General features: G+C 29.9%; 2 protein-coding genes and 1 non-coding gene across 3 annotated transcripts; 1 reads left to right on the forward strand and 2 right to left on the reverse strand.

The window, feature by feature from the left end:
* Window positions 1-9522: 9522 nt before the first annotated feature.
* LOC111293173 (uncharacterized) lies at window positions 9523-15175 on the forward strand. The gene is made up of 4 exons (XM_089766828.1): window positions 9523-9946; window positions 11011-11082; window positions 11609-11680; window positions 12881-15175. Exons 1-4 carry the CDS (start codon window positions 9937-9939, stop codon window positions 15034-15036), a joined length of 2310 nt encoding a protein of 769 aa, XP_089622954.1. The 5' UTR covers window positions 9523-9936; the 3' UTR covers window positions 15037-15175.
* A 29017-nt stretch (window positions 15176-44192) lies between these two features.
* On the reverse strand, window positions 44193-51711 carry LOC111292047 (proteasome subunit alpha type-4-like). The gene is made up of 2 exons (XM_022884230.2): window positions 51518-51711; window positions 44193-45303 (listed from the first exon to the last, which is right to left on the reverse strand). Exon 2 carries the CDS (start codon window positions 45280-45282, stop codon window positions 44530-44532), a length of 753 nt encoding a protein of 250 aa, XP_022739965.1. The 5' UTR covers window positions 45283-45303; window positions 51518-51711; the 3' UTR covers window positions 44193-44529.
* Window positions 51712-61878: 10167 nt separating this feature from the next.
* LOC149516435 (small nucleolar RNA R71) lies at window positions 61879-61985 on the reverse strand. Its single transcript, XR_016346068.1, has one exon. It is a non-coding gene; the product is annotated as a small nucleolar RNA R71 (small nucleolar RNA).
* Window positions 61986-72089: the final 10104 nt, after the last annotated feature.

Below are 72089 nucleotides of genomic sequence, written 5' to 3' on the forward strand. Positions count from 1 at the left end.
TCATATTTTCCATCACTCCAACTAATCTTAAACCCAAAACTTCACCTTTTGTGACGAGGGAGAAGCCCTTGAACCATGAAAACAAGGCTACCTCTCTCCCTGTCCACAATCGTTGTAATAGTTTTAGAGCCGCCCAATGAATTTGGATATAAAAAATGAATAAAATGAAGAAAAAAAGGGAAAATAGTGTCGTTACCATTTTTTTTTGTTAGGTGTGATTGGTCACCTATTAAAATTTATCCTTTTAATAAAATTTTAAAATTAATTAAAATTTATTAAAAAGATAATTTTAAGGTCCACAACATAGTTTGGGTCTAGGAGTCGATTACACGTGGGAAAGAATTAGCACCCTCACAGCACCCATTTAAATTGATATCAATTAATTATGTGTTATCCATTAATCTTGATAAAAATAGTCTTTTTGGTGTTTAAAAAGTAATTTCCTTGATTTCTTTTGTTTATTGTAGTTTTGGTTTTTCTTTTATTTTTATTCCACGTTTATTGTTCAAATTTTATTCAAGAAAAATAAATTAGAACCATTTTATTGAAATAATTTTTAAAATGTTCTAATAAGTTGGTAACATTAGAAGAAATCTTTTTCACCTAGAGATTTTTTACGCATTCCTTCTCGAAATACCTTACAATCTCAACCTCGTAGGTTTAAATTTAATTTTCATAAAAAATTATGTCGTACAGGCAATGCAAATGATAATATGTTAATGCACACATTTTATTTTACTTTTTTAAAAATTTTATTTATTTCATTGATTTTTTATTATTATTTATTCAAATTTTTAAAGAAATGAGGAATTTTTATCATATTAAAGATTGTTTTATAAATATTTCAATATATTGGTAATATTTAAAAACTCTTCTCACTTAGGGATTTCGTAAAGTATCACTACTCAAAAAACTTTTAGAATCCCATCTTCAGATAAAAATTTTTTTTCTCATTCTTTATTATTTTATTAAATATTTTATTCCAAAAAAAAATTTTTATTGTATTAAAAACTTTTAATAAATACTTCAATGCATTAGTAGTATTTTTAAAAAAATCTTCTTACCTAAAAATTTCGTAGGTATCGCTATTCGAAGTACCTTTAAATCTCATCATCGAATAAAGTTTCTTTCTCTTCCATTTTTTATTCTTTTTTATTTATTTTTTCTCATTTTTTAATTATTTTTCTAATTGTTATTATTATTACAAAATTATCAAAACTTTTAACTATATATTTCATCATTTATTTTTATCTATTGATTAATTACTTATTACAACAAAAATTTATTCTAACAAATTTAAACATTTTAACATGCATAAATATTAATAATAAAATTTAGAATAATAAAAATAACATTTTAAAAAAATTTCAAAAAATTAAAAAAATTTTTTTACTTGAACCGAATCGGTCAACAGTCCTACAACATGGGTTCAATCAGCTCGATGATTCAGTCCAATCTGGTCCAAGTCAACTGGATCAATCAGAGGCTGAGAGATGTTAGGTCACTAGATCAGGTGTGTGGACCTTGGGTCGAGTTAGGGCTAACGGATAGATCCTTTTAAGGCCAAAATGACGTTGTTTTGATCCTTATTGAAACAATGTCATTTTGGCTCTTAGCAGTTTATATAAAAACCCAATTTTTTTTACTTCATTTCTCCTCTCTCTTTCAAAAAAAAAAAAAACCCAAAATCCTCTCACCCAAAAAAAAAAAATGAGGCCGATCAATTTTACAAACTGACTGCTGCTCTGCTATGTCAGCTACCTCGTCGGCACTTTTCATCGGTGATTAGAAAACCTAAAAAAAATGCTCCCTAGACCCTCCTCTACCCTGATCTAGCCCTAGTTTTGCCACAAAAAATCCTAAACGGCCTAGATTAGTCCTTAAAGTTTTGGCCTAACTTATTTTTTTTATTTTTTTTTATGAATCCGACACTAGGTTCCTTGTTTCCAAGGGAGTTTTTTGTGTTTTTTTGGTTTTTTTTTATTTTTTTGATAGAAAAGCCCTTTTTTGTTTTTGAATATGTCAATATACTTTTTGTGTGTTTTTTTTATAGGGTTTCTCTCAGATGGCTTTTTACTCCTTTTGTGCAAGAAACGAGCTCTATTTATAGCACTTTCTGGGTTTTAAATCCCTTACTTTTTGGGATTCAAATCTTAAATTTTCAACCGATTTGTGGACTTTTAGTGGTCGAAATCCACGCTACCAAATTAGGCAAGGGTGTTAGGTGATTGTTGGCAGCTGGTGGTGGTTGGGATTTTAGACTTTGGGGAGGGTGCATTTAATTCACCAAGATTTTTGTGAAACATATCAGAAAAAAAAGAATAAAAAAGAAAAAAAAATAATAATAACAATAATTGATATAGGACAAAATGGATATCTACAGCTGTTTCTTTTTGTCTATTTCTAAAAATAAGAAATAAGGCAAAGACAAATAGACAACCATTTTGTTCAAAAAGAAGAAACGTTGCACAAAAAATAAATAAATAAATAAAAGGCTCTTCTAAGTAGAAGTTCAACAATGTTTTTTGAAAATTTAAAAAGGCTCTTCTAAGCAGAGGCTCAATGACTTTAAAATTTTCATCTTGAAAAACTTTCTCTAAGCAGAGGCTCTACAACTTTAAACTTCATCTTGGAAAAGCTCCTCTAAACAGAAGCTCAACAACTTTAAAAATTTCATCTTGAAAAAGCTCCTCTAAACAGAGGCTCTACAATTTTAAACTTCATTTTGGAAAAGCTCCTCTAAGCAAAGGCTTAACAACTTTAAAACTTTTATCTTTTCTTGAAACCGAGTTTTTATCTTTGAACAAGTAAATTTCTCTCTTTTGAAATCATTTGTTTCATTATTATCTTTACTCGAAGATCAAAATCTTATTTTTCATTAGGGAATGAAAAGTCTTTATCCTTATTATAACTGCTCACGGATGCATATACTGAGTGTTCTAGATACAATGCATGTAATGCAATCAAAATCATTCATTTCCAATTATGGTAAAAGGCTCTCAAAATCTCTTACTTTTTTGCTTCTTTTATCAAAATTCTCAACAATTGCCATAGGACCAATTTGTTCTTAATGTTTGACCATTGTATTATTTCTCAACAATATTTTCATTTTTCAAAAGTCTGTAACATTAATGTCTTGTCATGCTTTTTTCGTCATTTTCATCTACCTTTATTGACTTTTAAAAAGTAATATTGAGATTTTCCATATTATTGTTTTCATCATTTAATTACTAGACAAACAAAATGCAATCACACATTTCTTCTATTTATTCATAAGGTGAAACAAAGATGACAAATTGATATAAAAGAATAGATAGGCATTACTCCCGAAAGAAAGAAAGCATATTTCATTGAACTGATAATAAGTGCATGGCAACAAAAGTGTTTGGGTAAGAACCAAGGTACCTAAGTAATGATTACAAGATAATCATGAACAAAATATTCTTAGTTTCTTTCTCTAAAACTCAACCGGATGACTTCATTAATCCTTCAGAGCTCATCAAACCATATTTACCCATGTGTTGTGAGGTTTTTTCATGATGTTGCCTTTTCTTTATATCCAAGCCGCCTTTTCAAGTTTTCAAGTTAGATATTTTCTCTTTTTCTCTTTTTATCTTTTTTTTCTTTTTTTTAAATAAAGTATTTTTTTACAGTGTCTTAGTTTATTAGATTAGGCAAATCATTTTGGTCTATCTTTGCCAAAATCAATGCCTCATTGGAAAATGCTTTTTTCACCATATAGGACCTTTCTAATTTGGTATCAATTCTCCTCTATTATCATGTTAATTTGAAAGGATTTTTCTTAGCACCAAGTTTCCTTCTCTAAAGCAATGAGGGTAAATTTTCTTATCATGTGCTTTCATCACCTTCTTTTGGTATAATTGACCATGGCAAAGCATTATAAGTCTTTTTTCTTCAATGAGGTTCAACTACTTGTAGTGATTTTAAACCCATTCTGCTTCATCTAACTCTACTTTCATCAGGATTCTTAGTGAGGAAATTTCCACTTCAACTGATAGCATAACTTTCATTCCATAAACCAAAGAGAACGAAGTGGCCTCAGTAGATGTTCGGACTGATGTTCTATAAGTATGCAAAGCAAAAGGTAACTTTTTATGCCAATCTTTGTAAGTATCAATCATTTTTTCCAAGATTCTTTTGATATTTTTATTTGTAGCTTCTACTGCCCTATTCATTTTTGAATGATACGATGTAAAATTATGATGATGAATCTTGAATTGAGTGCACATTTCATTCACCATTTTGTTGTTCAAGTTTTTGGTATTATTAAAAATAATCATTTCTGAAAGCTTATATCTATATATTATCTTTTTTTTTTATGAATTTGCATTCCACAGATTAAGTCACGCTAGCATACAATGCAACTTCTAGCATATTTTGTGGGCAAGGATGTAGAAAACAAAAGGCCGGCAACAGACCAATTCAGCAGAAGTACCATATTTGAAAAAGGACTTCTTTGCCTGTAAAAGGGTGTTACGATTTTCGTATATATAAATGTGTTTGTCAACTCAGATTCATAACACTTTTTTTTTTTTTAAGGGGAGCAAAGCCCTATAACAACGAGAGGGGAGAGGTTAGAGTCGAACCCCATTATGTTATTTTCTTGGTAAAAAGAGAAAGCTCCTTATCATTATTAGAACGATAGAAAAGGTGCCAAAGAGAGTACTAGACTTCCACAAAAGCAAAAATTTGTTTCCTTCTTGTTGCAAGCATCAAATTGCCACTAAAAACTATGCACTAGAGTTCTCGTGGTAACAACTTCCTAGATGATTCATATACAAATCAATCAAGCATTCAAAGAACAATTACCGACATACTATGTTCCTTAGATTCATATGTGAATACTGGTCATGCATATGTCTCTTAGCACAGATGCATTCAATTTTTCCCAAGTTTTGCCTTACATTTTAATGGTCATAACCCCATAACTATACCCACTTTGAGGTATAATATTTTTGAAGAGGGTAGTACTTAGAGCAACAAAGATTAAATAGGAAGGTTTAAATGCTCTATATTGTGTTAAAAAAAACCTAACTTGTTGATGCATCATAAAATTGATTACCAGAACTACAGAACCCAAAGAAAAAGAAGCGTAAGCAGGGTTTGTGAAATCCACGAAAGGGTGCAAGCTAGGCAATTGGACTTCAGTTTTTGTCTGGACAGCACTTAATCAACCCTTAGAAATTGCAGAGGACAAAGACTCTTCAAATTTCTAAAATGAGAAAATCGGTTTTTATTTGGCATGAGAGTAAAGAGGCTTTAGATGGTAACTTGCTTAGACTCGGTCGTTTATTATCATCATAATTTTGTAGTTTCATGTAGGTATTTTGCTAATTATCACCTTATGACTTCCTCATTAAGGATGCTTAAAGATGATTACTCTCTTTTGTATTACTGTATGATTATGTATGATGAAGAACTTTGATGATGATAAGTAGCACCTCCTTAGTTGTCACCCGCTCAAAATTAGCCTTTTTATAACCACCATATAAAGAAATGCAATCTTTCATTTTGAGAAGGTTATTTTTGTTGTATTTTTCTAGACTGTGACATGATGCCATCTTACTTGTGATGACTAAAGAATATCCTAATTTACTTTGAAATTTTATTTCTATTGATATTGTTTGTTATTGCTTCTCTATCTCTATAACTATGTGTTGCATCATATAGACTTTGAAAGGTCTAGAAATGTATAGTCCTCAAAAAGTAACTTCACTAAAAAAACTTGTAAATGTGAAGGCAAAAAGAATTATGCCATTAATCCTATACATTACCAAACAATATTTTGAAGGAGTTTGGTTGTAGTTGTGCACAAACATTTTTCTTAATCCATATGGAATAATAACCTATAGGTTTCATTGATAAAGGTCAAGAGCACAAAGTGTGCAGCCTATTAAAATCGATTTACGACCTTAAATAATCTTCCAAACAATGGTATATTGATTTCATCAAGTGATAATTTTATATGATTATGTCATGATTGATAAGAACCACTGTGTATATCAAAAGAGACAAAGGTAAATTTGTGATCTTGTCATTTTATGTAGATGACATACTATTAGTTAGCAATGATGAGGGATATATTATTAAGGTGAAAAACTTGGTTGTCCTCAAATTTTGAAATAAAAGAAATGAGCGAAGCAGCTTACATACTTGGTGTAAAAATTATAAGAGATCATTCCAAGAAGTTGCTAGCTCTTTCACAAGAATAATATATTAAGAAAATTCTGGAACAATTCAATATGCAAGACTACAAATTGATAGATACTTTTATGGCGAAAGGTGAAGGTCTTAGCCAGAGAATGTGTCTTAAAACTCCACAAGAAAAGGAACAAATGGCAAGAGTTCCTTATTCTAGTGCTGTTAGAAACCTTATGTATGTTATGATGTGCACAAGGTTGGACATCTACTATACTGTGGGAATGGTAAGTAGATATCAATCTAATTCAAGTCAACCCCATTCGAAAGCTATTAAAAGGATATTGAAATATCTAAAAGGTATTATGGATTATTTGTTGTGCTAGTAAGGAAGTGATCTGCATTTGGTTAATTATACGGACACCAATTAAGAAAGATATTTAGATGAAAGAAAATCTACTTCTGGCTACATTTTCTTGCTGAATAGTGGGGTTATTTAGTGGAGTAGTAATAAACACACTTGTATAGCACTATCCATAATGAAAGTTGAATTTGTAGCATTTTCAGTGGTAGTACAAGAGGCTATTTAGTTTAAGAGATTCTTGAATCATGTGGGATTTGAAAAGGTTAAGTCCAACTCAGTATTGGTAAATTACGATAGTCAAGTCGCAATCGCATTCACAAAGGATCTCAAATATCATTCTAAGACCAAATATATGGATACAAAGTATAACTACATGAGAAACATGATTGCACAAAAGAAAGTTAACATGCAATACATTTTTATGCATAAGATGATTGTAGATCCATTTACTAAGCCTATACCTAGAGATATGTTTAATAACCACATGAGATATCTAGGATTGCATAAATGTTGAAGCACATGGACTGCTTGAATAGTTTTATATGAACAACTTATGATATTTTCTCATTTGAGTTGACTTATATTAAATACAATTAATGACATTAAAGTTTCATTCTTTGTTTTGAGATGCATATACATAAGTATATGTATATGTACATTTATGATATGATTTGAAAAGTACGTCAGACAAATGATTGGCCTTCTCACACAAGCAATCATTTTAATGGTTTAGTATCATGGAGATGAGCTATGGATTGAGAGCCCAAGCTTAAAATGAAATCACCTTGATAAAGGATCAAGATGAGGCAACTTGATATCAAGATTTGTGACTGAAAGTGAATATACCTATAATTTAATTTGTCTGTCTTAATACTCAAGTTAAATATTGAAAATATTTGAACTATCACTTGTACAGTATTGATATATAAATGAGGAAAGACATACACTCCCTGAGAAAATAAGAGTAATACTGTAGCATGTGTTTCATATCACATGTGTATTATTCGACCAATAAGGGTAATAGAAGAATAGATCTCTGCTTCTTGTTGTGTGAGACTTTTGAGATCAAAAGATTTCATATTTATACCTTTAAAGACCTTCAACTGTTTCTTAAAGATTTAGTTCAATGTTAGCTATCTTTGATTGTTGCCAATGGTCATGAATGATTCGATCTAATTGGACATCTCTGGATAGCAGTTGAATTAAAAATGAAGAGATTCTAAAAGAATGAAAGATCATTCTAGTGTCACATTTGGTTGTATTGTCAACCAATTATGTTTGAAACATCAAATATAATTACGAATACACAAGTATATTATGAAATATGATAAAAGAGATATCATAAGAAACTTGAAATATGACTGAATGGATCTAGGGTACTGCATACTTACTCTACTTGTATATAAGAGTTACTATACATATCTAATAATTGTATAAATGACTATATGTGATTATAAGCTGTTATAAGCACCTAACAGTCATATAATAATTGAGCTCTCAAAACATGTTGGTCGCATGACTTTTTTTCTTGTATGAACCCAATGCAAGGAATAGAGAAAATATTTTCGAGATCATGAGAATTTAACACCCATTTTGTGCAAGTGGGAGATATAGGCATGATTGCCCAATAATGGGGTTATAGCCCGTGAACAAAAATTACCTTTAAATAGTTTTTGAAGTAAAATGCCAACTGCCTTGGGTAGTTAATAAGATGGTCGCTCATCCCATTTCCAAAATGATAAAAAGCCATTCAGCTATTAACAAAAAATAAATAATAGAGAGAAAAAGTCTCTTAAAAAAAAAAGAAAAATGAGAGACAGTGGGGTAAGCATTTTAACAACTTTAAGTGAAGAAATTCTTGTATCTAGTGTGAAAGACTTACATTGTGGAATCGAATAATTTTTGGATTGTGTCTTGTTTAACGACTAATAATTCAAGCCTGGTTTTCACTTTTGCTTTTGCTTCTGCTTAACAAATAAGTATATATAATTATATTCATATATATCTTGCATGTAAATAAATCTTACATGAACATTCTTACTTTTTACACCTCACAAATATTATTATGGTTTTCCTAAAAAACGATTCACACTCATTTCTCTCATTTTCATCTATTTCATCCATTCTATTCAAACTCTAAACCAAAATCAAACCTACTTACAATCAAAATTTTTGGATTTAATCTAGCTACACAACCCTAATATAAAGGTAAATTAACTTTGATTTTTATTAAAATTTTATTAACTGAAATATGATATATTGGAATTTTTTTTTTGCTTGAAATCTTGAATGAGGAAAATGTTTTTTCCTTAATGTTAATGGATTTATATTTTCATAGGCTTTATTCGTAAGTTTTGGGCATCCTTCATCACTATCGATTTTTTTTTCGTCCTAGGTATTCATGTTTACAATATACTAGATAATATCAATAGTTTTAATAGTTTAAGATTTGTTATAAAGAAGAAAAAAATGCTAAGAAGAAGAGAAAAAGTAAAATGTAAAAGATGGGTGTGTGAAAAAATAAAATATAATTTTTCACAAATTAATTAAGTAATTTTCTAAAATGATATTTTGTAATAAAAAATACGAATGTAAAGAGAAATGTTTGAAATGCATTTAGAAACTCGTTTGCTTAATTCTATATCCTTTTAATTAAATGATGATATGTAAAAACTGACCCAGTGCGCTTTCGCTAAGCGGGGAAAACACTAAGCACACTTAAAGCATGGAGTCATATTTACTTTGAGAAAAATCCCTAACTCTTAATCTATTTACTATTAAACCACGCAAATATAATTCTTGTTGAGAACGAGGACATTAGGAATTGGGCTTTTCAAAAAAAAAAAAAAAAAGAACACTAGGAATTGGAGAAGAATGGAAAAACATCATTGTCAGTGGGACCATCTGCCAATTAGACGAGTGGGGACAAGCAAACATGGACCAGTAATACTCTGCGCCTTCCTTCACCTTCTTCTCTTTAGTACCCTCCTTTGTTTCTTGTCTTTGGTATGTTCTTTTCCTCTACCGTCTTCCAGTTTCATTCCTCTACAATTTTTATTTTATTTTTTTTTCTCTTCAACAGTTGCAGTTTTTTTTTATTATAAAGTATTATCTTCCCTCTTCATCACCAGTTATTGCAAAGTAGAAAATACCCATTCCCTCTTTGTTTTGTTTTTGGTTTTTTTAAGAGGTTGAAAAATGTTTTATTGTAGAAGGAAAGCATCGAGATCTCTCTCATTACTCATTATTGCTCCGCATTATGTTTTTTTTTTTTTTTTTGTTATGCTTAGTGGTTCCAATGATAACTGTCCCACATTGCAGCATTTGCACTGAATAATGCCAGCTTTAGACTCTCCAAAGATCTTGCATCCCACATTTCTCCATTTCATGCATTGTCTGCTCAACATTTCACTATGAAATTTGGTGAGTCTTTTTCACAATATTGTCTCCCTTAATCTGGAAATGGGGTTATTGTTTTTTTCTCTATTCTATAGTTTCTTTTTGTGGGTTATGATTTAATTATTCCGCTTTTTTATTCAATGGATCAGTTGTACCCATATACTTCTTTTTACATATGATTCTTTTTATTTCCTGGATTTCATCCCAATTAGATCTATAGGAGTCGTAAAATTACAATCAATTTGATTTGATTTGATGCAATCTGATGATGTGCTAGTTGCTTTTTAATTGTGAATAACGTGTTATGAAATTTCCGACGAGCAGCATTTCGGTCTAATAACAACTCTTGTTTGCTTCAATTCTTTGCTAGAAATGAATTTGGGTCAATTGTTGATATGGGATTAGAGTGGTTATTTCCATGCTTTTATGAAGCTGCACTCACTTAAATTCCACGACAAAATATGAAAATTAGTTCAATGAGGGATTATGAAATGGAATATTTAACAATGTATTCAATTGCCATTTATTTTCTCTATATGTGATATTCTGGTTCCTTGAGGATATGTGCAGCTTCTGCTTGGTCTTTCTAAATTTCCATTACATATACCTGTTCAGATGCTTTCTCTTCACTTGAGACATGCTTTTCAGAATACAGAATTTCTATTCCTGACGGCAATGCATCAAAATCATTGTTCTTTACATTTCTATTCCTCCACAAGTAAACATCTGTCTCTACCTGTAATGTAATACATGTTATTGGCATCTTTGTTTGTTTCTTCTTCGCTGCTGCATATTAGCTTTTCTTTTTTAAACTTGGATAACTTTCTGGAACTGATCTTGTGTGCCTGATGTAGAAGTAGACAAGTACTCTCAAATCAAAACACTCAGAACTAATCTGAAATCTCAATCAAATATCATCAAAACCTCACCCTTTATAAACTAATGCTTAGACATCTAGATTGCCATAGCATTATCTTATGATTGCATGACTGAAGTTCTAAGTAGAACATTTTGTCTAAGTCTGACGATCCGCATGACTGAGATTCTCATTTTTTTTTTCTTTTTTGGTTTCTGGATAATTGACTCAGGTTCTCAACAAAATGATTTGGCCTCCTCCCCTGGGCAAAGTTTAAATGGAAGTTTCAGAAAGTTTACATCTGGTTAGTATGTAATTTTAGCATCCAATTACTAGTGACTAGTAGGTATTTCCTTCACTGTCTTTTTGGTCATTATCAAGTTAAATCTATGTTGTTTGCATTTTTGCACGATATGCCCTGTTGTGGATCTGTGGACATTTTACTAGAACCATTAGAACAATTTCTCATAGAAGTAGAAAATTATATAACAATATGATGCTTGATGAAACTTGAGCAAGTACTGTGCAATGGTCCTTGACATAATTCCTGCAATCTTGTTTTGCAAAAATTGAGGCAACTTATAAATAAACTGATAGGATGATTTTTCTGGTAATAAAGAAAGTTGCATTATCATATCATGTTTTACACTATAGAAATATTACTATAGGAAATACATCCACAGCAGGATCTAACTGACTTGATATTGTTGCAAATCTTAATATCAGGCCTCATTTATCTATAGTTAAGACATGTATTCGACCCAAACATACTTCACTGTAAAATTTGAAATCTGGGATTAATGCAGACTCTTACTAATAATATGGTTCAGGTTTTCTTCGAAATGATTTGGATTCCCCTCCAGGGCAGAGCTTAGATGGAAGTTTCAGAAAATCCAGCTCTGGTTTGTTCTACAGTTTCCTTTTATTTGACTTTGTCTTGACAAAATGCCACCTAACCCGTCTCCTTTTACTTGTAAAAATTGTCTGCTATGTTCATCTCCATCTTCCTTGATTGTCTTAGCACATAATGACTTTATGGTTATCCGTGATATAGATATATATTATTTTGTTATCATTTATCTGGCTTACAAGAAAAAGAAATCTTTAAATGTTAGAAAACATGAGGAATAAAAAAAGGAAACAGAGATTGCTTTCTGATTGCACTTCCTCTTAAAATTCGTTGGAATATGCAGCTCTCAAATTCTTCTAGGCACAACTAGTTTGGAAAACAAGAATGGAAGTAATAATAGTTACAAAAGTTGGAACAAATTACTACTGCTATACATACACAAATACTATATAATATCCTAAAGATGTGTTTGGTGCACAAGATTGTGATAGGATAGGATAAGATGATATTATTAATAGGATTAGATTAAATAATGTCATCCTATCTTGTATTTAATGTGTGCAATGATTAGGATAGGATAATTTATTTATTGGTCAAAATTTTCCTTCCTCAAAGTTTGAACAATTTAAATTATTGAAGTAATTTTTAACGTTATAATAGGACATATAAATTCAATCCCATGGATTAAAAATAATCCTCTCTGCTTTGGGAGGATTGAATCGTCCTATACCAAGAGGATGATTATCATATCCTTTTCTTTAGATTCAAAATTAATATAGGATGATTATCACCCTATCCTATTCATCATTTTATGCACCAAACATGACCTAAGTTGTAGAACTTAGAAAACACCATATTTTCTTGTTAAGGTGAAATGAGACAAAACTTGTAGCTCACACTGTTGTATATACACAAAAAGCAATAAGCACACCTGCATGCGCCCATTAGTACACAGAAAGAGTGTGATAATACTACAAAACTTATCTTAATTCACTTTTATTTTCAATAATTCTTTGGCCATGCGCCCCGAGTATCTCAGTGGTTGGCCCATGATCCCCCTTCTCAAAGAGCAGGGTATGAATCCCCCCTTCCCCAAATAAAAATAAAAAATTCTTTGGCCTTCCCATGTTCAATTGGCCCTAGAATAATTTGTCTGCAATTGTCTGATTCCTCTCTTGCACATTAAACTTTTTTTGCATTTGTTGATTATTACTCTATAAATGAAGAGTATTTGGATTGTAATATGATGCAGTTATCTCCATCCATAGTGTGTCTGGAATTTCATCTTCAAGCAAGTTCTTTCCAACTTCAAGAAGAGTCTACAAGGGACTGAAGGACTTTGGAAGGAAATTTATTGACCAGGAGTTATTTAAACAGAGTCTTGAGGATTGGGTTTGGGAGAACCCTTGTGTGGATCATGTTACAGGGGAGCAGTCTCTTTTTAAGTCCCCGTTTCTGATTGATGAATTACGCAAGCTTGATCTAGCATTGGAAGGGGTTTTATTTCAGCAACTGTGCCGTATGCCATGTTCTCATTATGCTCCTAAAGGTTTAAGGGAAGATGAGTATCTTGCTTTGGAAGACTTTCTTCATGCTATTGTAAATGGCCTATGGCGTACATTTTGGCGTAAAAGTGGACCATTGCCATTCTTTTTGTCTTGTCTCCGTCATCCTGGATCTAAGTTTTATGCTGTCGAAAAGGCAATATCAAGAGGAAGGTTAGAAGAGCTACGTGGTTTAGCTTTAATATCTAAAAGTGGGAATGATCTAAAAGTTCATTGGGATCAAGTAGTGGAGTTTGCCTTATTTAGAAAAGAAATACTGTCAGGAAGCGAGTTAAGATTGTCTGCTAGCACCATATGCGAAGCCCTATTTTATGGTGTTCATATACTTATTTCTAGGAGTTTGAGCAAGTACAGAACCGTTGGCACTGGTTCTGTTTTTATTATGGTTTTTGATTCTAAATTTGGTGCTGTGGTAAAACTTGGAGGTGATCTTAGTAAACTTGAATTGAATACAGCTGATCCATACCAGTCCGTGGTCCAATGGATAAAATGTCATGCTGAAGTCCTTGTTTCATCAGTGGACAGAATATGGAATAAGCTTGGGAATGCAAATTGGGGAGACCTGGGGACTCTTCAAGTACTGTTAGCTACTTTCTATTCCATTATCCAGTGGAATGGACCACCAAGAAAGTCAATAGCCTCATTGGCCTCAGATCATAGCCTTCGTCTTCAGAAGCGTAGAATAGAATGCCGCCTAGCTGAGAATGAAAATGCTATAGTACCTTACCAACTAGCTGGTTATCAACATGGAGAGATTGTTGAACTTGATCATAGTGATAATCTCCTGGTAAAGAATGCATCACGCTTGAAGCTTAAGCAGGGAGAGATATTGCTATTGGAGGATCAACAACAGGGCCAGAAAAGTTTCCAGATACAAGAGTCCTTCATAGGAGGCAATGATTTTCTCTACAGTGCTATTTCTCTAGATTATCCCATGCAGTTGTTAACTTTGTATGTTGGTGCACATCCATCCAGACTTGAACCTTCTTGGGAGGATATGAGTCTGTGGTATCAAGTACAAAGGCAAACGAAGGTGCTAAACATATTGATGCAGCAAGGGATTTCAAGCAAATATTTACCTGAAATGATTGCCTCTGGGCGAATTTTGCATTCTGGTCCTTGCAAAAAGGAGAGTCCAAGCGGACGATGTGATCATCCTTGGTGCGGAACCCCAATTCTTGTCACATATCCGGTTGGGGAACCACTTTCATATATCGTTGCTAGGGATGGTCCACTTTCCTCCGATGATGCATTACGCTGCTGCCGAGACTGCCTAGCTGCTCTAAGAAGTGCAGCAACAGCCAATGTCCAGCATGGTGATATTTCCCCTGAAAACATAATCCGTGTTTTTGACATGCAAGGTACAAGAAACAAAGTTTTGTATATCCCAATTTCGTGGGGTCGTGCAGTTTTGGAAGACAGGGATAGGCCAGCAATAAATTTGCAGTTCTCGTCCTCTCATGCACTCCAGCATGGGAAACTCTGTCCTGCATCTGATGCTGAGAGCCTTGTCTACCTCCTTTTCTTTGTTTGTGGGGGCACAATGCAGCAACAGGATTCTATCGAATCAGCTTTGCAATGGAGGGAGAAAAGCTGGGCAACACGATTAATTCAGCAGTATCTAGGTGAAGTTTCACCTTTACTAAAGGCATTTGGTGATTATGTGGATAACCTTTGTGGAACACCATACCCAGTTGATTATGATATTTGGTTGAAAAGGCTTAACAGGGCTGTGGATGGATCTGGGTCAGCCGATAGGGGAAAAATGATCGAAGAAGTTACCATAACGTTGAGATTGGAAGATGTGGCTGAGTCTTCGGGGACCTCTGGAGGCGGTACTTAATTTTCATGCTGGAGGATCGAGTTTTGAAGGAACCTTTTTGTTTTTGTAACTATCGTTTTTCTTTAAGGTAACTATCCTTGGTTGAGATTCAATTGTTTTATTTTATTTTTTAAAAAGCCTTAGTTCTCTCCTTTCTGTATGCTGTGATTGTTGCAAACGTGCTTGATAAGGTGGCTCCCATATTCATTAAAAATGGATGCCATGAAAATGTGGTTTACATGCCAGTCAATTTTCAAACAAGCGATTGCAATGTAAAATGTCACTTCGGCAAAAGTTATGTGCTCAGGAACATTAATTTAAACTGCAGAAACTTGAGAGCGAGATAAATTCATTACTCTTAAGGGTGGAAATGATAAATTCATCACAACGAACTGTATTTTAAATAATCGTAAATACCCTCTTGATTCCAAGATCACGTGAAGGTTGTTCAGCCAAACTGGTAGGTTCTCGCAAACACGGGTCAATGAAAGGTCACGAGATGCTCCTAATGTAAGGCCCCATTTGAATGCTTTGTTGCTTTTAATGTTGTTACACTTTATAATTTTAAGTATAACGATGATAGGATATGAAATAAAAATAAAAGATAAAAATAATATGATTTTAAATTTTGATAAATTATGTATGAATTTGAAAAAAACTAGAAACAAAAATAAAATATAAAAATGATATGATTTAAAATTTTGATAAATCATTTATGAATTAAAAAAATTAAAATATGTATTTTATATTTAGTATGTCGTTACAAATTATGATATAAAATTTTTATATTTTTATATAAAATAAATACGATATAAATATACGAATTATTAATCTAAGAGAGTGAGCGATTGGTGTTTAAGTACACTATCAACCACTTTTTGAATAATGACTCACAATGCATTTAGGCCATTCAACTTGCATTGGCTATTTCGAATTTATTTGGATAGACAATAAGATTAATTTTGATGAGATTAAAAATAATAGTAACAATACAACTAATTATTATAGAGGAGAAATCGAATACTATAATTGTGAGATTAAAATTAATGATAAAATATATATTTAAATGCAAATACAACAATGACAATAAAAAAAAGTGTAGTGAGAAAAAAATTACCATTAAAAATATTATATTAAAATTTGTATATAATAAAATTTATAGTATATATTTGATACTTGTAAAATTAATAATTAATTAAACAATATTAAAATCATTTATATATTTCAAATAGTATTTTTGTTAATAAATTAAAAATTACTAAAAATATTTTTATAATAAATAATACTTTTGTTATTAAATTTTTAAAATTATTTCTATCTATATTTTAATGTTATTTAACATTTAAAATTTTTTAATTTTATTTAATAAATCATGACGTAATTTGATTTTAAAATAATATATATGATTTTAAGAAATAAAAAGCTAATAATTATATTTGGCAAATATAAAATAACAGTTTATACATAAATTTATATATACTTATTTATACTTTAAATAAGTGTATAATTGAAAACCTCAATATAAAAAAGGAAATGAAGCATCAACGAGAAAAGAAAAAGTGAGAGAGTTAATAAAAATGAATAATTTGAAAACTTTAAAGTTATTCATAAAAAAATCTTTAAAGTTAAAAATTATTTATCAAAATCGGAAAAGAAAAAAAAAAGTTGGGGTTTTAAAATTAGGGGCATTTTAGGACACACATTAAATATTCAACGGTGGACGTGGAAAGGCAAATAAATATTATGAATAAAATTAACATGTAATTGTAAATTTAAGAGGGATATTTTAGTCCAAAAATTTAAAAATTAAGGATAAAATCATGAGCAATATGATGTGATATGATAAAGACAAAATTGACCAAATCAAAATCGAGTAATCCACTGGACCTCTTTACCTCCAGGGAAGTTTCGACCCTTGACGCGGCCCAAAGAATTCAATCACTCCTTGCATTTGTTAACCAAACACAAATTTCAGTGCAACTAAGCCGACCAACTCACTTAACCGTACTGAACTGAAAGTCCAGTAAAAACCGAATGGATCCTATATCGCCATTGGTGGAAGGAATCAAATCCCTCTATTCTGACGTACACTGTGTTTGTCAGAAAGGAAAATAGGAAAAAAAACGTGTGAAAAGAAACGAGGGAAAACAGTTCTTTTCTTTCTTTGGTATTAAAATAAGGTGAATGAAAATGCAGCTTTCCACACCCGTCAAAACAAGGTGAATTCAAAAAACCCTCTTTCTAAAAACCTAAAAACATAAATTCCTTCCTAGTTTCAAAACACCCATTTAACTCTTAAATTGCAGGAGCATTTAATTTATAATTTTTATTATAACTTTACAATTATTTAATAATAATAAAAATTTATATAAAAGTTCATCATTTATAAATATAATTTTATACATAAAATTTTAATGTATCTCACATAATTTTAAATTGTAATTAATTAATTATAATATAATAATTATAGGTGCTGCCCATATTGTTATAAAATAATTATTTTACCCTTCTATCTACAATAATTTTCAAGTGTATTAAGTTAGTTTGTTCACCTTATGTTTAGCAATCATCAAGGTTTTAATGTTTCTCTCCCTTTTTTTTTTTTAGGAAATTTGCAAGATTTTAAATCTATATTCCTAAAATTTTCATGATAATTTTCTCTTATTATTTATATTTATAGTTCTATCAATAAATTTATATATATATATATATATACTTGTGCATTTTGTAGTTCCATGTATGGTAACAGTTATTTATTGTTTATTAATATGGTAATTTCTTATCATTTCTTTTACTTATCTTGTAACTATAAATTAACCATTATTTTTATTAGATTTTTATTTGAAAAAAAATATAAATTTTAAAAAAATATTAACTTTTCATTTCAAATTATTAGTTCTTCTATAAAATTATAGACTTTAAAAACATAGTTAGATAGATATGAATTTATAATAAAAGTATATATGGATAAAATTTGTTAGAAAATCAATATGTACGCATAGCACCAACACATACAAATAATAGAATAAACCTAAAATAAGAATAAAAACACATAAATATATTTATTTCAGCTCAATCCAAAATGCTTTACTCCAAACCCAATTCACTAATAAATAAATCTTTACAACTATAAGAATTTTAGAATAAGAAAAGTCACCAAAAGCCCTTAACTCAAAACTTAACCAAAAACTCAATTACATCATTTTGATAGCTTACTCACTTAGCTATTCTCTTAATGTCTAATTATATGGAATTACTAAACCGAAACTAAAACATCTTATTTAGAAGAGTGAAACCCCTTATAACTTTACTAAACTGTCAATGTGAGATATAAGATAAACTTTCAACTCTTATTACTTTTTTCAACTTTTGATATGGGATTTAGAGATTCAAGGCAAACCCTAACAAATCCTTCATTGACTTGAATCTCCAAACACTTCAATAGTATTTGCAAAGCTAACACACTTGCTTTTTTTCTTTTCCTTCATCGTAGGAATCCCAATAACTGAGCCTCCATTAAGCATGTACAAGTGATTTTTGACTCTATTCTTTTGTAGAATCACACTACCATTCTTGTACACTTTGCAACATTCATTTCATCCATAGATACATCCACAAGAAGCTAACTCACTTGAAGCAATCAAAATGTAGCTACAACTCGGTAAATACCTTACATAACGAAACATCCTAACAACACCATTGTGATATCTAAGGCAAACACTTCCAATGTCTTGAATCTGCACATTTTCATTGTTGGTAACCATAATATCCCCATATTTCTCATTCTTTTCTACCTTCACAAAGCAACACCTATCATCGCAGACATCGACTATAGCATTACCTTTATCACCTCTCAAAGTCTGAGTGTCATCCACACAAATCATCAAAACGACATCATCATCGGACATAACAGCAGTAGTATCACTCTTTTCTTCATCGATTTCTTATCATCATTCGTTATTTTGAAAGAAATCTTATTCCTTCTCAACTTCTTGCCACACATTTGGATATGTCCATTTTCACCACAATAATAACACTCTATATTATTGTAATCTCTATTTCTTAACTTGGATCTTTCTTTTGATTCATCAATCCTCTTTTGAGTTTTCTCTTGATTAGAACCATTTACAGCTAGTGCATTCCTCCAAGTGATGAGTTTTATGTTCCCATAAACCTTTCGTTCTCACACAATAAGGCAATCACATTATCCAACTTCAAAGTATATTTACCCACAAATAAAGTTTGAACTAAAGGTCTATAGGACTTGGAAAAAAATGATAATAAAATTAAAGCTTTCTCTTAATATTCTAACTTATCAACAGAAATCGTCAGTAATTGAGAAACTAACCTATTAAACTTATTCAAGTGAAGACTTGTACCTTCTTCTATCCTTAAAGAATACATATTCATCTTTAAATATAATATGTTAGTCAACGACTTTGTAGCATAAATACCTTCAGAGTGCGTTTGGTTTAGGGGAATTCATAAATTTTCATCGAAATCTTAATAGTGGGTATTTGATTCCTACGTTTGATTTGAGGTAATCTGATTATAGGAAAAATGTCAGATTCTTAATAATACCCAAAGTCTCGAAATCAAAAACTCACCTATCCCTATGGTATTCAAGGATTCCTAGGGAAAAGTTGCTAAACTCTGTTATAGGTTTTTGTATAAAAAAATAAATTTTTTATATTACAACTAAGGCGTTTGGCATGAAGAAATGCCTTAAATAATTCTTTTATATTTTTATAAATGGATTATTTAAGGCGTTTCTATATAGAAAATGCCTTAAATAATCTTTTTATATTTTTATAAATGAATTATTTAAGACATTTCTATATCAAAAATACCTTAAATAATCATTTTATATTTTTATAAAAGTATTATTGAAGGTATTTCGGTACAACATCAATAAGCTCTTTGAGCTGTCTCTGCAATTTTTCCAATTCTAGAAATGACAACTGTTGTAACGTATCGGTCTGGAGACTCAATCGCTAGACATAAGAATTTAAAAATTATGAAAAAACATAGGGAGTCATCACCAATCTTTTTTAGGGTATGATTGGCCATCAAAAAATTTTATATTTTTAATAAAACAATAAAATAGATTTAAAGCTTTATTAAAAAGATGATTTTGGTCTATGAAAACAAAATCAGGTTCAGAAGTCGATTACGCATAGGGAAAGATTAGCGCCCCCACTGCACTTATAGAATTGGTACCAATTAATTAAGCATTATTTATAATTTTGGAGAAAAATGATTTTTATATGAAATTTAATTACAATTTCCTTTATTTTATGAAAAATAAAATTAGTTAAAAAATTTTTTTATTTAGAAATATTAAGAAACTCTTTAAATTAAAGATATACCTTCAAAGTCTTCGACATAAAGGCAGAATTTGAAAATAGTCTTTTCATTTAAGATTTATCATAATATTCCTTTTAAAAATAATAAAATAATATTATTTGTAAATGATAATTATTGATGACTCTCCAATATCTAGACAAAGTATCAATCAATTATATTTCACAAAATGTTATTTTAATTTTATTTATTCAAAACTAAAAATTTAAAAAAAAATGGAATACAATATAATTAATATTAAACATCAATAACTAGAACAAACCTATATATATGCATTATAAATGAAGACATTAATTTTTAAAAAAATGAAACATATGCAAAATGATGTTTAGGTACAAATTTAAGAATTAGGTTTTCAAATATAAAGAAATCACCTGGATTCTTCAACATCTAAGCAGAGTTTGACTGTGAATTTTTATATTTAAACTCTCGTCCTATTATTTATTATTTTTACACTTGTTAATTTAACAAATTTATTTTGAATTGCAAATATGTATAAAAATTCTTAATGAAATAAAATTTCCTAAACACCCTGATATTTAGGTAGCTTTTGGGAATAGATTACTTCATAAAAAGGTTTTCATACAAATCCTTATAAATTTAAAATGAGTTTAGGGTTTTTATAACTTTATGAACTTCCCCAAAAATCTCCCAATCTAGGCAAACTTTCGGAGCAAGCTCATTTTTATAGTTCTTTTAAAAATGAATTAAAAATTTCATATGTATATATATATTTTGCATAAGATTTATTAGTATTGTTATTACTTTGATTATTATGCATAAATTTAAAGTGCATGAAAAAAAAATAAAATGTATCAAACATAGATTTAAGCATGAATCATTGAATGAAAACAAGTATGAGAGTCCAAACAATAAAGAAATTAACAACGCATAAAATTAAACTCACAATTAAATTTAAACAACCTAAAATAAAATACAAGTATGATTAAGATTAATGAAAATAAACTTTGTGGGAACAAACTTTAAGCTTTATAAATTTAATAAAATTATATTCATCACAAGATTCTAAGCGAAGGAAACTACTACTCTGTTTTTATTATTATATTTATGTCTAAGTTAAAAGATATATACAAGATCCAATTATGCCACCATCATGGTCCCACGCCATGGCTTTTGAGGCCTCTATGTAGCCGTGATCATGTATATACATTTTTTAAACATGGACTACATTTCAATCACAAGAACAATAGAAACAAGAAAAACAAGTAATAAAGTCTCAAACTCGTGGACAACTAAAAAGATGACTTGGAACCTGCCCTCATGCAGTAACCAATGAGTCACGAAAGAAAGGTGAAGTTGTAAAACTCCTCACAAGCAGCTTACATGCAAAACAACCTCCACCTTTTAAACCATACATAGAAAGGAACCACAAACATGAAAAAGGACAAAGCTTTAGGTTTCTTATCAATAAGTTGTGTAGAAAACAAAATAAGAAAAATGGAAGCAATTATCATGACCAAAAAGCAAACCATCTTCCCACTCTAGACCACTTATCACTCCCTGCTTTAGAAACTATTTTTTATTAAAAATCTTCTTTCCACATAAAATAGGTGAGACTGTATGGAATGACATCCAAACCATGACTGCTCATGGGAAGCCAAGCAACACAGTTTGGTTATTCCAAGCTGATTTCTAGGTCTTTTATTTGTTTTAGCTTAGGCTAACTAAAAGCTAGTCATGAAAGATGGAAAAGCAAAGACGTTAAAGCATAAAAACAATGGTTGAAGACTTTGTGGAGTGAGCCCCAACTGCTGTTACCACTAGAAGAAGCAGAAGCTATTCGACAATTCTAACAAATTTAAAAAAAGATAAAGCTTTTTTCTTTTGACAACCTTTTTGTAATGAAAACAGAAACATAGAATAGATAAAGCTTCTAACTTCATCAACATACATGCCAAAGTCAAAGCATGTAAGGAACAACCATGAACATTTTGCAAAAAATATAATGGCAGATATAGGATGGTGTAACAATTAATGATATAAAACAGTAAAACATATACCTTTATATAACCATGGTCATAGACTGTCTTATATCTTTTTTTGAACTTTTCTAGAAGTTGGTTTCTCGCATTTTGTTTTTGTGAAAAGCTTTCACTTTTCTAAAGACTTTCTCTTATAAATCCTTCTTTTTTCTTTTCTTTTACTTAGCTTTTTTCTTTTTTTTTTTATTTTTGCTCTTTTTTTTTCTTACCCAAAGCCCTTTTTCTCTTTCTTTTTTACTTTCAACCAGCTTCTTCCTTCTTATCTCTTTGGTAGACCCCTCTTTTTTAATAGAAAAAATGGCTTTTTTCCTCTTGGTGAATATAAGCCATTAGATCAGTAGCATCTAAGGGCCAAAGTTTCTTCTTTTTCTTTCTTCCAAGGAATAAACTTTAACCAATGGATCAAAATTCAAAAGATATCTAATGGTCCATAGTATTCATTGTAAATGTTAGATTTTTATTGCCTCTAAACCCATGAAAATATCATTTTACCCCTAATACAAAGTTTTCGATATTTAGGTCATTTTCTTAGAAATCAATGTTCCCATGCTTATTTTTTGGATTTTAAAACACCAAAAATCATAAAATATTGTAAAATTGATATTTGGAAAGTTTCATGAAAATCTGAGGCTGAAAAAGTTAAATTACAAAAATACCCCTGTATGGGGTATTTTGGTAATTTCACACTTCCCAGGGTATTGCTATGATTTCAAATGCACCAAAAATCATGAAATATTATGAAATTAAGATATGAAAAGTTTCATGAAAATCTGAGCTCAAAAAAGTCAAAATATAAAATATCCTTATAAAGGGTATTTTGATAATTTCACACTTCTCGGGGTACAACTATGATTTTAAATACATCAAAAATCATGAAATATTATGAAATTAAGTTTTGAAAAATTTCATGAAAATCCAAACTCGTGAAAGCCAAATTACAAAAATACCCTTATATGGTTATTTTGGTAATTTCACAATTTCCTTGGTTACAATAAAACTTTTAGTGTTTAGATCACCAAATTTAATTTAAAACCACATTGATTCCACTTAAGTTTTGAATTTTGAGAATTAACTTGAGCTCTATCCATTTTGACTAAGTTTTACGTAATTTTAATTTTGTTGATCAAATTTGACCTAAGTTGACTTTGGGTTTTTAAACAAGTAAATATGTGGGCTTTTTATAGGTTGTAAATGGTTTAGACCTATGTTAGCAATTGAACATTGGGTCAATCATATTGAAAAATGTTCCAGACAAAATTCAATGTCTACAGCTGTCCCTCTTTGCATATTTTTGAAAATAAAAAATAATGAAAAAATATTGATGATAATTTTATCCGAATGATACTTCTAAATAAAAAGAAAACTTTGTTCCCCTCCCTTTTTTGTTTTTTTTAGCGACATTAAAAATCAAAAAATAAAGAATGACTAGGATGATACCGCAAGTTAGAAAATAAAGAATAACCGAAAAAACATCACAAGTCAAAAAATGAAGGGCGATTGGGACAACACTATAAGTCAAAAAATAAAGAACAACTAGGATAATACTGTAAGTTGAAAAATAAAGAATGATCGAGACAATACCATAAGTTAAAAAATAACAAAAATGATCAGGATGACACTGCAAGTCAAAAAATAAAAAAAATCGGGACAAAACCATATGTCAAAAAATGAAGAAAATAACCAGGACAACACTGTAAGTCAAAAAATAAAGAAAACTAGGACGACACCACAAATCAGAAAATGAAGAAAATGACTAGGACAACACCACAAATTGAAAATAAAAGAATGACTGGAACGACACCTCAAGTTAGAAAATAAAGAACAATTGAGATAACATTGTAAGTCAAAAAATAAAAAACGATTGAGATAACACCACAAGTCAAAAAATAAAAAAAAATGTCTGAGACTACATCGTAAGTTGAAATGACATAGATGTTCCATAAATCAATAGTCAAGGTTTTAAGAATCATGTTAGGGTTAACCTTTTGCCTTTAGAGCCAATTCTCTTAATTAAAACCATTATCCTTGTTTTGAAAAGAAACATATCCTATTTCTTTTTATGTTTCACAAAGAGGTCCTTAACACAACTTATCGTAAAAATGTATGCAATGCATGTGATGATTATATTGAATATGAGGATGGAGATATAATCAACATTTATATCATGTGCTTTTATTCATGTTAACTTAATTTTTTTTAGATTAATTCAGTCCTTCAAACTTTAGCAACTACTTTTGATATTCTCGTTCTTCCAAATTTCTTGTTTGTCATTCAATTGTTTGTCTTTCTTTTTATTTTGGGAATCTTGGGCTCTTGGTGGACCCATTTAAATCTAGTTTGTCAATAAACCATCTTTGAATTTTTTTTATCTATCTTCCTTTTATCTTTCTTTTTGTTTTTGGTCAATCAATCTATTTCCATTTCACTTATTTTTTTTATTTTTATAACCCTGTATTATTATTTTTGTCATCCTTACACCCTTTTTTTTCTTTTTTTAAGCCTTTTTTTAAGTGACATGTTGGTCTATCATGAATATTATCAATCATTATTCTAATTTCAAGTGACAAATGCAATAATTTCATGCCCAAAGTTGAATATGAGATTTAGTTAACCATAGGGGTATTTATTTTGATTTTAGAAAGAGAAAAATGAGCTTTTGAAGTACAAAGAATAGGTAATTCAAAAATATTTCGAAAATCAAATGTCAATTCTTTAAATGATGGACATCTGAACAACCTTGATCTACTCAAACCAAATCTTTTCCCAAAAACTCGTTACATTTATGATTTTGCTATATTTGATATCATACAACTATTCCTTGCCCCAAATCTGCAACTAATGGAATCTTGCCCCAAAAAGTCATTTCCCTTAATTCTGGCATCGATTCATCTAGTTGTGTGGCATCCTATAATTTTTTTTAAGGATTTCCTCCTAGCACCACCTTTATTTAAGCCGTCTCTTTTAGGTTTTCAACTTAAATGATCATTCTTTTGGTTCAAACCACCCTTTTCAGGTTTTCAATCTAAACCGTCTCTTTTTTTTTTAATTTTTTATTTGAAGGATTTCCTCCTAACTTAACTTTTATTTAAGCTGCTCTTTTAGGTTTTTAGCTTAAATGATCATTCTTTTGGTTCAGACCGTCCTTTTTATGTTTTTAATCTAAACCATCTCTTTTTTTTTCTTTTTTTTAGTTTTTTAGTTTATTTTAGTTTTTGATTTTTTGATTTGAAGGATTTCCTCATCATTCAACCTTCATTTAAGCCATCATTTTGAGTTTTCAGCTTAAACAATCATTCTTCTGGTTCAAACTGCTCTTTTTGGGTTTTCAATCTAAATCGTCTCTTTTTTTTTTAGTCTTTTTTTATTTTTTTTTGTTTGTATTTTTTTCTTTTCATCTTTTTTTTTTTAAGCAAAATATTTCTTAATAATGTTAAAATTCATAAGGTTTAGCAATTCATCACTATCCATTTGTATAAGGGTCAGAGTTTTGCTAAAGAATGCTTTTTTAACCATGTATGTATCTTCCCAATTGGGTGTCTATTTTCGCCTATTGTCATGTTAAATTAGCAAAATTCTGTTCAAAACTAATTCACCTTCATGAAAGCACTGGGGTCGCATTTTCTTGTCATATGCTTGCATGATTCTTCTTTAGTACATCTACCCATGACTGAGTGCTGAAAGTCTTTTTTCTTCAATAAGGTTCAATTGTTTGAAATGGTCTCAAACCCAGTCTATTTCATCCAATTTTATCTCTCTCAAAACCCTCAGGGAAGGAATTTTCACTTTGATTGGTAAAATAACCTCTATCCTATATACTAACGAAAATTGGGTGACCCTTGTAGAGGTTTGAATTGATGTTCTATAAGCAAATAAGGCAAAATGTAACTTTTCATGGCAGTCTTTATATGTATTGGTCATTTTTCCCAATATTCTTTTGATGTTCTAGTTTGCAACTTCTACCGCATCATTCATTTTTTGACGATAAGGTGCTAAATGATATTGCTTTATCTTGAACTACGTGCATAACTCTTTCATCATTTTACTATTCATGTTGTTAGCATTATCAAAGTAATCCTTTTAGGGAGCCCATACTAATATACTATTTCTCTCTCTATGAATCTACATACCATTGATCGTGTAACACTAGCATAAGAAGCTGCTTCCACCTATTTGGTAAAGTAATCAATTATAACAAAGATAAAATGATGCCCATTTGTAGCTTTTGGGGAGACAAGTTGAGCAAATATGCTCATTTTGTGGCCTTTTCTCATCTTTTCACTATTTTGTCAATACCTCAAGCGTTTAAGAACACTATATTTAAGTTACATGGGATGCCTAATTCCATTGTCTTAGATAGGGATAAAAATTTTTTGAGCTAATTCTAGCAAAAGTTGTTCAAAATACATAGAACTTCTCTCAACATGTCTACAGCTTATCATCCACAAATGGATGGGCAGACCTACCAAGATCCTTGTCATAATGTATCGGTCTGGAGACTTAATCGCTAGACATAAAATATTTAAAAATCGTGAAAAATACGATGAGTTACCATTAATTTTTTTTAAGGTGTGATTGGCCACCAAAAAATTTTATCTTTTAATAAAAGAAAAAACATGTTTAAAGCTTTATTAAAAAGATAATTTTGGTCTACGAAAATAAAATTGAGTTCGAAAGTCGGTTACGTGTGAAAAAAGATTAACACCCCTACAATACCTACAAAATTGCTACCATTTAATTATGCGCTATTTCTAATTTTGGACAAAAATGGTTTTCTATATGAAATTTAATTAATTTCCTTTGTTTGTAAGAGATAAAATTAGTTACATAAATCTTTATTTAGAAATGTTATGAAAATCTTTAAATTAAAACAATACCTTTGAAGTCCTCGACATAAAGGTAGAATTCGAAGATAGTCTTCCTATTTAAGATTTATCATAATATTCCTTCCAAAAATAATAAAATAACATTCTTTGTAAAGGATAATTAATTATGACTCTTTAATATCTAGGTAGAGTATCAATCAATTATATTTCACATAATGCTATTTTAATTTTATTTATTGAAACTAAAAATTTCGAGAAAACTTTTGATGTAAAAAAATGGCATATAATAAAATTAATATTTAACATCCCTAACTAAAGCAAACAAATATATGTGCATCATAAATGAAGACATTAACTTAAAATGATTAAATATATGCAAATGATGATTAACTGTGTATTTAAGAATCAGATTTTCAAATATAAAGAGACCACCTGGACTCCAACATCTAGGCAGCATTAGGGTATGAATTTTAATATTTAAAAACTCGTCCCACCATTTTATATTATTGCATGGTTATAATTATGGTTCAAAGAAAACGAATTTTTTTAACTATAAAAATATATGAAAATTCTTAATAAAATAAAATTTTTTAAATACCTTAACATTTAAGTATCATTTGAGAATAGATATTTTATAAAAGCTTTTTATGCAAATCCTTAAAAAACAAGTCTGCAATTTTAGTTAGATTTGGGTTCAAATTTTAAGAATTTATGAACCTCTCTAAAAGTCTCCAACATTTAGGTACACTTTTGGAGCAAGCTCGTTTTTATAATTATTCTAAAAATTAATTAAAATTTTATATATTTTTAGCATAACATTTCTTATAAAAACTAAAATGCATAAAATATACTCGAGGAACATAAGCATATCAATTTATATGCAAAGAGACTAGATATTCAAAATCCAACATAATCCAAAAATAGACATGATTATAATGCTAAAAATTATTATGCAAAAGGATATTTAAAAATTCTCATACCCTATTTGTTTTATTATCCATCTTAGTGTTATTATTATTATTATTGTTATCATTATATATATTTTTTACAACATGCAATAACCTTCATGCCAAGGGTAAAAAATAAATAAATAAATCCAAACTCATATACAAGTGAAACTTTATTTACACTTATAAGTGGCTGATGTATGGATTGAAGAAACAAAAGCATGGAAAGAATCTAACTAACAAAGTAATGGTGGAACCATGCAAGACAGGTGATGTTTCCACTACATCCAAAAAACTAGGCAAACAAAACAATAGTGGGATCGTGCCTTGCATTTGATCCTTTCATTACATATGAAAGCTAGGCAAACAAGACCATGATGGGACCATGCATTGCATTTGACTCTTTTACTACAAATAGAAGCTAGACAAATTGGATAATAGTGGGACCATGCAGTACATGTGATACTTCCCCACATCTATAAATGATTCAAGTATTGAATGAAAAGATAAAAGCATGAAAGAAAGCTAAACAAAAAAACAGATAAGAATAAGCAAGCTTTGAACTTTCATGCAGACTATATACCGAAAAGGCATAATAGGCATGACAAGAGGAAAGCATCAAACTTTAGACTAGAAAAAAACATAAAGGAATTTTCAACTTTCATACACAATTTCTATATAACATAATGGAATATATCTTATGCACTAAAGCTAAATAAAAAAAAGTAGGTTTTTATGATTTTCTAAATGAACTACATACAAAATGGACAAGGACATGATTGACAACCATTTTCTTTACCTCACATGGTAGAACATGAATATGAAATACCTTAAAGGGTCAAGAGGACTACCTCTTTTCAAGTCTTTCTAAATAGTTCTATTTTCTTCTGTTTTTTTAGTCCAAACTCTCTTTCTTCCTTTTCTTTCTCTTCTCTGTTATGGCTCTTCCTTTTTTTTTTCTTTCTCATTTGTTTCTTGATGTTACCTATCCTACAAACCCTCATTTTTTTTGTGGTTTTCGACTCTTCCCTTTAAACACTAGAAAACTTCTTTTTTAAAGCTTCTTAGCATTCCTCTTCAAGGCTCTAAGGTTTTGTTTTTTTTCTTGTTCCACTAACCATGTCTCTTGTCATTTATTGTAGGTGCTATTCCTCCACTTTAGCCCATTAGCTTGTTCCCTATTGAATGTTCCATGTACTGGCCTCTTTGTTACAAAAAAAAAAAGCTTTGTTTCTTGATGAATATAGACCCTTGGATCAACTTACATCCAAGGGCTAAAGTTTTTTTTTCTTTTTTCCAAGGAACAAGCTTTAACGATTGGATCAAAATTCACAAGAGATCCAATGGTTCATATTATTCATTGCAAAGATTAGATTTTTAGCTTCTAAACTTATGAAAAAGATCATTTTACCCCTACTACAAAGTTTTAGATATTTAGACCTTTTTTTTAGAAATCAATGTTTTCGTTCTCATTTTTGGAATTTTAAAACATCAAAAATCATGAAATATTATGAAATTAAGATTTGGTAAGTTTCATGAAAATCTAAGCTTGGGAAAGCCAAATTATGAAAATATGTTTATAAGAGATTTTGGTAATTTCACATTTTTCGAGCCACTGCTATGATTTCAAATGCACCAAAAATCATAAAATATTATAAAATTAAGATCTGAAAAGTTTCATGAAAATTCAAGCTCGAAAAGGTCAAATTACAAAAATATCCCTATAAAAGTATTTTGGTAATTTTACTCTTTTCGGGGGACTGTTGTGATTTCAAATGCACAAAAAATCATAAAATATTATAAAATTTAGATTTGAAATATTTCACAAAAATCCAAGCTCGGGAAGGTTAAATTACAAAAATACCCGTTATAAGGATATTTTGGTAATTTTGCCCTCTTCGGGTACAATGAAACTTTGTTTTTCAAAAAATCTCAAATTTAATTTTAAATCACATTGATTTCAGTTAGCTTTTGAATTTTTAGAATTGACCCAGGCTCTATCCACTGCAACCAAGTTTTGTGCAAATTTGACTTTATTTGACTAGATTTGACCTAAGTTGACTTTGAATTTCTGAATAGGTAAATTTATGAGCTCTTTATAGGTTTTAAATGGTTCTTCTGAATGGTATCGACCCATGTTTGCAAATGACCCATGGGTCAATCATGTTGAAAAATATTTCAGATAAAATTCGATGTCTATAGCTATCATTCTTTGCATACTTTTAAGGATCAGAAGTAATGCAAAGACATAGACGACAATTTTATTCAGATAATGCTTTCGAGTGAGAAAATCCTTATTTTTTTTATGTTTTTGTGTTTTTATTTTCTTGTTTATATAGCATCACAAGTTAGAAAATAAGGGACGATCGGGATCGGGATGACACCTCAAGTCAGAAAATGAAAAACGATCAAAACAACATTGCAAGTCAAAGAAAAAAAAGAACATGACTGGAATAACACTGCAAATCAAAAAATAAAAACGATCGAGATAAGTCAAAAAATAAAAAATGTGACAAGGACAACACCTCAAGTTAAAAAATAAATAATATAACCAGGATAACACCACAAGTGAAAAAATAAAGAACGACCAGAATGACACTGTAAGTCAAAAAATAAAGGATGACTAGGATAACATCGTATGTCAAAAAATAAAGAACGATTGGGACAACACCGTAAGTTAAGAAATAAATATAATCAGGACGACACCATAAGTCAGAGAATAAAGGAGACAAGAATGACACTGCAAGTTAAAAAAATAAAGAACGATCAGGACAATACCACAAGTCAAAAAATAAAGAATGGCCAGATTGACATCGTAAGTATAAAATAAAGAATAACCTGGACAATAGCACAAGTTAAAAAATAAAGATATGACAGGGACAGCACTACAAGTCAAAAAATAAAGAAAATGATCGGGACAACACCATATGTCAAAAAATAAAAAATATGACTGGAACAACATCGCAAGTCAAAAAATAAAGAATAACTGGGACAACACCGCAAGTTAAAAAGTAAAAAATGACCAGGATGACACCTCAAGTCAAAAAATAAAGAATGATCGGGACGACATCGCAAGTCAAAAAATAAAGAAATAAAAAATGACCGAGATGACACCACAATTCAAAAAATAAAGAACGACCAGAATGACACCGCAAGTCAAAAATTAAAGAATATGATAAGGACAAAATCGTAAGTCAAAAAATAAAAAATGATCAAGATAACACTATAAGTCAGAAAGTAAAGAAAGATTGGGATGACACCACAGGTCGAAAACTAAAAGATGACTAGGACAACACCACAAGTTGAAAAATAAAGAACAATTGGGATAACATTGCAAGTTAGAAAATAAAGAATGATCGGATAATATTAGAAGTCAAAAAATAAAGAACAACTGAGACAACACTGTAAGTGGAGAAACAAATATGATCGGGACAATACCACAAGTTAGAGAATAAAGGACGATTGGGATGACACTGCAAGTAAAAAAATAAATAACAATCGGGATAACTTCGCAAGTCAAAAAATAAAGAATGATCAGAATGACATCGTAAATCAAAGTGAAGAACGATCGAGATAACATTGAAAGCCAAAATATAATGAATATGACCAAGACAACACAGCAAATCAAAAAATAAAAAAAATGATCAAGACAACACCATAAGTAAAAAATAAAGAATAATCAAGACAACACTATAGGTTAGATAAAGTGACCACTAATTTGGATTTACGTGCCAACTAATCTAGGCTTATGTACCAACTAATCTACGCTTATATGCTACTAAACTGGGTTCATGTGTCAACTAAAATGGGCTTAAGACTTCATTTGTGCCAGGTAATCTGGCTTATATGCCAGCTATATTAGGCTCAAATTTCACTAATGCGAGATAATTTGGGCTTAACTTTCCTTTGTTGCCAACTAAACTAGGTTTGCATGCTTGGGATTTGGCAATTTCTGTTAGAAATGAAAAGTGAAAATTTTTTTTCAAATAGGTTGAATGGTTCTGTATATGGAGATTACTGCTTATTCAAAAGGTTTCAACACTTGAAAATAATAGAAGAGGCATATAATTTTCCATGCAAGCTCGCAAATGAAACATAAGCTATTCTAAAAACATGAATTCCTTGAAAATCAAACATATTCAACATTTTCCTTAGTCTCCAAATGTTATAAATTGATATATGTCAAGGTTAACTGTAAGGATTTAAGATTTTGAAAGGTTATCTGGAAATGGACAAAAGTTGAGATTTTTGAAATCAACTCATCTCAAACTTCTATGACTTTGATATTTCAGATCTTTCAATAAGGTTCGGCTTATCCTTGTTCAAAACTATCATATTTAGCATTAAGAGTAGCCTTCAAGGTTGCTCTAGATTGCCATGTTTAGAGTTTTCACCCTAGAGCCACTTTTATTTCTATTTTTTTCTTCCTTTTTTCTTTGATTTTTTTTACACACCATGCATTCAAAAAATTCAAACCTAATCCGAAAGAGGAAAATAATTTTTTCAAAAGGGTTTAATGGTCCAAATAAGAAATTATGCAATAATGGAGACTCAAATGATTCATGGTCATTTTTTCAAAAGAAATTCTTCAATTTTAAGCCTCCATGCTTGATCCAATATGAACTTTTCAAAGGTTATAATGTAGGTTAAGGTTCAAAGTTGTCAAAAAAAAAAGATAAAAAGGCCCAAAACAAGTATTTAAGGGTATTTACAACCAATGATCATTTTTCCATTCGAAGGATACACTCTAAGGTTTATTCCTTTTTGCTTTCCACCCATTCTTTTTTTTTTCCTTATTTTATTCTTCTTTTCTTTTCATTTCTCTTTTTTTTTCTTTGCTTTTGCATCCTTTCATTAAGTGGATACAAAACTTTTGTAAACTTTTATATTAAGCCTTTGCCCCAACTTACAAGATTCCATTTGGACATCCCTATTCTTAACCCTTAAATGTGTTTCTTTTTGCCCTTCAATGTGGAAGGTGATCCTTAATTAGGGTTTATTTTGAAAGAATTCAATCATGCTTAAAGAGGTAATAAGGGATAAATTTCTTCATTTGTAAAAGGATAATGAAAGATAACCATTTGTTATTTTAAGTATAAAAACTTAAATTGAAGAGCAGTTCCCTTTAGAAAAATGATCTTGAAGAAAAGTTTTCATTTCAACAAATTTTTTTTGTTTTAGCATTTTTTTACTTTGGGCTTTTTTCTTTGGAATTTATTCAAATTCTTAAGTGCATGATGTCGTAACCATTTTTCTTTTCTTTTCATTTTTCTCTTTTTCTCTTTTTTTTTCTTTTTTTCTTTTTCTTTTTTTGACATGCCCCCATAACTCATACCTAGATTTATTTTACTAGTAATGCACTTCATGAAAGATGCCCCATTTTAACAAACCACCCTTAACGAAAGTTATTATAAGAAAAAGGTCATGTGAATGAACGAGGAAAAACCCATGTGGAATAAACCCATTTAAGGTATTAAGTGATCTAAGTTACTCCACAAAAAAAAAACAAAAGGGTTGATCATGACTTATGTTGTTTAAAGGGCAATGAGGTTTTTCTTTTCTGATCAACATACCCCTAGGACACATGAGCTAGGCCAATTTTGGGATAAGAAGTTGAAAAGGTTGATAAATCTGAGGTCTTTATATAGGACTTGGTTGGCTTTGATTTCAAAAATTTTTGAAACTATAGCATAATATTGACACATCAAATTACCACATCTGAATTATTAAAAAAAATGTCATATTTACCTAATCTTATAGAAATCCAAATTTCTTTCTTTCTTTTTAAATTAGATGTTTCATTGTTCATTGCCTTGGAAAAAATATCACATTTTGATATCATAACATTATTAGGTGAAAGTAAGGTTCAAAAATTCAACTTTATAGCTTTTGAGGGGTCATGGCTATTAAATGGAATCATTTGAAAGGCTTAATAAAGAGAGTTAAGGTAATTGATAAATCTCTAATAGTGATCGCCAACTCATACGAGACTCAAAAAATTTTTTTTTTGTATTTTGTCTTTTTTCACTTTTTTTAGAGCACTTTATTTTATAACCTGGGGACTTAACTATGTAGGGCTTTATTCATATATAACATTTTCTCCCTTTTTAACAATTATAAGTCCAAAATTTAGTAGACATTGAAAATATCAAATGTTGATATAAATCTATGGAACACTTATGATGCACAAGATCTATTCATGTAATGTAAACACTCAAACATAACCAAAAAATTCACATTCCTAAGAATATTCTCGAGATGACACTTAAACTTGCAAACAAAGGTTTCCTATTTGATGATTCAATTTTAGCATTATTGACTCGCAACTCTTCTACTATCAATCATCAAAATCGCTAATCAATTCTTTAAATTTTATAGGATTTGCATCAACCAAAGCCTGAACTGTATCCTTAAAGATAGTACAATTTTCTATGGAATATCTTTCGACCTTATTATGAAACTCACACTTAACATTGGGATTATACCAGTTTGGGTACGAAGACTTTCTAGGTCTTATGGGAACAACAACGATCATATGATTCTTGACCAGTAAAGTGAAGAGCTTAGCCTAAGATATTGGAAGTGAATGATACATTTTAACTTTCTTTCTCTTATGGCTTTGTGAATGGCTTGGGTTAATCTTTTATTCTGTAAATGTTTATGGCGAAGGAACTAGAACACACATATAAAGTGATTGAGAAAAATCTTCGACTTGAAATGTCGGTTGGGAACAATATGATAACCATTGAAAATGAGCATTTATATGGTCTTTCTGTATCACGTGAAGGCTTCATTGGCTTTGCCTTTCAATAATTATTTCTTGTGCTTGTTTAACAAAAATATCCCCCATCATTTTATCATTAGCATTATAATTCTTCCCCTTTTTATCCTATTCATATTTCTACCCATAGCAAACAACAAACCTATAAACCTTGATGAAGTATTGCTAATCAACTTATCATAATAAAGAGAAAGAAGGGTATCCATAAACAAGGAATTATATTTCTTATTAGTAAGAGGTGGTCGTACTTGCAATGCCATCTCTTTCCATTTAACAGCATATTTAGCTCTCATTATGGCTCTTTTTCATATTTTGAAGAGTTAATTAGTCTGGAGCCAATTCCAATATATGCTGGTATTGCTTTAAGAATGCCCATGATAAATTCCTCAAAGTATGAAGTTGACTACTCTTCAGACTATAATACCAATTGGTAGTTGCCTCAGTCAAACTTTCTTGAAAAACATGAATAAACAGCTTTTTGTCACTAGCATACCCAATCATTTTGTGATAGTATTAAGCCAAATGTGTCTTAAGACATCAAATTCCATTATACTTTTCAGATGTAGGAACCTTAAACTTGGGCAGAATAACCACATCTGAACTAGTTGATATTCCTTTGCATTAAAAGATTCATCCTTAGCTTCAATAGCTTGAACTCATTCTTCCAAAAATTTGTACCTTTTCTGTTCATTTAGATTTCTTAACTCTTTCCTTATAGGTCCTAAGCTAGATCATTCAGGTTGGTCATTTTCCTAAGCATAGAGTCCCTTGATAATCTTCTCTATCTCTTCTTTCAAATCAAATATTCTCCTGATCCTTAGAAGAAATCGTAAGAATTATATTTGAAGAAATTCTCCATTTTAGAGCACACATGAATTGCATTATATAGATCCATAAATGGATGCATGGATGAATGAATGAATGAATGAATGCACAAATGACAAAGCTCTTTAGTGAAAATTATGAAATTTGGCAAAGGAGTGAGAATGAAAAACAAACCATTATTCACATATCTAAGTTCAACAGACAACATCAAATCAACATGAAAACATTTTTCAATCAGAAAAAATTCATAAACCAATCACTTGAAGACCCTCTTTAAACAAAAGCCCCATCAATGTTCATCATTTTGCCATTTCCTTCTCATTATTCCTAGATCTTTTAATCTTCTATTGTAGTTAGATCGAACCATTTCGCATCTATGAGTGACTACACCTTATGCTTGAACCCTCATACTTCTTAATGGAATGCTTCGTATTCCCACCATGGTATTCATATCTTGCATTTAGGTCAAAATTTTTTGGGTATGAAGGTTTTAAAGGCTTTAAAGGCACAAAGACAATAAGATGTCTCTCAAACAGATAATAAAATGGTTTTCCATATGAAATGGGGAGAGAATCTAACCTTTTTTTCTTGGGTAATTTTTAGGTAACAAGTTGACTAGGAATCCTAGGACTTGGTGATGGAGCAAAGGTTTGGACTTGAGCAATTGGCTGAACAGGTAGTTAGGGAATGGAAAGCTAAAGATTTTGGTTCAAATATAGACTTCTCAGAGATTGTATGAAGTTTTAAGGTCTGATCATTGATGTTTGGATAGGAGGCTGAAAACAATCATGTGAAGGATTTGAATGTAGGTTAGAGCTTGAAACAATTAGTGAAGGCTGCACAGAACTTGGTAACCCCATCTTGAAAATCAAATTATAGAGCTCAAACACTTGAATGGTCAAATCACTTATCCCTTTCATGATCTTGTCCAAACCTTCATTATTGTTCGAACCATTGAATAATTCAGCATGTTTTGAAAGTGTGCTAGGCCTAGCAGGAATTGGTTGATCATGACTCCATGAATTTATAGGACTCACTTGGGTTGAAATTGGTAAAGACTTTTAAGAAGTCATCAAAATAAATTTCTTGAGTCTATTCACGATCTTTATCAACTTAGCGAACTGTTTTGTCACCTCTCAAATGTCATGACCAAACTCCTCTTGATTTTATTCTAACGCACTAATTCGGGCCTCTAATTGATCTTCCATATTTTCAGTTTCTTATACCCACTAACAAAAATATTATCTCAAAGGTTTAATACCAACAATACTTATGCTATTATTTTTGCTGAATGAATGACACAATTCCTAATTTGCATGCAACATGCCTATAAAAGCTTGAATATGATAATGATGCAAAGATATATATAAAAATGGAATAACCCAAAAATATACAGACCAACTTAATGATGAATGGAATAACTAAATTCCAAAAAGAGAACAAACTTCTTACCTATCCTAAATTTTTTCTTTTGCCCTTTTTTTTACCTTTTTTTAATCTTTTTTTTTCGTAACTTTATTTGCACTATTATTACCCATAAACACAAACTGTATCAAAACGCCCCATATACCCTAATTTGGGTAATTTTTATGAAAGAAAAAAAAGAAAAAAAATAGCATAGCTTTGGACTTCTGAATAACTTTTTACAAAAGGTTAACACTATAATGACTCCATGAAAACTCTTTTTTTTCTTTTCTTCCTTTTTCTCTCTTTTCTTCTTTTTTTTTTTTTTTTTGGGTCTTGTTAATGACTGACCTAAAATAAATACTCCATCTTAAAATATATTCCTTGTGTAATGTAAGTAAAAAAATCAAAACATATATAAAAAAAATACTAAATAATTCAAAACAAATAAGTAATAGAAAAAATAGAGCAACCATACAACAAAATAATAGAATGCATATAGTGTCCTAACTTTTGATAATTTTCTAAAAGGTGGCATGGCTCTACCCTGGGCAAGCTTCCTATGGCTCTCAATATGCTGGGTTGGGATTTATTTATCTAAGGTTCCTAGACTATTCCTCACATCATCATCCGTTATAGACTAGTAAAGCTCCTCGATCCTTACCTATTGTAGGCTACTAACGAAAATGATTTGATCTAAGTGAAAGTATTTTGCCAACAAATGCATAGGTTATCACCTCATGAGAGCGTAACTATTTCACTTCCTTCTAAAAAGGATGAAGCTTGGCTTTAGAGCTCATATATGTAAGTGCATATAAAAAAGTGTGCAAAGTGACATATTAATTAAAATATCATGAATAAATCATACACACAAAATCAAAACAAAATAATAACTAACATACAAATTTTTTTATTTATTAACTTGTATATATATATTTAAAAAATAAAATAAAGGAAATTAAATTAAATATTAAATAAAATCAATTAAATCCAACAATTATTAAGAGCGCATAATTAAAATTTTTTGCTTGACTAAAAAATCCTTAGTGGAGTCACCAAGCTATTGTAACGTATCTATCTGGAGACTCAATCGCTAGATGTAAAATATTTAAAATTTGTGAAAAACAAGAAGAATCGCTACCAATCTTTTTTAAGGTATGATTGTCCACCTAAAAATTTTATCTTTTAATAAAACAATAAAACAAGTTTAAAATTTTATTAAAAAGATAATTTTGCTGTACAAAAATAGGATTGGGTTTGGGAGTCAATTACGTGTGGGAAAAGATTAGCACCCCCACAATACCCACAAAATTGATACGAATTAATTATGTGATATTTGTCATTTTGGACAAAAATGGTTTTCTATATGAAATTTAATTAATTCCTTTTGTTTGTAAAAGACAAAATTAGTTGAATAAATCTTTATTTGGAAATGTTATGAAAATCTTCAAATTAAAATAATACCTTTGAAGTCCCCGACATAAAGGTAGAATTTGAAGATAGTCTTTTCATTTAAGATTTATCATAATATTCTTTTTAAAAATAATAAAATAACATTATTTGTAAATGATAATTATTAATGACTCTCCAACATCTAGGTAGAGTATCAATCAATTATATTTTATGGAATGCTATTTTAATTTTATTTGTTCAAAACTAAAAATTTTGAGAAAACTTTTGATGTAAAAAAAAGGGAATATAATATAATTAATATTTAGCATCCATAACTAGAGAAAACAAATATATGTGCATCATAAATGAAGACATTAATTTAAAAGGATGAAACATATGCAAATGATGATCAACTACGAATTTAAGAATCGAGTTTTCAAATATAAAGAGACCACATGGACTCTCCAACATCTAAACAGAGTTTGGGTGTAAATTTTTATATTTAAAAACTTATCCCATTATTTTTTATTGTTGCATGGTTATAATTATGGTTCAAACAAAATGAAAATTTTTTAACTGTAGAAATGTATGAAAATTCTTAATGAAATAAAATTTCCTAAATACCCCAGTATTTAGGCAACATTCGAAAATATATTATTTCATAAAAAGTTCCCATGCAAATCCTTAAAAAACAAAGGGTTTTAGTTAGATTTGGGTTCAAATTTTAAGAATTTACAAACCTCTTTAAAAGTCTTCAACATCTAGGCAGACTTTTAGAGCAAGCTCATTTTTATAATTATTCTGAAAATTAATTAAAATTTTATATATTTTTAGCATAAAATTTCTTCTTATTATTGTTAGTAAAATCTTCAAAGTGCGAATAACAACAAAAATGCATAAAATATACTTAAGGAACATAAGCATATCAATTTATGCGCAAAGAGACTAGACACTCAAAATCCAATGTAATCCAAAAATAGACATGATTATAATGCTAAAAATCATTATGCAAAAGGATATTTAAAAATTCTTATACCTTAATTGTTTTATTATCCATCTTAGCATTATTATTATTATTATTATTATCATTATATATATATATATTTACAACATGTAGTAATCTTCATGCCAAGGGTATAAAATGAAATTTTCTGTACACTTATAAGTGGCTCATGTATGGATTGAAGAAAAAAAAGCATGCAAGCAATCTAACTAACAAAATAATGGTGGAACCATGCAAGACACGTGAAGTTTCCACTACATCAAAAAAACTAGGCAAACAAAACAATAGTGGGACCGTGCCTTGCATTTGATCCTATCATTACATAAAGAAGCTAGGCAAACAAGACCATGGTGGGATCATGGATTGCATTTGACTATTTCACTACATATGGGAGCTAGGCAAACAAGATAATGGTAAGACTATGCAGTACATGTGATACTTTCCCACATCTATAAATGATTCAAGCATTGAATGAAGAGATAAAATCATGCAAGAAAGCTAAGCAAGAAAAACAAATAAGAATAAGCAAGCTTTGAACTTTTATACAGACTATATGCCAAAAAGGCATAATAGGCATGGCAAGAGGAAAGCCTTAAACTTTTGACCAGATCGAAAATAACATAAAGGAATTTTCAACTTTCATACACAATTCCTATATAATATGATGAAATATATCTCATATACTGAAGCTAAAAACAAGAGTGCAGGTTTTATGATTTTCTAAATGAACTATATACAAAAAAGACAACGACATGATTGACAACCATTTTCTTCACCTCACATGGTAGAACATGAATATGAAATACCTTAACAGGTCAAGAGGACTCCCTCTTCTCAAGTCTTTCTAAAAAGTTCTATTTTTTTTTTTTAGTCTAAACTCTCTTTCTTCCTCTCATTTCTCTTCTCTATTATAGCTCCTCCCTTTTTTTTTTTCTTCCTTCTCTTTTGTTTCTTGATGTTACCTATCCTCCAAACCCTCATATTTTTTTGTGGTTTTTGGCTCTCCCCCATAAACACTAGAAAACTTCTTTTTTAAAGCCTCCTAGCCTTCATCCTCAAGGCTCCAAAGTTTTTTTTCCTTGCTCCACTAACCATGTCTCTTGTCATTTGTTGTAGGTGGCCATTCCTCCACTTTAGCCCATTAGCTTGTACCCCGCTGAATGTTCCCTGTACTGGCCCTTTTGTTTCAAAAAGAAAAAGCTTTGTTTCTTGATGAATATAGGCCCTTGGATCAAGTTATATCCAATGGTTCACATTATTCACTGCAAAAGTTGTATTTTTAGCTTCTAAACCCATGAAAAAAACCATTTTACTCTTAGTGCAAAGTTTTCAGTATTTAGGTCATTTTCTTAGAAATTAATATTCCTATGCTCATTTTTAGGATTTTAAAACACCAAAAATTATGAAATATTATGAAATTAAGATTTGAAAAGTTTTGTGAAAATCCGAGCTCGAAAAGATCAAATTACAAAAATACCTTTATAAAGGTATTTTGGTAATTTTACACTTTTCAAGGTACTGCTGTGATTTCAAATGCACCAAAAAATATGAAATATTATAAAAATGTGATCTGGAGAGTTTCATGACAATCTGAGCTTGGGAAAGCCAAATTACGAAATACCCCTATAAAGGTATTTTGGTAATTTCGTACTTCTTGGAGATTGTTGTTATTTCAAATGCACCAAAAATTATGAAATATTATAAAATTGAGATATGAAAAGTTTCATGAAAATCTGAGCTTGGGAAGGCCAAATTACGAAAATACATTTATAAGGGTATTTTGGTAATTTCACACTTATTGAGGGACTGTTGTTATTTCAAATGCACCAAAAATCATGAAATATTATAAAATTTAGCTCTAAAAAGTTTCATGAAAATTCAAGTTCAGAAAGGTCAAATTACTAAAATACATCTCATAAGAGTATTGTTGTAATTTTGCCCTTCCCGAGGTATAATGAAAATTTTAGTGTTTCAAAAAATCTCAAATTTAATTTTAAACCACATTGATTTCAATTAAATTTTGAATTTTCAAAATTGACCTGAGCTTGATCCATTTCGACAGTTTTTTGTAAATTTGACTTTATTTGACTGGATTTGACTTTGTTTGACTTTGAATTTTTTAATAAACAAATTTGTAAGCTTTTTATGGGTCTTAAATGGCTATTCTAAATGGTCTTAGCCTATGTTCATAAACGAATCTTGGGTCAATCATGTTGAAAAATATTTCGAACAAAATTTGGTGTCTACAATCCTAGATAAGAGAATGGTTAAGAAGGGTAACAAGGCTATCATCGAAGTGTTGGTAGAATGGACTAATTCCTTCCCAGAAGATGCCACTTGGAAGTTTGTTCGAGTTGCAACAAAAGTATCCTGCCTTAGATCCTTGAAGACAAGGATCTCTTTTATGGAGAGGTTATTGTTGCAGGCTTAGAAGATTGGACTACAGTTGGTTTATATTTTAGTTTTATTTACTATTAATACTAGACTTATTTTTACTAGACTTATTTTTATTCTTGTAAGGTCTATATTTAATAAAGCCCATTTTCTTACTATGTTATTACTATTTTGAGGGAAGAGAGAACTAATTGCACTAAAAGGGAAAATGGGTATCGTGTAAATCATGGAATGGAATAATCTTTTTCTCTCTCCTAAAATTATGTGTTCTTCTCTAAACTTCTTATTTGAGAGACTTTCTTGTTCTATATCCAAAACAAGCTGCATCAAACCATTTCATTCAAAACAAGAAAACAAAGTCAATAAGCAAACCAATTCGTCAAAAATGTACACAATAAGGCTTACAATTATAGGTGATGGGGTTTCAATAGTAGAAGGGAAAGATTGTTTGGTGTTTTTAAACTTGAGAGACCGGTTGAGGGTCTTGATGGGTTCATTGGCTGTTGAAGAATTGAGGGTTTAAGGCTTTGGAAATGGAGAAAAGAATGAATGTCATTAGAAGCCTATGGTGATGCAGTGGATATGAGAGTTACACGAGTTGAGTTAGGTATAAGGAAAATGTAGGGGGAGAGAAAATAAAAAATAGGGGTTAGAGGTTTCAAACTTAAAAGACTAACTTTTTTTTTCTTTTTTTCTTCATCGAAATTTATTATCGATAAAAAATTTCATCAATAATCCTTTAAAAAATATTATTGACCTATAACCTAATATAATTTCTTTTTTTGATCCTTTGTATAGTCAACCCTAGAGTCATACCATATAAAACTTAGTTCATTATTATTATTGTTGTTGATAATAAATATAAAATGATAATAATGATTTTAAAAGAAGATTTTAGAAATAAAAATAAAATAATATTCTTAGTAAAGAAAAATTTTGAACTTTATCTAAATGTTAGAGGAATCCCAATAATTATTTTTTTATAAAAAAAATATTTTTAATTTAAGAGATTATTATAAGAATTCTCTAGTAGATAAATTGTTTTTTTAAATTTCACCTAAATGTTAAGAAATTTAGTGAAAATTTTCAACATCAAAGATTTTTATTTTATTCTTAAAATTATGATTTATTTTCTTTTATTCTTGGACAAAGAGATTTTTTTTTTTTTTTAATTTTGGTTTACAGGTTTAAAAAGGAAAGGGATAACTGGGATTGAATCCATGCCTTCTTTAAGCTTATTAAATTATGTTTGGTATACAAGATTATGATAAGATAAAATAAAATGATATTGTTAATAGGCTTAAATTAAATAATATCATTATATCTCATTTTTTATGTCTATAAGGATTATGATAGAATAATTTATTTATTGGTTAAAATTATTTTTCTTAAAAGTTTATACAATTTAAATTATTGATAAAATTTTTAAGAGTATAATAGGACATATAAGTTTAATTGTATGGATTAAAAATATTCTTCTCCACTTTGAGAGGATTGAATCATCTTATACCAAAGGGATGATAATCTTCCTTGTAATCTTATCTCTTTTAATTAGATACAAACCAAATATAATATAAAATTATTATTATATTATACTATCCATTATCCTATAGGCCTCGAGAATGAAAGCAAAAAAAGAAGATTTTCTTATACTCAAAGAAATTAAAGAAATTAGTTTTAAATATTAAAATTAATATCATATTTATCAATATTAAGAAGATAATGCTTGATTAATGAGTATTGTTTTGAATTAATACTATGAGAATGCTAATACCTTTTATATGTGTAACCATGAATTAATAATTGTTAAGAGATAACATCTAACAAGACTAAAATATCCCAATATCTGCAATCCTTTCTCCCATTCTCATATTGCACTCTACTTTATAAAAAAAAAAAAATTATTCTTACAATTTAAAAAATAAATCAACGTTATAATGAAATGTTTCCTTGCAGAAGTATTTTTGTTAAAAAAACGATCCTTGTGTTTGTGTTTTCATTAACGAAATGATCCGAAAATGATCGAGTTAGTCGAGCGACGATTACCCTTTCCTAACCCACAGCTGCAAAATTTCTTTAGGCAAAATATACAAAAAAAAGTGTTCCGTTTTTCTCATTCTGTTCTGCTATTAGCAAGACAGTGAGATGTGCCTCCCTGCACGAAGATAGGCTTACTTTAAACATCAAAGTATAAGAGTCTGCTTCTTCTAAAGCAAATATGCATCATTGACCAACAGAACCTTGAAAATCTTTCTCTAGATTAAATAAAATCATATCCCACGGCAGCTTCTTGATGTCCCAATACAAAGCCGATTGCAGCAACAACTTAAATTTGCACCAGAAAAATCCTTAGTCAAATCAAATAAAGACACTAGAAAGCTTACTTGAATCAATTTCCAACCTCTTTTTATGGAAGATTCGTTCCTTAGCCCAAGAAAACAACATAAAGTTCAAAGTGTAATTCACAACAAGCAACATTATGATCTGATAGATTTTTCAATTCCATTTGCTAGAGATTATAACAGAGTATGATAAACTAGCTCCAGAAGAACGATGGATGAAAACAAAGGAACCTATCTCAGGAAGCCTCAGTGGCAGCTTGGGTCACTCCAAACTTCAGCAACAACTTACTCAGAGAATCAGGTGAGCAGACCTGGTAATTAACATTCCCAGAAGGTGTAAGGAAAACCTCAGCCAGTTCAAGCTTCTCTGAAGTAAGGCTAGTGCTGTCCATGGTTTTACTGAGCACCTTCAGTGCCAGTTGGACAGCTTCTTCCCTTGTGATATCATCCTTGTAATCTTGTTTTAACATTGACTGTGCCGCCTGGTTATTGGCACCAATAGCTGCAGCTTTCCATCCGCTGTAGTTTCCACTAGGATCACTCATGTAGAGTTGAAAACCATAATTTTTGTCCCATCCTGCAAAAAGAAATGAAACACCAAAGGGGCGGAGACCACCAAACTGTGTGTAACCCTGTTTCGTGTCACAAAGAGATTGAACTAACTGTTCAACAGGCATTGGCTCTTGGTAAGCATATGTGTATCGTTGTGCTTGCACCCTTGCAGTGTTAATAAGGATGTTTGCATCAGACATTATTCCCGCCACAGCACAAGCAACATGATCATCAATCTTGTACATCTTCTCCGTAGATGTAGAGGTTTGAAGAAGCTTGGAAGTAACTTTCTTTTCACCAACCAAGACAGCACCATCCTTTGACAATATTCCAATCGCAGTGCCAGCATTTCCAATGGCCTCCATTGCATACTCAACTTGGTAAAGACGACCTTCAGGGGAGAAGATTGTTGTGCGGCTATCATATCTCCGAGACATTTTTGTTATAGAGATAATTCGCTAAATACGGAAACGGAGAAAAAAGACCCTGTCAGACATCAGTGTTGACAGGAAATAGACAAAAAAACAAGCATGCCAGGAGCATAATAAAAGATGGGAAGGCAAGAAAAAGTGATTTAAAATAAATAAATAAACAAATGAATAATACATAAGGACAAAAAGCCAAGGTATTAAGTAATAGTGAAAATATTTTTATCCTTTTTATGCAGTCAAATACACTTTTATCATGCTAATTTCTTTTTTTATACAGAGTTTACAAAGAAGATAAGACACTATATGCAGCAAAAACCACTAATGCAACATCCAGAATTCTATCTCAAGCATCAAGAATTCAAGAAGCATGTGATGAAAAGTGAAATGCATAAAGCATGTATATGATATGCTTGAATAACATCAAAGGGAGAGGAGAGAAACTCAATGATTTTAAATGCATATTACACAAAGAATATGCATATGCATTGCAACATAGGTGTGCGTGTGTATGCGCAACTAGGACCGACCTTATATTTATTATGATAAATTATCTCATGCACTGTAAGCGGAGTTTTTCGACTCAATAAGCAGAGCTAGTAGGGTGACACATATCCACTTAAGGTATATTTAAAATTAAAAAAAAAAAACCCTAATTAAAAAAGAAGCGAGACAAGTGGTAATCTCTTAACCTCGCTTGTGGAGTTAAAAATTCCACTGCCAGTGCATAAAAAATGAACTCTTTTATTATATATTCCTTCTTTTTCTTTTTTGTTAGTTTGAATATGATTGTTAATCCAACCCCACTCCCAAAAGAGTTAATGCCCAAAGGCACTTGAGCAGAGGCTTTGAACACCAGCACTTCCGAGTATCACCTCCTCATTCCAAATCAAAGAAACTGCAAGTAAACTCAATATATTTGAAACCTGAAATTTCACTCATCATCCTCGAGCACATTACTGTCAACCTATGAGTTAAAAAAAGAAAGTGTAAAGCAAGGCCTTTTATTCCTCACTAGTCCAAACTTTTGATTTTTAATTAAAATTTCAATAATTGCAAAATATTCCAGTCATAAAAAACTACCATGAAAACATTTTATAAAAATAAACGTTTAAAAATTTTGAAATACAAAATATAATTTATACATAATAAAGCTATAAAGATATAAGTACAAAGAAAAAAAAAAAAACTTATTGTAGTTTTGATCCTAATTGGAACTGAGGTAAATCATAGGTTGTGCCTTCTCTTAGGAATATAAAAGATGTCGGTCCAAATATTCGAAATGACATCTACTTTAACATCTTTTCAAGTATGATTAACGTAACTCCACATGCCAACACACAAAAAAAAAGACAGAAAATAGGAAACCCAATAACATAAAACTTAGTTTCTTTAGAATGTATGAGAATGCAAATCTAGCCATGACTCTCCCTCCCCAATGGTACAATTTTGGAGAAATTTTTCGGGGAATGAAGTTAGAACTTTTGTTATATTAGGATACAAAATGGATTTTATTCCCACAACTTTGGGCCAAACCAAAAGCCAACCTGTTCAATTTAACCCTTTAAAGAAATTATTAGTTTCTGTATACAAAAAATCTCTAGACTTCCTACTCTACTTTCAGCCCTCAGAAATAATTTGGTAGATGAAGTTATCTAATTTGGTTCAACTTGATGATAAATAAAAATGAATAAATACTCTACATATAGGGCTTTTGGACAAGGATGGGGAACCTCAAGTCATCAGTACAACATTCCAGGACCAGAATGGAGGTTTCTCCATCTTTGGTGGCGATAGGTAATATTTTTTCTCCACATGACAGCATTGTAAATGGTAAAATTGTAACCATCCCAGCTCAGGCCAATCTAAGAATTCGCATTTCAGCAATGACGCGCCTAACATTATAAAAGCTTTTCATCACTTGAGGTGTGAATTTGTTTTATAAATCTTAATTGTAACCTTCAGTGGTGAAATTAGGACCATTAGTGCCAAAAAAAGGTTGAATGAAAAAGCTTTTAATGTAGATTATATCTAAGCATGGAAAGGCTCATGAGTCCATAGGAAATGATTCATGGGAAGCAACCAACTATAACAATATGACTTACTTCTATTTGGACCTACTGTAGAAGTTTCTTTCTTTCGGTTTTTCTTTTTTCCCTAATTTCCCGCTTCATTTTGGAAAGACATCACTCCCTCTTCAGTACATTTGAAACCAATCTAGGCACACTATAACAACTTTCCCCAAGTGGAAGTGTCTAAGGGGATAAACTTAATATCATGAATGATGAGATTACATTTTTCCTTCTAAAATTTTCTCCTAAATTTTTGGTAGAAAATTTCTGTCAAATACAAGGGCATTGGGCATGTAGGATTTTGAAGAGCTTAGGATAAAAAAAAAAAAAATAAGGAAGGTGATTAGAATATATAATATAATCATATCTTATGTTTGGTATATGAAATTAAGATAGGATGATATCTATCCTACACCATGTTTGGTGTGTCAATATGAAAAAAATAAGGAAGGCAACTGGAATATATAACATAATCATATCTCATGTTTGATATATGAAATTAAGATAGGATGATTTTTATCCTACACCATGTTTAATATATCAATATGAAACGGTAGGATAGGATCTTTTTTTTTACCAGTCACAAAATTAAATTGATTTTACCCATAAAAATAGTTTATTGGATTAAAAATAATATGCTGGATAAAATGTAACCAATGTTGGGGTAAAGGAAAGAAGAAAAAGAAAAGGAGGAAAAGCAAGAAAAAATTTTTTTTTCTTAGGATGAAAAATAAACCTCCCCTTTTTGAAACGATTGACTCATGCCATATGAGGATGGCTTCCCCTATCTGCAATCCAACGCTCCTTTTTATGTGCAAACACAACATATAATTGATACTTATTATCGTTCCCTACCCATCATCTTGCACACAAAAACACCCAAAGAGCATTTGGATGGGGAATTTTAAAATTTTGAAGAAATTTGATAAAATGCATCATTTCAAAACATTTGTCATTTATTTTGTTTGGACAAATATTTCTTAGAAGAAAATTTAGGATGATGGAATTTTATGAGATAAAAAAATAGTTGTGAAAGAAGATTAATGATATTAAAAGTAAAAAAAGACGTATATATAATATGCAATATGTGTATCATTAGATTTGTAAAAATATATAGATCAGGGATTTAAATAACGATCGCGATCACATTGCGTTTATCGCATTTTCGAACATAATGAAGACAATTACGATCATCGTGGTCGTGATTTTTTTTAAAATTTTGTAATATTTTTTATGAAATGTAATAATTATAATTATAATCATAAAAATATGATTTTCAAAGTAATTTATGATACTCTATGTTTTTTATTTTCTAAAAGAATTATTCACAATTTTATTTAAATTATAATAAAAAATTCATATTTGGTTTAGTAGCAAATTATAAACTTCCCTCAATCCCTCTTAACTAGATTTTCTCTAAAAGAATTTCAAAATCTAAAAATTTTCAAATTTATATTTTAATAAAATTAATTACTAAATTAAAACAAAAAAAAACCTACCCCTCCTCCCCATGAACCAAATACCCTCAAAACCCATTCCACTCGCACAATCCCAACCCCAAATTTCCCTGAATCGTGAATCCCACCCAATTCCTAAATTCCCTCCTCAAGTCTTCTTCATGACCTCTCTTAAGTCAACAACCCAACCTTGCTCAAGTCTTCTTCCTCCCCTCAATTTCTTTGCATCTCTCACTCTCTCTCCCATCTCCCTCTTGCCTACTCCAACCTCCATTCACCAGCTATTCGCGTCTCCCTCTTCTTCCAATCTATCTACTCTCTCACGGCTTACTCCATAAAACCTAGTCCCAAGTCGACCTCTTAAGTCCCAACTCTCTCTCCCACACCCATCAACTCTCGTCACTATCACAGCATACAGAGTACAACCTCAACCTTGGCCTCGTCTCTCTCAAATTCTTGGCTGTTGAAGTTTTGAGTTTTCTTTTTTAACTTGAATTGGTGATGGGAAAACGAGGATAACGACTACAACGGACCGTTATTGCGGCTATTCCTCATTACACCGTTTTCTAACGGCCATTACGTACCATTTTGAGTGTAATTGAATTTCACAATCGCATTTACCTTGATAGCGGTAGCGGCTAGTGGTGCTATCGCGATTTCATGACCGTTATTCCTCTGTAGAAGCGCTATTCAATTCCCTAATATAGATATTATCAATAATATAAAAATAAAAATATTTATTAAAGTTAAATAAAATTATATTTTGTTTTTTGAGTTTTGTATTTCATAGTGAGCCAATTGGGTAAAAGGAGGAGATTTGGAAGAATTTTGAAAAACCACCTGTTTAGGTGGGATTTCAAGAGGGAATTTGTGGTGATCGTCAAATCCTCTCTTGAAATTCCTCCTAAATTTTCAAATTCTCTTTTATTTTTACCTAAACAAGCAAATTCATTTTTGCACTTTAGGAAACTTTGATTGAAATGAAATCCCTCCTCCAAATACACCTATGTGGATGATATTACACAACAATGAATGAAAATCTGCGAAAGGAAAGCACGGAAACTAGTGCTTTGGTTTGGTTTGGTTATCAAGGGGAATAAAATTAAACAGAAATCAGTGAGGGTCTGAAAATTCAAACTGAATACCAACAGTAACTCCAGAAAAACAAAGCTCAACCAAACTAGTTTAGCACCAAACACATCCTAAGTGGATGATATTGCACAATCATGAATGAAATCTATTAGAAGGAGAGTATGGAAATTTGTTTGCTTTGGTTATCAAGGGAAATAAAATTAAACAGATATCAGTGAGCTTCTGAAATTTCAAACTGAACACCAAAAGAATCTCTTCAAAACTAAAGCCAAACAAGCATAATGTTCTAGTTTGGATTCTCAATTTCAACTTTCAATAATCAAGAGAAATTTGCCCACCAAAATAAAATATTAGAAAAGAGAAGAGCTGCTAACTGAATTTGCATAAAAAAGAAAAAAAAAAGAGAGAGAGAAACAGAAGAGACTAAATAATATCTTTAAGCCTTTAATCTAGGTTTTTTTTTTTTTTTTTTTTTTTTTTTACAGGAGAAAATATAATATGTTTTACTTTTTTAGACAAAAAAATGGAGAGTGAGAGGCGGTCGGAATGCAGTGTGACCAAGAAGAAAACATAGTATAATCTTTTGAAAGTTAATATCCACACTTGGAGGATCTGACTCCCTCCCCATACATAAAATGTCTATTGCTTTTAGTTACATTATGATAGTAATATTTAGTCCAAGGACCATCACAACTACGCAAAGTCAACCTAAAATATAGGTAACATTGTTGTTTTAATATCTGATGCAAAAGAGCATCTAATATAACAAATTGCCCTTACGATCAATTGACCTTGGATACATGTTTGCAAAACAAAATTTTTGCAATTCCTTAATTATCGTGCCATAATGAATTTTTTTTGAGTCTATATACTATCAAAACAAATCGATGGCCCTCCCTATCCATTTTCACATTATTATTCACATTATAAACATGAAAGAAGATCATTTATATTCCAAACCACAACTTTAGCTTTGCTCAAAGTGTGTAACCAACCCAACTCTATAGGCTACAATCGAATCAAGAGTGGCCATACCTTTTTCTAAAAAATGAAAATATGAAATTACTGAAACACTGGAAAGCAATCAAGGGTGGTAAAATCTTAAAAAAAAAAAAAAAAGAAAGAGAGAGAGAGAAAAAAAAAAAGAAACAATGCTGTAAAAGTTACAAGCTTGTTTCAGTATCACATCAGCTAAAGAAAAACTCACAACTCTACTCCTCCCAAGGAACTTGAAAGCTTGCAAGAAGAACCCAAAATATTCCTAATCCAGTAGCATACTAGAAAATCCTAATTAATTATCTTAACTAATCTTAATCTCTCTCGTCTCCTCCAATTTTTTCCCTCATTCTTTAATTAAACTCATTAATTATCTCTAAATTAAACGTTAGAATAAATCTGATGCAGGAACCAGGAAGCTTCCCAGCATGTATTGGGTCACAAATTTAATGAGTTTAAACCCGATTTTAAGTAGAAAGCTGCCATGGATATAAAGAAATGTAAAACCTTCTCGAAATTTCAAAGAGATTCAAGCTTCCACCATAGATACAGGCGAATCAATAAGATGGATGAAGCAATCAAACAAAGTGAAGAATAAACAAAGATTAATGAGATAGGGAAACTCACCTCTTTAAGGCTTTCGGCTTTCCCCCAATGTAAATCAAGAGAGAGAAGAAAGTTGAGAGACAAATCTCTTCTTAAAATTGAAAGCCCCGTGAGACTTGAGAGTTTATTTCGAGGAGACTTGGGCAAAGGGCAAGCGACTCCGCAACGGTACAGGTAGGCAACCCCGAAAATGTTACGTTATTAGGGCTGACTCTGTCCTGTCCAGCCCGAAGATATTATTTTATTAGTGAATAATGAATATTTTTTAAATTTTAATCTAAATTATTCTTAACTTATGTTTTTTAGTTTTTAAGGGTAGAACCTTGCAACAAGAGAGAAGGAAAAGGTAAGGGGCGAAATCCAACTTATGTTTTTTTAAAATTTTTTTGATCACTAATTTAAGAAGTTAAAGATTAAATTATTTTTAATATTTAAATATCAATAATGATGTCAAAACATTTGTAATATTTTATTGATAAATATTATGTAAACTAACGAGCTCCACCATAAAAATCTTTATGTAATAGTTAGAGATGTTCATAAATTGAGTTGTTTTTTATTGTCATTTTTATATTAAATTGACGTTGATTGATCATTTAAAATTCTTGCTTAAAGTTAGTTTAATTGACCTTTAAACAAGTTTTATTTTAAATATTTATTCAAAATTTTGCTTAGCTCATCATTAAAATCATTCACACCAATTTAATTTAAATTTATAATAAAATAATAAAAAATTTTACAATAACCTTTTAAATATATCTTAAAGTTAAATTTAAATAAAATTTAATTATGTAATAATATAATATTTTTAGACGTCAAGTTTGGACTTTAAAAATTTTATCTAGAATCTAACTAGTGGATAAGTCTAGCAACAAAATTTTCCCCAAATTTATTTGCTTTTAAAATTTGTTGGGAATTGAAGATATAAGATCAAAGTATAAAGTAGCTCTCATAACATATATTTTAATCACTAAATTTAAAAATAAGGAGTTGTTATTATTTTTTTTTGTTTAAATGTGATTAATCATCAATTTTATTTTTTGATTTGTAAACTCAAGATTGAGTTTGGGATATAAAGAAAGTTATAGTATCCCACGATGCCCATTCGACATCGATACTAATTGATTTTGCATTATCCATTAAACCTAATAAATTTTTTAAAAATATTTTAAAAATAATTTAATATTAAAAATTATTATTAAAATATAATAATATTTTAATAAAAATTTTATAATATTTTTTCACTCAAGAGTATTCTAAATATCTATTGTTACTCTTTAAGAGACTCCATTGTAGATTTAAAAAAGATTTTTTAAAATCTTTGATATTGAAAAATTTTCTTAGTACTCTAATATTTTAATAACATTTAGGAAATGATACCTCACCTAGAGATTTACATAGAAATTGCTATTGCAAGTTTCTAGTAATTTTATTATTGGAAAGTTCAAAACAAAAATTTTTATTTTTTAGTTTTAGAAAATTTTGATATTTTAACTTTTCCTAAAAAATTTTGAAAATTTATTATAAATTTATTATAAAGAGTTAATACTTTAACTTTTTAAAAATATTTTATTTTATTTTATTTTATTTTTTAAAAAATTAGAAATATTGATATTTTAACTTTTTCTTTTGTAATATTTTTTAAAACAATTTTTTTTATTAATTTTTATTTCCAAATAATATAAAAATGATCTTTCAATTTTTTCCTAAATATTTTCCACATTTATTTTAAATAAATTTTAAACTAAGATATTTTATTTTCTATACAAATTTTTAAAATATTTCTAAAGCCATATCAAAACTCATTCAAAAATACAATAAATAATCATAAAAATAAAAAAAATAAAAATATACAAAAATTGAATTAAAAAAATGAAAGGAAACAAATATGAAAAAAAATTGAAAAAGCCCCTAATTAGTTTTGATCAACAGTTCAATCAATGGTTTGGTTCGACTTTAGGTGGCTTAGATTGGTTTAGCCCGATTTAGCTCAAAGGAAGGCTTAGAGCCCAGTCGGGTGTGCATATCTCAAGTCGAATCTAGGTCCACAAGTGGTCACCTAATATTTTTTTTAGACAATAAAAGCCATCTTTTTTTTTTACTTCATTTTTCTCTTCCCCATTTTCTACATTCTTTTTCTTTCTAATCTTTTAAACTCTCAAAGAATTGGCTATCTCTAACTAAATTTTGACACCAGCCACTTGCCAAATCAGAGCATGTCATCACTGGTCATTATTTTTTGATGTTAATTCATGCCCGAAATATACAAAAAAAATTTCTCTTACCTCCATTTTCCTATTTTCCTAGTTAGTTTTCTCAAAATCTAGCTCAAACTCCTCAGATCTAGGCTTAAAACTTGGGCCAAAATAGCTAAAATATCCACCTTCGTCACTTCGATGGCCACTGGTTCATAATATGTTCTTCCCTAGTCCTAGCCTTCCTCCCCTTCAAAAATCAAGGTAAAAAAAATTTCAAACCTTGTCAAAACTAAAACTTCCTCATTCTCTTGCTTTGTTATTTTTTTGGTTTTCGGTATTGGTTTTTGTTTTTTGTTGTTGGTTCCCCGCCTAGGATATGGATAGCTTTATATTTTAAGGTTTTTTTTTATTGTGTTTTTAGGTGCTTGATGGCTTTCGAGTCTAAATTACTTGGATTCGAGATGGGTGTTGGATTCGATGATGATGGGTTATGGTTGGGTAATAGTGAAGATTGGTGAGTTAGCCTATTGATGATGGTAGCTCAAACTCCCTACATCTAGGCTTAAAATTCATGCCCCAAAATACTCAAAATATCTACCTCTTCCATTTTGATGGCCGCTGATAGCACTAAAATATATAAACATTTACAAGTTCAATTTGGTTGAAAATTTGTTAAATTTGCTTGAATTTGGTACTTTTTATATGCATTTTCTTGATCTTTAGGTTTTTCTACTTGAAACATAATTTACATACAAAACCATGCAATAGTCCATGCAAGATGTTATTCGGCCATGCAATAACCCATTTAGTATAATCCATTTGGTATATGTTTCCTAAATTCTAGTTGAAGTTGGAATTGTAATGGCACTTAACTCTTACATATGGTTGGTTTTCCCACATCTAAGAGAACTTCTACATGCATGTGATATCTGAAGACTTTTATGCGAGGAATGACTGCTAGATGCATTTAGCCAAGAGAGTTTTGATTGCACAATGACTTTTTGATCACCATTAAAGAGTTATATTAAAAAAAATGACTCTTTTGATCTTTTATTCTTAAAAAGTTAAATATGAAACAAACACATGGTCTTGATAAACCATGTTCAGCTAAAACATTTTAAAAGAATTCAAGATCAATCATGCTACACAAATAAACATCAAAGATTGAATGCAAAAAGCATATTCAGCCAAGGCATTCTAAGAAGCATGAAACCATGTTTGGCCAAACATTATTGGATCAAGATAACGTCTATATTTTAGAGTTTAGATAAAATGTAGGTTGTATTCTTTATCCTTACCCCATAGCCAAACCCTCTATTATAAATAAGAAAGCTCTCTCTTGTAGTCCACATCCCACTTTACACCATTCTTCTTTTCTATTTTATTTAGTTTCATAGTTTTCTTTGTATTAGGCTAAGGTGACAAATTAGCCATTACAAAAGCTTTTGTTTTCTAAATTCTTTTTTTACAAGCATTCTTTATTTTGAAGCTTTCTTGTTTTACTTTCGGTTTTCACAATCTTGTTCTAAGTTTTGATTATTCAAGTTTCAAGCAATCTTTCTTTTACTATAGTATTTGACAATCTCCATTCTTTTATACAAGCTTTCAATTTATGCAAGATTCATTCAATCATTGTTTTTTTTTTTTTTAAAGTTTTTACAAGTTTCAGCAACCATAAATCTTTCTTTCTTTCAAGTTTCAATCTTTGATTCTTTAGATCTAGTTTATTTGGCCTTAATCCAAAATTCCTAGTGATTGTTCGATATTGAGATCTTGGCCTATATTAGTGATTTTTATTTGTTCTTGATTTATCATTCTTATAATCAATTCAATCTTTTATTTGTTTAAATATACGACTTGTGGTAGTTATCTCCTTTGAATCCACCTAACAAATCAATTCTATAATCCTTGTAGGATGCTATTCTATTTCATCACTATATTACTTGATTATGATCTATGCACTTATAGGCATTATAAAAAAAAAGCAATTAAGTTTTTGATGCTGTTGCCAAGTATTACTCCCTTGTAATCTAAACATTTTACTTTTATTTGCTTAAAATTGTTTTGATCTTTTCTTTATTTGTATACGTTGATCTAGAAATGCTGAACTAGCTCTACTTGAAAACAAAATTAAAAGAACTTTTAGACATTTGAGAAAAGAGCAAACAACACCACCAACTCTAATTCCAATGGTGAATGCAAACAATGAAGGTTATAAAACGTTAAGGATTATGCTATCCCTAATGTTAATGGTTTTTAGCCATCCATAAGAATGCCAGCCATACAAGCAAACAACTTCAAAATAAAGCATTCTATTATTTAAATGACCCAAACTTTTGTACAATTGGGAGGATTACCAAGCGATGATCCAAATCTTCACTTATCTAATTTTCTTGAATTATATGATACTTTTAAATAAAATGGTATTTTAGATGATGCTATTGGACTAAGACTTTTTTCTTTTTCTCTCAAGGACAAGGCAAAGAGTAGGTTATCTTTTTTACCATTTGAATCAATCATAACTTGGGATGATTTGGTATAAAAATTCTTCGTTAAGTTCTTCTCACCTACCAAGATTACCAAGCTAAGGAATGAAATAACTACTTTTATATAGTTTGATGGTAAAAACCTTTATAACACATGGAACAGCTATTATGTAAGTATCTACATCATGGTCTCCCTCAATGGTTGCAAATTCAAATATTTTACAGTGGTTTCACACCATTTATGAAGACTACATTATATGGCTACTGAAGAAGCCATTATGAGCAATGCTACTAAGGAAGCACATAAACTAATTGAAGAGATGACAGTCAACAACTACTAATAAGGCATGAAATGTAAGGTACATAAAAAAAATTATTGGTGTGTCTGAACTTGATATTTTTACTTCCATTAATTTACAACTAGCCAATTTAACCAAAAAAAAATTAAAGCCCTAGGAACCCCATCCCAAACCACCCCATTCATATTATATAAAACCCTTTTGTCTCTTTTGAAATTTGTGATAGATCTCATGCTATTGAAAAGTGTCAATTTAGAATAGAAACGGTCCAATATGGCCAATAGTTTGAGCTTGCTTATAACACCTATAGCCATACCTATAACCCAAGCTAGAGAAACCACCCTAACTTTTCTTAGGACCATTTTAATCATTAACCTACTAACCAAAACATAAACTTTTTCCCATAACCATATAAACACCCTAAGAAAAGAAAACTAGTTTTAAAGAAATGTTAACCCATTTGATGCAAGCCAATAATGCAACCCTTGAAAGCTAAGCTACATCAATTAAAAACCTCAAAAAACAAATAGGTCAAGTAGGTCAGGCCATAGCCAACCAACCTTTAGGAACCTTGTCTAGTAATACAGAGTTAAACCCTAATAAGCAAAGTAAAGAAGATGCAATACTGTGTATTCTTATGGTAAAAAAAATATTTATTATTCTAATGGTGATGATGATAATGATATTATAGATGAGCCAGTGGTGGTAAATTTACCCAATTTTGTAAAGCAGCCTAAGGTAGATTTTATTAGGAAGGATAATGTGATGTAGGTTAAGGAGTTATTGAAGTACAAAAAGAAATCTTGATAGCTTTGATCAAATGGTTTTAAAAGCTCTTGAAAACATTTAGCCAACTGATGAGATGGGTGAAAATTTTAAGATTGAAAAAGATTTCAAGAAGTATATTCAAGAGGAGGACCCTAAAAAATAAATTAAGAATTCAACTAAGAAAAATGAAATATTAAGACAAATTGGAAGAGCACTCCTTAAGAGTGTACAACTTGAGGAAGAAGAGGAGAAGGTGTAAGAAAAAGAAACTTAAGCAGTGAAAAGGATGAGAATGACTCCAATGATGTTGACCCAAAGGCAAACCTTTGAAATAGCACCACCAAATTCAATACTAAGAGAGCTACTTAAAGAGTTGAAAAAGGTAATATTTATTAATGACTGTAGTCCTACACTTTGATAGTTTCTTCCAAATAAGCAAAAAAATCTATGGAGTTTCTTTATCCCTCGTAAAATTCATCATTTAAAATTTGATGAAACTTTTGGTGATCTTAGGTCCAGTATTAATCTTATGTCTATGATTGTTTTATGCAACTAGGATGTAGCATATTTAAACCTCTAACATTTAGCATTAAATTTGCTGACAAATCTGCTAAAAAACCACAAGAAATGTAGAAGAATATTCTGGTAAAAGTTAGTAATATGCCTTTTTTATGAATTTTGTTATTTAGATATGAAGGATAATAAAACCCCTTTACTTTTAGGTAGACCTTTCCTTTAACATCTAAGGCCTTAATTGATGTATATAATTGTGAGCATACTTTGAGATTTAAAGACGAAAGAATCCAATTTATAACTAAGGATATGGTGTCCTTAGAAACGACGAAGAAGTGCAAGTAGTAGCTAAAGTTAAAAAAAATGAAAAACCTAATGTTAAAGAGTCGAATTTAATCTTTCAATGCCATCCAACCAGCCTACAATACACCTATCTTTGCAAGTCCAAAACTGAAACCACCAGCCCTAAGCCTAATTTTCCCACCGTAAATCCAAGTCCAACATATGTTATACCTATAAAGGGAGTTAGTACACCTCCTAAAACTAGTTTAGCCTATGTCATACCTCAAAAGTGAATGCAACAAGGAAAAATCCCTTTTAAAGGAATAGGGTAATTTTAGAATTTAGGTATGGTCAAGCTTGACCAAAACAAATGCTACTTGGGAGGCAACCTAAGTTTTACATTATTATTTATTTAGATACATTTGTTTTCTTTGTTTTTGTTTAGGACAAGTATGCTTTGATTTTGTTTGTTTGAAGTGTTTTTGTAAGGATGAAAGCGATGCAAGCTGATGCCTCATGAAGAATTCAAGATTTGGCTTTAAAGCAAAGTTTGGGGATTATTTCTTTTCCTTAGTTTTTAATAGTTTTGTTTGAAGTATTGCTTAGTGTAATTGTGGGGGAAAAGAATGCTTTTAAACTAAACTTGTTTACAAAATTTTTACCCCAAGTAATTTGTTTTCAAACCAAATTGGCATGCTATAGTTTTATTATACAAGCTTAGTTAATTTTTCATGAATTGTTCAAGGTTGACTTAAGTATGATATGAGGAGAAGTATAATGTAGTGAAGCATGAAATGAGTTCTTAAGTAAGAATTTTAGTTGAGTATGACTTTTATGTTTTATGTTTTTAGTCTTGATCTATGAAATTGTACATCAATTTCTGTGATGGGATATGTAATGTATTAAGTTACATAAAGATCTAGAGAATGAATATGACTTTAGAATTTACCTATTCAATTCTCGAGATGAAATTCTAAATTGTACTTGATTTAAGAGATGATCTAGGCATTCTTTGGATAGTTTGAACCTTTTTCAAGCCTACCTTTAATAATACATCCCTAGTACCTTATATTTTGAGCCTTTAAATATGTATATATATCCTTTTATTTGTTATTATTTAGCCACATAAATAAGCCAATGACTTTTCTTTGAAATTATCCTTCTTATTGTTTATACCCAACCTAATGTTGCTTATATAATTGTTTTGGACAAATTAAGAGAACAAATCTTCATATTTGGGAGAAAGGGAGCAACAAGGAAATTAAAAAAAATTTAAAAAAAAGATCAAAAATAAAGATGCCTCAAAGTGGAAAGTCTCAAAAGTTCTCAAATTTTGAATCTTTGGTCTAATAAATAAAAAAAGTAAGCAAAAGGGTTTATAAGCCTAAAATTTTCTTTTTCCTACATTGACCTAAGCCTTACATTACAAGCCTAAAAAACCTTTTAATCTTAAGTCAAGTACGCAAGTCTAACATTAGTGAAGAGAGAAGAGGAAAACAAACCTATGAAGCATATTCTATCTTTCAATTGATATGTGATGGCATATGTTGCATTCTATTTACTTAAATTATATGTATGGATTAGAGATGAATTAAGTTCATATTATATGTATGGATTAGAGATGTATTAAGTTCATATGCATAGAAATTGTATGATATGGAAAGCTTACTTTTTTAACGAGTTTCTTGTTAGCTATGTTTGTAAATATCTTTATATTATGCTATAGTACATGATTGAGAATTTATGTAACTTAAACTTAAAATTTCTACGCATGACCATTGATTATGAGTATTATTTATTTGAGAGATTTGCTTGAGGACAAGCAAAGATTTAAGTGTAGGGGTGTGATAGCACTAAGATATATAGAGATTTACAAGTTCAATTTGGTTGAAAATTTTTTAAATTTGCTTGAATTTGGTACCTTTTATGTTTTTTTCTTGATCTTTAGGTTTTTCTAGTAAGAACATGATCTACATGAAAAACCATGCATGAGTTTATGCAAGATAATATTCGGCCATGCAAGAACCCATTTGCTAAATCCATTTTGTATATGGTTTCCTAAATTTTACTTGAAGTAGGAATCCTAATGGCACCTAACTTGTATATATAATCAGTTTTCCCACATCGAAGAGAACTTCTACATGCATGTGATAGTTGAAGACTTTTATTCAAGAAAAGACTCTTAGATGCATTTAACCAAGAAAGTTTTGATTGCATAATGACTCTTTGATCACATTGAAGAGTTATATTAAAAAAAAGACTCTTTTGATCATTTCTTTTTACGAATTTAAATGTAAAGCAAACATATGGTCTTGATAAACCATGTTTAGTCGAAACTCTTTAAAAGAATGCAAGATCAATCATGCTACACACATGAACGTCCAAGATTGAATACAAGAAGCATATTTGGCCAAGGCATTCCAAAAAGCATGAAACCATGTTTGGTCAAATACTATTAGATTAAGATAACTTTTATTTTTTAGAGTTTAGATAAAATGTAACTTGTATTCTTTATCTTTACCCCATAACCGAACCCTCTATTATAAATAAAGAGGTTTTCTCTTGTATTCCACATCCTACTTTAATTATTCCTTTTCTCTATTTTTTTTAATTTCTTAGTTTTCTTTGTTTTAGGTTAACCATTACAAAAGCTTTTGTTTTCCAAATTCTTTCTTTACAAGCATTCTTTATTTTAAAGCTTTCTTATTTTCAGTTTACAAACTTTAAAGCTTTCTTACTTTCAGCTTTCGCAAACTTGTTCTAAATTTTGATTATTCAAGTTTCAAGCAATCTTTCTTTTAATATAGTAGTCGGTAATCTCCATTCTTTTATACAAGCTTTCGGTTTACGCAAGATTTATTCAATCATTTTTTTCTTATGTTTTTATAAGTTTCAAGAATCACAAATCTTTCTTTCTTTTCAAGTTTCAATCTTTGAATCTTTAGATATAGTTTAGTTGGCCTTAATCCAAGATTTTTAATGACAATTGGATATTAAGATCTTGGCCTATATTAGTGTTCTTTATATGTTCTTGATTTATCATTCTTGCAATCAATTCAATCTTTTATTAGTTTAGATTAAGGCTTGTGGTAGTTATCACCATTGATACTTAAATCGACCTAACAATTCAATTCTATGATCCTTGTAGGATGATACTCTATTTCATCACTTTATTACTTTATTACGATTCTACACTTGTAAGTATTATAAAAAAAAAAAGCAATCAAGTTTTTGGTGCTGTTGTTAAGGATTATAGCAATATTCGAGTCAATATCAATAAGGATTTTCTACTATTTTGTAATATAAACATTTACTTTTATTTGCTTTAAACTATTTTGATCTTTTCTTTGTTTGTGTACATAGATCTAGAAATGTTGACCTAGCTCCACTTGACTACGAAATCTAAAGAACTCTTAGACATTTGAAAAGAAAGCAAATGACACCACCAACTCTAACTCCAATGGCAAATACAAATAATGAAGGTCATAGAATGTTAAGGGATTATGCTGGTTTTCAACCATCGATAAGAAGGAAGGCCATACAAGTAAACAATTGTTAAATAAAGCCTTATATTATTCAAATGGTCCAAACTTTTGTACAATTTAAAGGGTTACAAAGCGATGATCTAAAATTTCAATTATCTAATTTTCTTGAATTATGTGATAATTTTAAATATAATAATGTTTTAGATGATGTTATTAAACTAAGATTTTTTCCTTTTTCTATTAAGGACAAAACAAAAGTTGGTTATCTTCTTTATCATCTGGATTAATTATAACTTGGGATGATTTGCTATAAAAGTTTCTTGCTTAGTTCTTTCTTCTACCATGACCACCAAGCTAAGGAACGAAATAACTGTTTTTATGTAATTTGATGGTGAAAACCTTTATGACGCATGAGAGAGATTCAAGGTGCTATTATGTAAGTGCCCACATGATAGTCTCCTTCAATGATTGCAAATTAAAATATTTTACAATAGTCTCACACTATCCATAAGAAATACATTAGATTCGATTGTTAGAAAAGCCATTATAAGCGAGATTGCTGAGAAAGCACGTGAACTTATTGAAAAGATGACAACCGACAACTACTAATGAGGTATGGAATGTAAGGTACACAACTAGCCAATTTAACTAAAAAGGTTGAAGCCCTAGGAACCCCATCCTAAACTATCTATGTTCATGTTATACAAAACCTTTTTGTTTTTTGTGAAATTTGGGATGGACCTCATGCTACTGAAAAGTGTCAATTTAGGATATAAATGGTATAATATGCACAATAGTCCAAGCTTGCTTACAACCTCTATAGCAATACCTATAACCTAGGCTACAGAAACCACTTTAACTTTTCTTGGGACTAACCCAACCATCAAGCTAGCAACCAAAACACAAAACTTTGCCCACAACCATATAAGCCACCCTAAGAAAAGAAAACTAGTTTCAAATAAATGTTGAACCACTTGATGCAAACTAATAATGCAACCATTAAAAGCTAAGCTATCTCAATTAATAACCTCGAAAACCAAATAAGTTAACTAGCTCAAGCAATAACCAACCGACCCTTAGGAACCTTGCCTAGTAATACTGAGTCAAACCCTAAGAAACAAGGTAAGAAAGCATGTAATGCCGTGTATTTCTATGGTGAGGGTGATCTCTATTGTTCTAATGATGATAATGATATTATGGATGAGCTAGTGGTGGTAAACTTGCCTAATTTTGTAAAGCAACTTGAGGTAGATTTTATTAGGAATGATAATGTGATAGAGGATGAGGAGTTACTAAGGTACGATAGGGAAATCTTGGATAGCTTTGATCAAATGTGTTTAGAAGCTCTTGAAAACATTGAGCCATATAAGGAGATGGGTGAAAATTTTAAGATTTAAAAGGATCTTAAGAAGCATATTCAAGAGGTGAACCTTAAGGAATACATTGAGAATTCACCGATGAGATGTTAAGACTAGTTGGAAGAGTAGTCTTTGAGAGTATACAACTTGTGCCCTTCAAGCATTATAAAAAGAAACAATCACTATTGGCTCATAGTATGTTCTTCCCCTAGTCCAAGCCTTTCTCCCCTCTAAAAATCAAGGCCAAAAACAATCTCAAACCTTATCAAAATTGAAACTCCCTCACTCCCTTATTTTTTTTATTTTTTTGGTTTCTAGTACTTTTTTTTTATTGGTGGTTCCTCGCTAGAAACATGGTTAGATTTATGCTTTTTAAAAGGTTTTTTTGCTTATGGTTTTATGTGCTTGATAGGTTTCAAGTTTGGGCTACTTGGGATTGGGATGGGTGTTAGGTTCAGTTATGACAAGTTATGGTTGGGTACTCATGAGGGCTAGTGAATCGGGCCATTGATGATGGTGGCTTTGGTGCAGAGTTTGGTCTCTAAGGTAGGGCTAATTATGGTAATGGGGTGTTTGGCTTGGGTAGTGGTAACTACATGGATAGACTCGAGGTTTGGTTGAATAAGTGGTGACAATATGGCCAGCTTTAGCTTTGTATGAATTTTTTGGGAGTTTTAGCAGAGTCCTCCTTTTGGTTCAAAATTGGCCTACTCTCTGATGTGTTTTCTGGCTTAAATTATAAAGCCACTTTAGAGTTCCAATCATTGAATTTATGGGAATATGGATGACTTTAGGAGTTTTGGCCAATCAATGTGCTGAAAAAAGTGATGGTGGTAAGGTGGCTAGCAACTTGATTTCAATTGTTAGCCCTCTAATGTGTTGAAAAAAATATTTTGACTTTGTTTTATTTTTTTTAATTTTTTAAAAATTTCTTTTATTTTTATTAATAAGAAAGAAGAATGAATAAAATATCAATTTCCAAAGGGCCTTGACAATTGGACTGAACTTTTGGGACTTGTGCTTCTTAGCCCAAATGACTTGGATTATGAGATTGGACTCAAACAAAAATAAAGAAAAACAATTTATAGCTAATAAAAATAAGATTTCAAAACAAACAATTGATTTAGACAAAATTAGGTGCCTACAATAGTGGAATTTAAAAATGTTCAATCCTTTAAACCATGGATCACGTTGACAAGAACTAGCAAAAAAACATATGAATAATTAGCAAAAAAACATGCTTTGTGATGGTGTAAAAATGCTTCAAAAATCTTAAGCTTGGTCCATATGAAAAAAGGAGAAAGAATCTTCACAAAGGAATGAAAGATATCTAATTGAATCCTATACTATAAATATGTACCTTGCCTTCTTTTCTGTTTGTGTGTTTTTTTTTTTTTCTAATTTGTTCTTAATACCTAAGATAATAGTAAACCTAGTCTAATGCTAATTGCATACATAGAAAGTCATCTAGACCTTTTTAAATAGAGATAGAGCATTCATCATAGTTCCATGCTATTAGGGTTATGATTGTCAAATTTTATTCCAAATAGATTTGTTCCTTGGCCAAGTCCTATTCTCAATAGGATCTTTATTGTAGATGATCATCCCATGAATTAATAGGTATTAAGCCTTTACTTATTTCTCTATCTAGGGTTTCATATAATTAACCCAACTAATTAAGTCCAACTTAATATGTTTATATTTTAATCTTTCATAAGCCACGTTTTATTGTGTGTGACCTATTAGATTGTTTAACATTTGGGCAATAAATATAAGTATTGTAATCCTTAATTGAATTTGGATTAGATGAATCAAAACCCCTTTGAATTTACCATTTATTCTCTAATTAATCAATCTTATATTTAAAGATATTGGCTGTCATCTAGTAATGAGTCTTGACCCTAATTGTCAAGGAATATCAATATGGCTTGACATACCTATCCATGATTCATTTCTCAAAATAATTAATATCTTTTCATCACTTAATATCTTGATTTAACATTGAGCATGAATTAATGTCTATTTAATTTTGCTCAACCATATTAGGTCTTGAGTTTGACATGACACTAACTTTTGAATAAGCTTTAAAACCATTATAAAACTTTATTCCACTTTAGCCAAAGATTTTTTGAGTTCATTCATTCAAGACTAAATGAGATATTCTCTTGATCACATAAGGTAATGAATCTTATGTTGGTATTTGCTCTTTAAGCCAAATCATTTTTTTTGGCTAAGATATTATCATATTTATAGTATTTTGATATTTGATATCTTATAAAGGTCTTATTTATTTATTATTGAACTTATTTACATGTGTTTCAATATTGATGTTTATATGATAAAGTTCTTGGAATATAAATAAAACTTTGTAAGAGAATCACAATGAGATTGTAATTATGAGATCATCATTGTATAAAGGCTATATATTCCAAAATAGTTCCTAGTTGATGCTTTTTCAATAAAAGGACATTGACAAAAGCTGTTGAGACTAATACATGGTTATACTCTTACTTATGAAACAAATAACCAATCTCATAAGTTGATGTTTGGATAAACTTGAGTTAATATATAGGTGCTTGTTACGAGAACAAGTTCACTAAATATGACTTGATATGAGAATGCTATATGCAATTCACACAATGTCTATAGCTACATTCTCATGTAATGGTTATATAAGTGATCCTTTAACTTGAGATTACTTATGATCTTATATGCTGAATGTTGTACTTTGGCTTTACTTATGGTTCTTATTAGCTTTTCAGGTGATATGGTAATCCAAGAGGGGGTGAATTGGATTTCTCCAAATTTGTCCTAAACAATGATTTCAATATAGTTGAATGAAAATTAAAACAATAAGCATTTTTTATGAAAATATAATGCAAACAATAACAATTAATGAACTAAAATCAAATATAAACAACAATAAATTGTAAGAAGATAGGATAGAGAAATCAAACACAATAATTTATAGAGGTTTGATCCTTCTCCACAAGGCACCTATGTCCTCTCTTCTTGGTTATCCACACCAATGCTTAAATCCACTATTCTTGCATTAAAATACAACCTATCTTTTTCCTTCTAAGGCTTAAGATAGAAACCTCTAACCTTTGTAGTATTTTACCCAATCTCACTACAAAGCTCTCTAGAGGATACCTCACCTCTTGTTTTCTTCCACCCTTGTATATCAAAGGTAATTTTGCAAACAATAGAACAATCACTCTAAGACTAAATGTTTGCTAAGTTTAAGTACAAGAAAATGATGAATAAACAACAAATATAATTTGGATACAATAAATACAAAGATATAGACTTTGAAGCTCTAAAAACTCTTGATTATTTGAGATAATGAAAATATGGCTTGTTGGTTTTTGCACTCTTGATTCATCAATCTTCTTGGTGTGTTGGAGTGCCAATTTATAGAGAAATAGAAGGAGTAGCCGTTGGGATGCTTAGGAGAAGAAAATAGCCGTTGAAAGTATGAAAAAATAGTCGTTGGTGTGATTCTACCCAAATCCGATCAATCCCTTCTTTGAGGGGATCGAATGGTTCAAGTTTTATGCCATTTCATGCTTAAAAAACACAACCCAATCGATCCTTTCCATGAGGGGATCAATCTTGTCAATAATTGGGTGGTTATCTCTTATTTTGTACTCTACTCACTTATTTGATCATATCTTGAGTTTTATAATTCCAAATCACAAACCATTTAAAGATTTAGAAACTAGACTTAAATGGCTTTCGATCCATATAAAATTCATGACTAATTCATTGAGTACGAATTATAGTGAATTTTCAAAGTTACACCTTATGCAGTTTTTTTGACAACTGCAGAGTGTCTAGTAAAAATTCAAAATCTTTTCTTAGAAAATTTGGATTTTCATTTTGTTTGATCCATTAGAAAGTAGACTCAAAGAACTTTCCAACCATATAAAATTCAAATATTAAGACTTTATGAATTAAAACAGAAAAATAAAACATGTTCAATGTTGGAAAACTTTGTTCTTATAAAACAGCTTTCTTAAGTTAATCTATTTCTCAAAACCAATATTATTAAAATTGTATTAAGTCCAAAATGAATAAGTTCACTTTAAAAACAACAATTGGACTTTCATTTAAGCTCAAATAAATAATCTTTAAAGATAGATTTGGTTTGAGAAATATGAAAACAAAGAAAGTTCGTTTACACTTTGAAAACATATTATTTATATAGTACCAAAATATAAAACTTAAGAACATGTACTAAATAAATCTTTTTCAAAATCTTAATCAAGTTTATTTAGCTTAATGTTTTGTCACTTCAAAATAAGGATCAATGCTAACAATCTCCCTCTTTTTGATAAGACAAAACTTAAAGATAAATTTGCTTGATGAAAAAAACTTTCTTTGAAACATTTAAGATTTTGAAAAATATTTTAAAAAACTCCTCTCTTAATTTATGCATCTTAATCCAACACAACTCAACAAACATATGTTATCCAAATATATCAAAGAAGCACAATCAAACATATGCATGTCAAGCACAAGCAAATTTGTCAATATGATATTTTTTTCCCTTTTTGTCATAGCAAAAAGGCATGAGCATATTAATGAGCAAATAAACATGAAGAGGCATCATTAACAAATATATTTATGAAACATTTCTCCTCCTTTTTATTTATGCTCTTTATATCAAATATTTAAGCTTCTATATCAATTGCTATAAGCATACAAGAAGAAATATCTCTAAACTTTATCCCTTTTTTTGTCATTTCAAAAGAAAGAGAGATCAATTCAAGGCATAAGACAAAATGCTTGATACCAATAATATCAAGAGTATTTTGAATACATGTAATCAAGTATAATATGCACAATGAAGTTCACATACATGTATTCAAGCACAAAAGTATAAGTGTATCCAAATTTAGCATTTTAGTATAAGTCATCAAATGCACTACATGAAATTTATGAGCAAAGGATAATGAATTATATGCAATCTGCTCATAAATCATGTTAGGATAAGATGTGCTTAGAACTTAAAACATCAATAAGAATTAACCATAAATTCAAGCACATGCAAATAAGCTTATACCAATTGTTAAGGATACCAATTGTTAAATATATGTTATCACAAAGCATACCAATTGTTATCACAAAACAAATCAAACAAAATTGTATTCTAAAATTTCTCCTCATTTTCAAAATAAAGATTAATCAATATAAGGCACACACAATTTTATATGAAAGGTACAAGCTATATCAAGGATAGGCACATAAATAAGCATCTATGAAAGTTAAAAAAAAAAATCTTTAGCAATTTTGATATCAATTGTTAGCAATTTTATTCAACAACTTTCATAGAGGACACATACTTCAAGCATATGAGAGATTTATTCAATACATACATAAATGATAATAGTAATCTTTCATAAGCTATCCTATCCAAACAAGAATCCTAAAGCTCATATGGATTTAAGAAAGCATAAATACTAATGAGTAATAAGGTTCAATTATCATCATGTCATAACAAAGATTATATAAGCATGATTTTCGAAACATGATGAGCATATATGCTATATCAAAGAAATAATGAAAGCATAATTATTCAATTATAATCCAAATTATTTCAATGCAAAGCAAAGTACTTAACTCAAACATATGTAAGTATTCAATCATATATTTCAATCAAAATCATATAAGCATAATTATTCAATTATAATCCAAATTATTTCAATGCAAAGCAAAGTACTTAACTCAAACATATGTAAGTATTCAATCATATATTTCAATCAAAATCATATAAGCATATGCAAAATACATAAGCAATATACCTAATTGAAAAAATATGCAAGCATTTAGGCATAATTTGGTACTTGCCATCTAAAAGATCTCAATCAATGAACATGTATATAAATTTTTTCATAGTTCATAGTCCATGAGTCAAGGCAATTGAAAGATCAAGAAATCAATATATTCAGCTCATATTAATGTTCAAAGATTCAAACAAATATTCATGCAATAAAAACTATTAATCAAAGTAATCAAAGAACTAGGCATAAATATTAATAGAAGTGAATTAATCAACCCAAGCTTTTAACAGAGTTAAGACAAATTCTATCAAGTAGCTTGGTGATTAATTTGTTCAAAGTGTTCATATGTTCTAGCACAACATCTCATTTTTGCATACAATCAAAGCAAGCATTTCTCAAATCATGCATTAATAATTATAAATCATAGGCACATAGCATAGATTCAATACAATTACCTCCATTTTTATCAAGCTATGTTGTTGTGCTCATTGTAGTTGAGTAAGGCTTTGAATCCTCCATTTCACATCATTTGAGCTAAGTCTTTGATGTACTTAGGCTTGATTAATGAAAATGACATGCTTTGCTTGCTATGCTTGAAATTCCAAAAATGTAGGCTCATTCATGCTCATTTCAAGTTCTCCTAGCATAGACTTAGAAAAATTTCTTGACAAGGATTTTCATTAGAAGCACCAAGAAAATCAATTGATAAAAATTATACCAATTTTTAGACAACAATTCCATATTCTAAGTCATTATAGGCAAAAGAAAATTTATTCAGTAAGCACAAGTTGCCAATTACTAGGGAGATATACACTTAAGCTAGAGGCCATATATCAAGTTAAGCATCAAATATCACAATATTGGCACTAAAGCTAAAGTTCTCATGTAATGTGCAAAACATGAATCCTTTCTAGATCATTTAGAAATATTGAACACAAAGAAGACATATTCAATAAATAACCAAAGAATATGTCAAAATAAATTTTAGGCCATATGAAAACTAAAAACTCAAGGAAGACATATTTATCATCCAAAACATATTCAAGAAAATTTTAGCACAAAGGCACAAATATTTCTACACAAACTATAGGCCATAATGGATAATGACTTAAGGTAAAAATAAGCATCATAAGAAAATCACTCACTTAAGTCATATTCAATTATGTCACGTAAAGCTCAATCATATTTATATAAGCACACACTTGACAAGAGTAATAGATGAACTAACAACACATATCATTAAACACAATTAGTTCATCAATACTTAATCACAAACCAAAAGATAAATTAATTAAGCATAAGTTCCAAAATATTTCACAAAATTAATGAATCAATTTAGCACAAGAGCAATTATATTTAAGAATATTTTAAAAATCAAGAGATAACAAATTTAAACACTTTCAAATTACAAGTATTAAGGTCAAGTTGAACAAATCATCATATGAGCATATATCTTAACCAAAAATACAGATGAACAAAGAATCAATATATATCTTTTAAGCATATAAAGTTCATCAATTCATCAATCACAAGAGAAGAAATAGATCTTGAATTAATAAGGATAAAGAATTAAAGCATATTTCAAGACCATTTCATAAGAAATCAAAATATGAATAATCAAACGTCAATATTTATGATTTAAGAATAAGATGATCATCAATTTTTAAAATCACAAATCAAGAGTTAAAACAATTTAAAATATAATAATCAAGTTTAAAAAAAATATATTTCACACTATCCAAGCATTAAGAACAAATTGAGTAATTTTAATCAACATGGTCATATAAGTATGTTCAACAATTATAAATCAATAAAAAATTCATCAACAAAAGTATGCTCACCACAAACAATTTCAACAAGCATCTCAAACATACTTAAGAGCAAAATAAATGCATATTCAATTCATGCTCACATATATCAAATAAAATTGGAATATTCAAGATATATCAACAAAGCATATACCAATATCCATTAAGCATTCTATGTCTAACAAGAATAGGCAACCAAATTTTGCATAATCATTCAAGCATTCAAATTTCATCAAGAATATGTAACCAAATTCAAATCTTCTTCACATAAAAGTTTAGAGGTTACCCATCTCCATTGTGTGTCTAGAGTATTCAATCTTTAATCTCACATTGTAGCTCTTTGCTCTAGTATACCTACAAGAGATAATTTCATTTGATTTTTAGTACCCAAATTGCTTTGGGTCCTTGAGAGTTAGTTACCAAGTCTCTTGTTCCTTCAAGAACCCATGCTTGCCTAATTCTAAATAGAACTTTTCTTCTAATAGGACAAGTATGTATAGTATGACCATAAAAATTACAAAAATTGCATTTAATCATTTTACTACTTAAACTCTTGCTTAAAAGCTCTTGTTTTTTATTCATCAAAACTTCAAATTTCTTTCTCAAATCTAAATTCTCTTTTTCTAGCATTTTATTTCTCTTTTGAAAAGCTTCAAAATTCATTTTCAATTTATCATTTTCCTTTTCCAAATCATTCTTTGAATTCATTAAAAATTCATTTTCAACTTTTAATTTTGACATCATTTTCTTATGTTTCAAATGCATATTTTCAAACTCTATTACTAAATCATTGTAAGCATCTTGTAACTCATCAAAAGTGTAAGAGTTTGAATCATAAGAGTTAAAGGTTACCTTTGATTCCTTAATGGCTTTGAGACATGATAGATGTTGGTTGAAAATTTATCTTTCATATAGCTCATCCAACTTTCTTTATATCTCATTTGAGGTTGAGCATTTTGAGACCAAGTTGAAGTTGTAATCATCTAAAGCTCCATAGAGAATGCACCTAGGCTTTGCATCATCTATTATTTGCTTCATATATTTTGCATCTTTGGAAGGAGTATTAAGCCCTTTTTCCATCACATTCCATATTCTAAAATCTTGAGCCATAATGAACACCTTTGTCTTCTTTTTTCATTTATAAAATTCAAATTTATAAACCATAGGAGCTTTGAGGACTTTCTCACCATCTTGGAATCAAAATTGAGCCATAGGATCTTTACTCAAGGTGGTTAAACCTATAAAAAAGAGACCAAAGCTCTAATACCAATTGTTAGCTTTTTAGGTGAGATGGTATCTAAGAAGAGGTGAATTGGATTTCTCCAAATTCTTCTCAAATAATGATTTCAATGTAGTTGAATGAAAATTAAAACAACAAGCACTTTTGATGAAAATATAATGCAAACAATAACAATTAATGAACTAAAATCAAATATAAACAACAATAAATTGTAAGGATATAGGGATATAGAAATCAAACACAATGATTTATAGAGGTTCGGTCTTTCTCCATAAGGCACCTACATCCTTTTTTCTTGGTTATCCACACCAAGGCTTCAATGCACTATTCATGCATTAAAAATACAACCTATCTTTTTCTTTCTAAGGCT

The sequence above is a fragment of the Durio zibethinus genome, chromosome 10 (genome assembly GCF_047325235.1).
Source record: "Durio zibethinus cultivar Kanyao isolate XHJ-2024 chromosome 10, ASM4732523v1, whole genome shotgun sequence".
Taxonomy (NCBI): domain Eukaryota; kingdom Viridiplantae; phylum Streptophyta; class Magnoliopsida; order Malvales; family Malvaceae; genus Durio; species Durio zibethinus.

Bases quoted from the DNA above. Each gene is read 5' to 3' on its own strand.
- LOC111293173 (XM_089766828.1), top strand. The intron at 11,083-11,608 runs GTTAGTATGTAA...AATATGGTTCAG, and splicing joins TTTCAGAAAGTTTACATCTG to GTTTTCTTCGAAATGATTTG. The intron at 11,681-12,880 runs GTTTGTTCTACA...AATATGATGCAG, and splicing joins TTTCAGAAAATCCAGCTCTG to TTATCTCCATCCATAGTGTG.
- LOC111292047 (XM_022884230.2), bottom strand. From the start codon at position 45,282: ATGTCTCGGAGATATGATAGCCGCACAACAATCTTCTCCCCTGAAGGT.